General features: G+C 42.3%; 2 pseudogenes; one reads left to right on the forward strand and one right to left on the reverse strand.

The window, feature by feature from the left end:
- Positions 1-35,480: 35,480 nt before the first annotated feature.
- Positions 35,481-36,714, forward strand: LOC147458192 (uncharacterized; annotated as a pseudogene).
- A 4,266-nt stretch (positions 36,715-40,980) lies between these two features.
- Positions 40,981-41,577, reverse strand: LOC147458193 (secreted RxLR effector protein 161 pseudogene; annotated as a pseudogene).
- Between the last annotated feature and the right edge of the window lie 30,512 nt (positions 41,578-72,089).

The following is a 72,089-nucleotide window of genomic DNA, read 5'->3' on the forward strand; positions in this document are numbered from 1 at the left end:
TCATTTTGTAGCTCCTCTGCATGCACCCCATATAGAGTAGTAGCATCTTGATGCTCGTCTGGCACCACCACAGCGGCTTCTGATTGATCATCTTCTCTGATCTCCTCCATTGATGTCGTTGTGATTGGCACATGGTAGCCTTCATACGTCCTTGCACTATGAGGGGCTACCTCTATGACGTACCACCAGTTTGATGTAGACTTTGTAGGATGAAATATTACCTGCCAGAGCCACATAACTTACATGAGAGCTTTCAAGCACATAACTTGTAAAAGGGGGATGTTAACTATTTACATGCATACTTACTTGTTCACAATGCTCGGGTAGTACGAAAGTGTCTCTTAGGTCAGTCCATTTCTTAGTAGAATCCACCTCAAGAAAACCAGACTCTCCTCTACGCACAGTAGCGTTGCGACCCTCCATGATTATCTTGAACCATTGCACGTCGAACAAGTCGACAAAAAATCCTCTGTAATCGATCCTCAAAATCTCTTGCAGCGTGCTGAAGTAAGTGAGTTCCGCCACCACAGGATCTGCATCAGAGGAACGTCGTCGACTAGACTGTTCAAATTTTGCCATGATTCCACAATCTTGAGTAAAACGCTTTTTGTCGATTCGTTCCACCCTAAAATGTCGACCTTTACACCATGCTGCTATGTATGAATTATACTACAACGAACAAAGATTATGAGTGGCCGTTCAAACGTTTAGAAATAAAGTCACTAGCTAGTCGTACATTGCAAACTTACCTTTGGTCGCGCAACCCCGAGAGTACTCCCACTCTTCCTCAGTCACTTCGTCACCTCATTGTTGTGTGCTTTTCAATTGGTTGTGCAACCATCTTAAGCTCATGAAGGTTGGTAAGCTCTCCAGAACCGTCGGATAGTGCATCGGTGGTCGTCTTCCCCGTCTCCACTCGATTCGTGCCCTTTGTCGCTCTTGCTTTGCATCCTCATATTGTGAAATCCACTTTTGCATCACTGGATTGTGAAGCATGCAAAATCGGTTGATTTTAGCCTCTAGATCTTCCGTCATCTTCTTCTCAACACCGAGATTGCACATGACAATCCCAGATATGCGCTCATCATCTATGGTTCGCCATAGCGTGTCCCGGGCTTTATCAAATCCGTCTAGCCACTCTCCAATGTACACTAGGGACTCTGATACCAACCAACCTTCTGCCATGCTACCCTCCGGACGTGCCTTTTGACGCACATATCCCTTAAGCGTTTTCATGAAAAGTTCTAAGAAGAACATCCATCTGGAATGAACTGTGCCAACTATTTCCACCTCATCAACTATGTGAACAAGAAGATGCACTTGAATGGTTAGCATGGTAGTAGGAAAATGTTTCTCAAACATGCACACAAGCTCCGCAGCATTTAGTTTGGCGAATGGTATGGAGTCTACGTTGATCTCCTTTTGTGAGATCCATTGCACCAGCTTTGCAAGTTTGTAGATTGTGTTACGGATGTCGAGAGACAAACATCCCTCAATGGCAACCGGTAAAATAAACTGTAAAGTATGTGCAGCAATGATATTAAAGTCCACATTTTATGCAATGATATTAAAGTCCACTATGAACGTACCTGACACATTTTATGCCAATCGTGTGACTTCAAACCGGTAAGCTTTCCTTCTTTAGTAAAACACGTTCGAAGCGAGTGCATTACGCTAGTGGGGGTCCGCAAAGATCGAATGGTCTCTTTTACTTTGCGTTCTTGGGCTCCTGTGAAAATCCATGGTGCTTTAGGGATTTTTATCGATCCATCAGACGATGTTTGCGGCCAATATTGCTCCATACGATCCACATTTCTAAGGTCAACTCTGGCTCCCAAAGTATCTTTCTTGCCGGTCAGATGGTCCCATAGTAGATTACCCACATTCTTGAATATGTGCATTGGATCGAGCAAGTGATTGATCATGAGTCAGGGCCAGTATGGTAACTCGTACCATAGAGATAGTCTCTTCATCCCTGGAGGCAATCCGTCATCCCACATCTCCTTCTGCTCTAACCATGCTTGTGCAGACATCCTTGGTGGCTCTCTTCCCAAAAAGCTGTCGCGTAACACATGATTCTCTGGAAGATACGCTTGATGACCTTCATAGATTTGCTTCTTCAGTGAGGGCGCCCTACGTGCATTTAGTCTAGGTCCACATGTGACACATGCTCTGTATCCACTTGTTTGAAGCCCTGCATGTATACACATGATAATAGATCAACTATGGGAAAAAATAAGATTTACAGTGTCTGAGTGAGGAGTGTCAATAGATCACCTGAGAATTCTGTTAGCCCGGGATAGTCATGCATGGTCCACATTAGAATGCCTCTGATCAAAGCATTCCGTCGTCCTGTGTGTCGACTCATATCCACCACCTCTATGCCAATCCACAATTGTTGTAGCTCTTCCAATAGTGGACTAAGATACACATCCATATTCTCCACTTTATATCGCCCTGGCACAATCAAGCTTAGCCATAGGTGCCCCTTCTTCGTAGTCAACCACGGGGGAATGTTGTAGTTGACGATGACAACGGGCCATACACTGTAAGATGTTGATCTTTGACCAAATGGATTTACGCCAGCCATAGCCAGGCCTAAGCGCAAATTTCGAGCTTCCTTGGCAAAATCCGACCATGTTCCATCTATATGTTTCCAGGCTGCGCAATCTGCAGGAATTCGTAGCACACCATCCGAAGATTTATTCTCCTCATGCCATGATGCTAGGGCGGCCATGGACTTACATTCGAAGAAATGCTTGATGCGAGGAAGCAGAGGAAAATGTCGCAAAACCTTTTGTGGAATTTTTGTCCCGTGGAGATCTACTCGATATCTTTCGGAATCACATTTCGGACACTTCTCCATGTCTATGTATTCCCCTCTGAAAAGAATGCAGTCATTAGGACAAGCGTGGATAGAATTGTAATGCATCCCCAAGTTTTGCAAAATCTTTCTTGCTTCATCTCGGGATTGTATGTGCTCTTTAAGCAATCTACACAACATAAAAATACGATACAGTCGTGTAAAAATCTATCAGATCATTATACATTTAGAGTTTTATTAAAGTAAACTAATTGTAATAGATCACCTGAAAAGCGCTGTGATGCTAGTGTCACTCCATCCAAACTTTGCCTGCATGTTGAGAAGAACCAGGAGTGCTTTCAATCTAGACATACGTGCTCCATTATACAATGGCATATCGGCTTCACTTTTCATATCATCATAGATAAGCCTTTCTGAATCCATGATCGTCTCGATCATTTCATCGATTAATCTCGGGCTCAAACATTGCCTCGTTGGGAATGTGCTCTGCATGATCATCCCCCGAGCTGTCAGAGGCTACATCTTGTTGCCTCACATATGCTGCTTGACCAAAGCGCCTGCGAACACGTCTATTGGGTTGCAAGATTGCTGTTTGTTGGCCAGCGTCAGAGTCCGACGAGTTATCATTGGCAACAACTCGATCTATAATAGATAGATCGAACTCGCCAAATTCGCAAACGTGCTGCAAAGAAACACGTCTTGTCCGTCGCACAACATGCTTGCATTGATTAGAAGGAAATAAGAACCTCGTTGAGAGATAGGTGTTTTGGTTGGACGGTCCCACATCCTCGTCACTACTCATACTGAGGGTAAAAATCTTATAACCTGGACAGCAAATTTAATATTCTATTGGCATTCTTCGTCTTATCTCTCTCTCTCTCTCTCTCTCTCTCTCTCTCTCTCTCTCTCTCTCTCTCTCTCTTTACCTCACATTCTCTAGTCATGTCCAATCCCCGCACACCTCGGTCAAGAGGTGCACGCAGATCAGAACCACCGGGTTATAATCTCGTCTTTATTGGTCAATACCTATATTTGTGGGTACAAGAAATCTACAGACCCACGTCTACATGATACTGCATGTAGTGGACAAAACCCCTTTGCCTCTTCTCTAGCTGTAGCACTTCACAACATCTTAACATCTTTTCACAGTAGATCTTTTCACTGTTCGTCTAACTCTAAACCCTAAACCGTAAGTAATGCTTGCGTGGACTCGATCTAGCGTAAATAAGCGTAAATCTAAATAAACGTAAATCTAACTAAAAATAAACCTAAATCTAATTTAATGTAAGTCTACATCTAACCTAATCTTTAACATCTTTTGGGATAGTTTCCTACGACGTTAAAACTCTCTTCTTCTTGTGTGTGTGTGTGTGTGTGTGTGTGTGGGGGTAAACCTAAATAAACCTAAATAAACATAAGTCTAATCTAATATAACATAAATCTAAATCTAACGTAAATTATGTTATATTAAAAACAAAGAACTAAACTAACAGGGATTATAAGAACCTTAAAACTGATTTAACACATAATTTTGCACATAACTCGGCAAGAGTTGGCATTCTCATCACTAAAGATGTGAGAGTTAACTTCCGGCGGTGACGCTGCCTCATCTCTATCCACATCTGACGACAGCAATTGGCCCTTTAGACCGTTCTTGCTCTTGTCACTAACTTTGAAGTTGCTGTTGAATGACTAGAGGTTGTCTAGATGGTCATTGTGTCGGGGATGTAGTGACTCTTGCCGCCCTGAAGATCCACCTTCTTCCCTATCTTCTGACGACATTTCACCAGTACTTTTGGATCGACGGAGCCCACCATGAGTGAAGGTAGCAATACCCTATATTCCATTGAGGGCTTTCTTCACCCGCTTCATGCAGGCATCGCATTCTATGGAGACCTAAATCTAATCTAATATAACGTAAATCTAAATCTAGCGTAAATAAATGTAAATCTAATTAAAAATAAACCTAAATCTAATCTAATTTAACTTAAATAAACCTAAATCTAATTTAACGTTGATGGGGGCTTTTCACAAGCCAAGCTCCCATACCCCTCTTCTCTCGTCCCCACCCCATGCTAACCTCCTCTTAGGGAGGGAGTGATAAAAGGCATTGGAAAAGTAAGAAAAAAAATAAAGTATGATTATGTAAATATATGAGAAAGGTAAAATAGGCCACCTCATGCGTGCGGGGCAGCCCATCCCCACCTTGCCTCCTTTTTCTTCACTGATGCCCCGCTGTGTGTCCCTTTTCCTCTCCTCCACTCAAAAGGTCAACCCCCTCTCTCTTCCCTTTGTCCTTTCTCCTTTCTCTCTCCCCTCAAGCTACCCCACCTCTCACCAATAATGCATTATAACTCACCAATAATGCACCCTAACTCACATGCAACTTACCCTATCTTCCAAAATAGTATACCCCACCCCCTCTTTCTCTCTCCTATCATATCCCATGACCCAAATACCCCCCTCTCTCTCTAAATGGCGCCATGTCTCTTGTCTTGTAGCTAAATAACCTCCCCCACACTCACACACACTCAGTTTCACTGAAAAAGGTGCCCACAGACCCATCCCCACCCGGTGGTTACCTGATTTTTCTTGTGTTCACACACATCTGCACACAGATTCACCTCTGAACACACTCCCCTCTCTCCCCTCTTGTAATTACTTTATTCTCCATGTCACCTCTCACTTTTTTTCATCAACCCATCTCTCTCTCTCTTAGTCTCTCTCTCATGAGACTGCTGTTCTGGCACATATACACACAGCCAGACAAGTGGGGCCCACAGTCACATGGCCTATGTAGATAATGATTTCTTCATTTCTAAATTCTAGAATTCCTCCCCCCTCCTCCCCTATATAAAGAGGGGTCACCATCACACTAAATACACACACACCATCACCAAAGAACACACTATGCACTGTGTGTGCCTAGTGCACACACACACACCCACACCATCACCATCACCATCACCATCACCATCACCATCACCATCACCGCAATCACCATGCTCGTCTTGAGCATGACCTCTACACCCTTGGGCTATGGAAGATGAAGGGCAACTAAATGAAGGATGATGGCCATAACCCTCGTGCGAGTCTTCGCCATCAACTCCCACCTATCCGCCATGTGCTCTACCACGCTCTCCCTTCTCATTTCCCTACCCTATGCTCCCCATTTCATCGCCTTATTCTCTAAATAAAGCTTGAGGTTTTGTGAGTATGTTTTCTTGCAATGTTTTGCCCATGTGAGGTGTGCGGAATCGCCACCTAGTCTTGTGTTTGGAGTGAGCTTGTGTATGTGTGAAGGGTGTGCGGATTCGCCATCCTTTTGTGGTGCCTAAGTACTAAGCCGCTATACCCCCTCCCTCACACACACTCTCTCTCTCTCTCTCTCTCTCTCTCTCTCACTTGATCTCATTCCCTTTCCTCTTCATCATTACTCCCAAGCATCCATCTCTCTTGGATGAAAACTTTGGTATGGTGGTGTGTTGTTTGCGTCCTAGCCGCTAAAGCTAGGTGGTGCCCCCTGTTCGCTTTACCGTGACAGGCTCGAGGCGCGCCATTCGGTCCCCGGTGTTTTAGAGGCCGTCGGGGGTTTGAGGTTCGCTTTGCTCCCGTCATTTGGTGCCCCCACTGAGGAGGGCTTTCTAAGACCCTTCAGTTTACAATGCTGAAAGTGACGCCCACTGTCAATCATGGACGAATGGCTGAAGGAATTTTTTAACTGGAGGATGGAAGAAGAAGAGACGAAGGAGGCACTAGCCACCTTCATTGAGGTGCTACTGCCAGGCTGCAGTGTCGTCAGTATTCAAGAGGTAAATTCACCATCTCGTGTCACTCGTTCTAACTATAAATTGAGAGCATCAGGTGGGAGGTCGGTGAAGTGCCATCATTGTTGTCAACCAAGGCACACTGTCAATGAGTGCCAGCAACGAAGGAAGCGAAAGGGCTGAAGTCATCTACATCGACATTCATCGCAAAGAAGTTATTCACATCAAGGAAGGGAAGAAAACGGTGAGACCTCTTTTTCGTATAGAAACTACAGTCAAAGTTATAATTCCAAAGTGGCCTAAAGGGGCTGCTCGAGCCAAAGGCAAGGAGAAGATAAGCCAGTCTGGAAACACATGAGCCCGAAGGGAGAAGCATCTGGCCAAGCAAGTGCTTCAAGCTCAGAAAGCCGGGTTGTACCCAGTTTTCCAAAGAGAAAGTCATCCGAAGCTAAGCGGCGAAAGGTCGCCTACCGATTTGCACGACGCATGCGAGTGCTACCAATCCACTTCGACAATCCGGAGGAAGAAGTGGTAAGAAGATTCCCATGTCCTAGAGAAGAGTGGTTCGGCTACTGCTCTCGCTGTTTTGGAAAGAGAGTGGAGGATCTTCCTCCTCTCCCTATACAACTTATCGTAAAGAAGCTCTCTACCACGGGAGAAACCCAGTGGGTTGGGGACGAGTTGCAACTGAATGGAGTAGAATTCATGCAACACGCCGACTACGGAAATTACTTGCAATTGTTAATAGCTAAGAGGCTGGGAGTGGTCAGACGCGTCGCCATCACCCCGTACGTGCTGAGCAACGAAGGAAAGGTAGAGCCCATGAAAGGCGACGACCTATTGTGGATGTGCCGACTCATCAACACGGGCACGGTAAGAGTATAAGTAAGTATTTTATCCTCTGTGCATGATGGAAAACGGGCCAACGGCATTCCCATTAAGATTCTTGCAGCATATGCATGTGAATATCTATGTAGATAGGAAATTCTTCTACCAACAGAAGATCGTACACCTATTCGGTGCGGCGGTACTAGGAGAAATCCTCAATTCCCCGAACCCTATCATTCTCCCCATATTAGATTACCATCATTCCTTTAATGTTTCTATCTTTATCTTGTTTTAACCTATCCACCCACCCCTGTAAAAAGTTGCTATGAGCCGCTACTGTTAATGTAATGTTAAAAAAAAAAAAGAAAAAAAAGAAAAAGAGGCTTGTAATTTCTTGAGTCACTACCATGGCAAGTGTTTCTTTCCCCACGTTCAGTGGAAAGAAGGGAGAGGATCTCACCACTGACTTTTTGGATGATTTCGACATTGCTTGTATCGTCTCCAACAAAGATGACGACGCTTCACGACTTAGAATTTTTCCTCTATTGATGAAAGTAGAGGCCAAGTCCTGGTATAATGCATTGCCCCAGGCCACCAAGAATGCATGGGATGTGTTAATGGCTACTTTTGTAAAGAGGTTTGGTGGAGGCACAACCTCGGAGAGGCTATGGCAGTTACTGACAAAATTAAAGCAGGGAGGCCTGCTGGAGTATGCCACATACGAGTCTAAATTTGTGGACTTATGGGAGAGATGGGTTGCCTCGCTGGAGGAAGGTGAAGGAGTGCCTAGTTTTCTAAAGAAGGACCGTTTCATTGCTGGTCTATGGTTGCCTCTTAGAGAGAAGGTGAAGGGAAGGTTTCCTGCAACATATGAGTTGGCAGTCGAAGTAGCCCGAGTTAAAGACAAGAAGCTACGCATGCAAGCAAGAGTCAACGAGTCAGAGGAAACAAGCTCGGCCCAACCAACCCCAGTGACTGCAACAACCAATCATAGAGTCCAACCGCAGGAGGCATCAGAAGAGCACATTAGAAAATTTCGTAGGTCATTTGGAGGGCCTTGTAAGAAATTGTATTTCTCTCTCTAGAAACTTTTTATAAATTGCACTTGCACCTTGTGAGTACGTCCAAAAGGACAACCAGACACTCTAAAAAGTAGATTTATATTCCCAATCGTCCTTGAAAACGGTCACTTTTTTATTTAATGCGAGCGTCTTTTTCAGGAGGCAGGAGCGGCGCATTCAATGCAGCTTACGTCATCACTAAAAGTTGAAAAGTCACAAACTGTCAAATAGTGATAGATTTTGAGGACACCACCAATGCGTCCGGAACGCCAAAATACCCTAAAAACGAATGTCTACTTGCTTCATTCCGACAATCGGAGAGGCAAAAAATGTCAAAAAACCCCAAAAAATGGGCTTTTTACTTAAGGCGCGCGAGGAGCCATTTCTAAATTCTAGAATGCCCCTCTGCGCGCCGTTAGTACAAAGCTCCTTTTAGTAATTTTTGACACTTATCTTTCCAGAAAGCCCCTTTTTAGAGGTTTTTGGACATTTTCCTCTCAAAAAGCTCCTTAAAAAGAGGAAAAAGGGGCTTTTTACTAACGGCGCGCGAGGAGGCATTACAAAATTTTGGAATGGCCCCTCGCGCGCCGTTAGTAAAATGTTCCTTTAGGGCTTTTTGACATTTTTTTGCCTCTTTGGATGTCTGAGCGAGGCAATTGGACATTCATTTATAGGAGATATGTGCGTTCCGGACGCATTGACAATATCAAAAGTTTCAAAATCTTCCACCACTTGATAGTTTTGTGACTTTTTGAGTTCTAGGGATGACGTAGCCCGTATCAAATGCACCGCATCAACCTTCTGAAAAAGGTGCTCGCATTAAATGAAAGAGAGTGCTCGTCTTCAAGGACCACTAGATTATTAAATGAGGAGAGGGACACCTTTTATATTTTTGTTAATATCAATCTATTTTTCTACGTAACGTAGACTCTTCTCTCATTGGAGGAGCTTATTTTCCTCTCTCTTCCAAAAGGCCCTCCAAAAGACCTCTGAAATCTCCTAATGAGACCTGCTGAGTCGTATCACCACCCAACTAGAGAGTTTATCTGTGCATCTGGTGCAGCAAGGGCATGCACCTGGCAGGAACCCAGAACAAGGAAGAGGACAATGAAGGCAGAACCAAGAGTACCACTGTGACAACTACGGGGAAGATGGTCATGAAATGTACTACTGCCCACACCCGAGGAGGCAGAATTTCAATAGAGGGGGGAGACAGAATCAGATCTCTCCACCAAGAGCAAGACCACCGCCACTCAGGCAACCAATCCCACCTGTTCAAATCACACCACCAGCGGTGCAACCACAGCTGGCCACACCAATTCGACGCCAGTCACCAATGCAACCACCACCACAATCACCACTTATAATCATCCTACGCCCACCACCAATTGGTACCCGCACACCAAGTATCATTGGTCTTGCAGAAGAGGTCAAGATGAGTGTAACAGAAGAAGGATCAAGTAAGAAGACTATTCAAAGAACTGAAGCAGTGGAACAAGAGGTTAAAGAATCAAAAGATGCTACCCAGGTGGGGGAGGTAAGTCAAGAAAATTGTGTTACAAATGTGAGTACATCTTTAACCTTGAATGAAATAGGCACCAAAGCGATGAATAGAAAACATTGGGCAGTAAGGGTAAGAAGGTGTAAAGTGTTGATTAGGCCTCGTCAGAGTAAGAGGAATGCAAAGGTCATGAAAGATACAAGAGAAGAGGAAGACCAGCCTGCTAGCAAGGCTTTGCAGAAGGTGGACAACATATCAAGCAAAGGGGAGGGCTTTGAAAACGGAAGCCTGTGCACCATCATGGACCAAGGACAGTGTAGCAAGCTAAAGGAATCTTGCATCAAGGCAGTTTCACTTAAGGACCATAACGAAGAGGTAAGTATGACTGAAGGTTTGGAGTTGGATATTGCTCCAGAGGCTTGGCAGCCGAGTAAAACTTTATTGTGTAGTGTTATAGACTTGGAGATGGGTAATGCCTCTAGTCTACTGAAGGGTGTTATAAACTTGGAGATGGGTAATGCCTCCAGTTTATGTGAGGGTGTTCAGAGTAAGTTTGATGATCAATATGCTGCCAACCTTTTAAGGATGTTCCAAACTCCTCCACAACACAACATTGTGTTTGCATGGGATGCATCAGACCTATGGCTATGGCTAGCTGCTCTAACATATAGAGATAAGATCAGCATGGAGATAAGAGCAAAGCAGCCATGGATAGACAAAAGCCTGATAGAATGCAAGAATAAAGACCTCATTCGCAATTTGGTACAATTTTTTACAAATAGTGCATCCTCTCTTTGGAGAAAGGTAAGTGGATTACGCTTGTATTTAAGCCGCAAGGTAGGTGGCTTGCTATTAGCATCAGTAAAGGAAGCTGACATGTTTCAGCACACCCAAAAGAAGCATGATATGCTCGCAGTTTTCCTAGTCATGGCAGTAAGCAGAATTCTGAAGACAACTTGAGCTCACCACACCAACAAGGCGGCCATATATGGTGGATTCTTGGTACACTCTTGGGAATCATAATTTTCAGTTCTGTCTTTGCAGGAGCCAAGATGCTCATTTCCCCTCTCGCTACTGGTGGTTACAAATTTGATCCAATTTGGCATGCAAATTTTATTGTTCGGACACTGCAAACAATGATCCTATTTTTCACTTGGGATCCAAGAGGACACTGGCACAAAGTTCTGGAAGCCATGGGCTTCCGCTTTAATCAACCGACACTATTCCAAGAAACAAGCTATCACCCGGACCTGTTACAGATCAACGAATATTCCAGAAATCTCACCAATGGCCAAATGGAATGGCTAGTTCAGAAGACAACTCGATATCGGATCCTACAGCTAAGCGGAAGAAGAAATAAAGCTAGAGACATGAATGCTTCTAGCCAAAAGGGGAGGGCTAATGATGGGGGCTTTTCACAAGCCAAGCTCCCATACCCCTCTTCTCTCGTCCCCACCCCATGGAAACCTCCTCTTAGGGAGGGAGTGATAAAAGGCATTGGAAAAGTAAGAAAAAAAATAAAGTATGATTATGTAAATATATGAGAAAGGTAAAATAGGCCACCTCATGCCTGCGGGGCAGCCCATCCCCACCTTGCCTCCTTTTTCTTCACTGATGCCCCGCCGTGTGTCCCTTTTCCTCTCCTCCACTCAAAAGGTCAACCCCCTCTCTCTTCCCTTTGTCCTTTCTCCTTTCTCTCTCCCCTCAAGCTACCCCACCTCTCACCAATAATGCATTATAACTCACCAATAATGCACCCTAACTCACATGCAACTTACCCTATCTTCCAAAATAGTATACCCCACCCCCTCTTTCTCTCTCCTATCATATCCCATGACCCAAATACCCCCCCCTCTCTCTAAAGGACGCCATGTCTCTTGTATTGTAGCTAAATAACCTCCCCCACACTCACACACACTCAGTTTCACTGAAAAAGGTGCCCACAGACCCATCCCGGCCCACGCGGTGGTTACCTGATTTTTCTTGTGTTCACACACATCTGCACACAGATTCACCTCTGAACACACTCCCCTCTCTCCCCTCTTGTAATTACTTTATTCTCCATGTCACCTCTCACTTTTTTTCATCAACCCATCTCTCTCTCTTAGTCTCTCTCTCATGAGACTGCTGTTCTGGCACATATACACACAGCCAGACAAGTGGGGCCCACAGTCACATGGCCTATGTAGATAATGATTTCTTCATTTCTAAATTCTAGAATTCCTCCCTCCTACTCCCCTATATAAAGAGGGGTAACCATCACACTAAATACACACACACCATCACCAAAGAACACACTATGCACTGTGTGTACCTAGTGCACACACACACACACCCACACCATCACCATCACCATCACGCCCATGTGAGGTGTGCGGAATCGCCACCTAGTCTTGTGTTTGGAGTGAGCTTGTGTATGTGTGAAGGGTGTGCGGATTCGCCATCCTTTTGTGGTGCCTAAGTACTAAGCCGCTATACCCCCTCCCTCACTCTCTCTCTCTCTCTCTCTCTCTCTCTCTCTCACTTGATCTCATTCCCTTTCCTCTTCATCATTACTCCCAAGCATCCATCTCTCTTGGATGAAAACTTTGTTATGGTGGTGTGTTGTTTGCATCCTAGCCGCTAAAGCTAGGTTGTGCCCCCTGTTCGCTTTACCGTGACAGGCTCAAGGTGCGCCATTCGGTCCCCGGTGTTTTAGAGGCCGTCGGGGGTTCGGGGTTCGCTTTGCTTCCGTCAACGTAAGTCTACATCTAACCTAATCTTTAACGTCTTTTAGGATAGTTTCCTACGATGTTATAACTCTCTTCTTCTTGTGTGTGTGCGCGTGTGTGGATGTGTGTGCCAATAAAAAGAGATAAATGGTATAACCTTTCTATCACCCATGCCAAGTATGATAGATTGGTTATGTCATTTCCCTCTTGAATAATAGGTCTTGAGTTCAACTCCTCGTCGGCTAGATCTTTAGGTCTTTTAATTTTAATTAGTTTCCTACGACGTTAAATTAGTTTCTCTCTCTTTCTCTCTCATGTGTGTGCGTTTTTTTGTTTATGCATGTTTTCTCTCTCTTTTCCTCTCTCAATGTGTGCGTTTTTTGTTTATGCATGTTCTCTCTCTCTTTTCCTCTCTCAATGTGTGCGTTTTTTGTTTATGCATGCTCTCTCTCTCTCTTTTCCTCTCTCAATGTGTGTGTGCATTCTTTGTTTATGTATGTGTGTGTGCGTTTTTGTTTATGTTTGTACTCTCTCTCTCTCTCTCTCTCTCTCTCTCTCTCAAAAACACTATGTGTGTGTGTGAGAGAGAGAGAGAGGGAGAGAGAAAGAGGGGAAGGGAACATGAGAGTGAGGAGAGGGAAGGAGCATACCTAGCTCTCCTTCCTCTCCTCGTGTGTGTGTGTGTGTGTGTGTGTGTGTGGAGAAGAAAGAGAGAGAGAGAGAGAGAGAGAGAGAGAGAGAGAGGGAGAGCGTTACCTGCTCCTTGCTTGAGGGTGCCGAAAAACTCAGATCTGAGATCTGAGTTTTTTGGCGCTCTCTGTTATTTTTTTAGCCCAGTCGGCGTCGCTATGAGCGTCGCAAATTTACAAAGAAATTTTCGACGCTCATAGCGACGCCGGGAATTTTTTTTTGAGCGTCGCTGTGTGAGCGTCGTTAATATGAATAGCCTCTTGTAGTGAAGGTTGAGCTCTTTGTCCACCACTTTCAAATCTATGATAGCGTTGTTCTCCAAACCTGTTGACTCTTGATAAATAGGCACATAGCAGCCTCTGCAACAAACTATGAGCGCTTGTACCAAAAGAAGATGATGAGCGACAGAGTGCCAATCATATACTTGGCAACTGGAGTATCAAGTGCAATCTCATATTTTAGACACCTCTTAGTTTTGATAACTCGTATAGCATACTCAAGTGAGTTCTAAATGGAGTTATGTTGGTTGATATGGGCCGGCTACACAAAATAGTTGCAAAGGAAAACAATGTGAAAAATCAATATGTTCTTTTTTATTTTATTGAACCTCCTACTAAATCGTGTTTTGGTCAAATGGATAGTTGCAGGGATTTAATATTTACGTGATCACATGAAATTTCTTGTGATCACAATGTTTATTATCACATTCACATAATCACAATTAACATGATCACAAAAAAGCCAAAATGTGGTGACGTGGAATTCCACCAAAAACCCCGTCGAGGTATGTGTTTTTCTTGATGGGCCCATCAAAAAACTATAAGAATGCTTAATCGAGCCCACGAGAATTTAAAAAACCCCAGTGGGCATACTGAATTAAACAATTTCTATAGCTTAAAGGGAAGTCACGTTGATATTTAACGTGATCACGTATTTTGAAATGTGATCACTCAACGTTATTAATGTGATCACCTATTTGTGATCACGTTAATGAAATCCTTGGATAGTTGGATCTATGAAGAATGCAAATGTTGTAAACATTACTGTCTTACATTGATATCACCACTTTTGCTTTCAATAATGAAAATGTTTCTCCAAGGGGGGAGTAATGTTAGGCCAGGTGCCAGAAACTCACATACAGTCAAAAGGTGCTATATTTAGACGACTACAAGACTATATATATCAAGGTTGGGTGGAGAGTTGCATGTGCTAGTTTCCATAGTCTCAGTTCAACATCTTTGTCTTTAAATAGCAGCTCCAAGTTTTCTTGGAGTTGTTTTCTTGCTGCTTGTAAGAAAATCTCTATCTTTGCTGACTCCAATGTGACATTCTCTGTCCTTGTAGTTGAGCATAGCCTTGAGCAATGGCTATGCATTCCAACAATGTTCTTTTTGTTGCACTCTTTGAATCTTCCATGAAATACTCCTCCTTTAAGGCCAGTTTTAATGCTTCCCAAATTTCTCATGTCCTTCCCTAATTGCTCTTACATGCTCCTAATCATAGGAGTCAAGTAAGTCAAAGCTTTGTATCATCTCATGATCCATTTTTTTGACAACTGCTTGAATAGCTTTGGTTATTGATACCTCCCATTTTTTGGTAGCATGTTAGTGTTTCATGAAAGAAGCAAATGCTTGAAACATTTGCATTATAGCCATATCAAATTGCACACCCTGTTGTCCTATGTGTTCACCCATTACTTCCATAAACTCTTACACTGGATTGCTTTCACATCGGCTTCACCAAAAAAATATCAAGAAGTTGGCATACATGCTTGCCAGGAAGGTACTGGATCTCTGGTTGTGAGAGCTTGTGAGGAGGTAGCAAAGGATTTACTTAGTGAAGTGTGGCATTTTGTGGTGAATACTTAAAGTGCAGCCTAGAAGTCTCTCTTGCACCCACTCATGTACATATAGAACTCTCCAAATAATACAAAGATCAAAATATCCAAGCTTAGATCATATCTAATCAAGGGTAAGATGAAAGGATTTACTCATGCATTCATAGTGGCTAACCTTTGTCGCCTAAACAAACCCCGAATTGTTCTTTGAAACTATAATTTTGTGCTCACAATGATGTAAATACGTTGCCTAGTGATTGGAATGAGTTGTGTATATAAGTCTTCTTGGTTCATGACAAATCAAGGAAGACTCACCCTCTAAGGAAAAATTAATATGTGCACATCAAATGAATTAGAGTAATCTAGGAGTGGTATAATGATCAGGATTGGAGAGAGAATAATTTCTTGTAGTCTTTCATCTCCAAAAAGAAATACAATTCTTTGCTGGAAGTCTTAAATACACATTAATCCAAAGAGATTGCACAAAATGGAAAGGTTGAAAGTCAAAATTGTGTGGCTTATTCATTTAAGATATTATAAGCATAAAGGAAAGGATCTACTTATGGTCGGTAGCTAGCTTATAGGATATAAGGAAGATAGAGACTGAGGTAGAGCTTTATGTAGAGATAGATATATGATTAGAGAGGGAGATAGATATGTGGTTAGAGAGGGAGATATTAGAGAGAAAGAATAGCAAAGAATGTAAGGGAGAGGGAGATAGATGGAGAGATAGAGCAACAATGAATGTAAAGAGTAATGCATTACAAAATATGCCCACAAGTATGTTGTTGATTTATCAAAGAAGCAAAAAAATAGTAGCAAACAAATAGTAGCCTTTGACACCTTCTTAGAACAATCAAAATCCTTTATTGATGAGTGAAAGATGTGTATATTAGATGATTTTAGGCTTTTCAAAATATGTGTGTGCTAGCAAATTTAGCTAGATCTTCCCCAAGCCATACACAGAAGTTAGGGTCCTCTCTATGTCTCACTCCCTCCCACTAACATCACTCCATTCACTAACTCTTGATTACTTTACAAGGGATAAGAGGGTCCTTTATATAGATGGGGAGAACCCTCAAGAGTTCCACTTGATTCAATGTGAACAAGAGATGAACAGAGTTAAAAATGACATGTTCTTTTGGTCTGGGTAGGCAAACTAGGGTCCACCATTTTAATCATATCTCATCGGCCATATCTCCAAAAATTATGAAACAAATCAAGAATATTTTTCAGCTCACGAGCTAGAAATTTCATTTAAACACTTTTTCAAATTTGAATGGGAAGTGAGTACAAAAAATTCCACAAAAACATGTGATTTTTCTCTCTGGAAAAGTCTTCGAGTGGACCTCTTTGCGTTAAACTTCCTTATGGCTCCAAGAATACACGCATAGTGGTGTATGTAAGAATGACCTTGAATCTTAAATTTCCTTATGGCTCCAATAATACATACATCATGGTGCATGTAATCATGACCTTGATCTTTGGAAAAAGTGTCCAAGAGTTTGTATGCATCCCAAAAAATCAATATCAATCAAAAATAAAAATTAAATATGATATATAGCGTTTTATCCATGTAAATCTTAACAATAAATTTTAAAAAGTTATCTTGAAGGTTATTTAGGTAAATGGGATAGATAAAATTAGTCTTATAACACACACACTTATGTATTTTATTAGAAATGCTACCATGCATCTAAAAATTGAATCATGACATCCATTCTCATGATGCACGTACTGTGGCATGATAACGCTCTATCTCTCTCTATCCTCTTTCTCTATATACAGGCATTGTGAGACATGCTCTTTCTCTTTCTATATGTAAATATATATATTACACACACACACACACACACACACACACACACACACACACACACACACACACACACACACACACACACACACACACACACACACACACACACACACACACACACACACACACACACACACTAGTGAATCCAATGAAGCAAGAATATGCCCTATGTCGTGAATGACGATGAGGAACCTTGAATCCATATGACAAGGGGGGACTAAGGTGTAGGAGGGATCAAAAGATTTGCAGCCAATGGTTGTCGCAGTAGATTGTTGATCAAGGCTATTGGAGGAGAGGGGTGTAGGCAAGCAAGGCTATAAGGGAGGTTTGATCGGGGTGCAAAATGTGGGCAGCTCTACAGAGTGAATGATGGCGACAGGAGCAGATTCTTTCTTTCAAAATGCTAGATTTGATGGGATATCAAGAGAAAATTTTATTGGGCTTCAATGAAATAGACCTAGTAGTGGTAATGGAATAGTTAAATGCTCTCTCTTGTTTCTCGAACAAGAGAAACAAGTGTCAAAAAAACAAGAGAAAACAATGAGTAGCTCAATGTGATTTAAATGCTTTCTCTCATTTCTCTAGCAAGGTGAGTCTAAACTCATGCGGGTCTTCTGAAGTATGACTTCATATAGCTTCATATAAATCCATTAAAGATATGAACAAGACAAAGTAAAGGGTCACCTTTTTTTTTGGTAGTACCTCCACCAACAAGTGGAGGTTGTAGTTAAATTAAAATTAAAAGAATTACATCATAGACTTGTGTAGCAACTCTACCATGAGGATCAAAACATCATAAGTTAATCATGAAAATTATATCACCATAAAGAAGAGATCAGCCAAAAGAGGGAAGGCTAACACTGACTATAAGAGGACTCGAGCTAAACTATCAGCCAAATGAATTAGAGACGTACCAAATATAATGCTTGTTGGATTTGGTTAGTGATTTTGGATTTGGTTGCAACTGAGCTTTCTCGATGCGAATTTGAATGGTGTTTGACTTTTAAATTTGGAGTCATATGCTACTTGGTGGTAGGCAAGTTGAGTAGTGGCGCCCTCACGGTTCAGGTGTTGTCTTTGTTGGTCACTAGTTTTGATTCCAAGATTATTCCAATATGGCTAATCCCAAACCACAAAACTCAATCATAAATGGACCTATGGTGGATTGAAGCAACTCAAATACCAGTAGAAAACCACGATATATTGAAATGGATCTTTTTGCAGACCGACATCCCTTCTATTATATAGGACCAAAATGCAGGTGAACAACTCCATGTAGATGGCATGGGTGACTTCTTTGTAGAATGGCACTTGAGTGCCGACCTTAAGGCACTGAAGTGCATGTTTGGTGTATGTGGAGATACCAATACCAAGTATCCATTTCTGTATTGTAGGGCAAGCACTGGAACAAAAGGATTACTTGTAGAAGATGAGGTTGGGAAACCACCATTGAGAAATAGTGTAAACGTCATCGACTACCCATCGTCTTCTATGATTTGGGATCCAATTCTAGCAGTAGATTTAAAAAATTTACATACATTAGGAAGAGAATAGGGTCTAGGAGGGCCTCTTTATTTGGCAGTTTAAGGAAGTCAAACCTTTAGTATTAAGAAAGTAATCAAAGGATAGATTTTGAATTGAAATTGGCAAAACATCTAGTTTATTTGAATTCAAAGTTTCCCCCCAAAATGGAATTTAAAATCTAGCGGGTAAAACCATATCATATGGAAAGAGCTCGATGCATAGATTGGAGATTTATGATCTTCACTCAAATCGGAGATCATATGTGGGAGTTATGGAAGGCCAAAAATCATAAAATTGTCCACCTTCTTTTTGGGGGGAAAAGTGTATCCTTTTGACCACTCTAAAAAATCTCTTACACACCCACCATTCTTACACACATGGAGTACACCTATTCGTTAGAATGTTAATCACCTCCAAAAGATCATGGAAAATAAAGAGGCCCTCCTACACCCCATTCTCTTCCTAATGTATATTGAATGCATGCAGATATTAGAATCTTCGACAAATTGTTTTGAGTCCATCTTGATTATTCATATTCTATTAAGCCGAGTATACTTGTAGATAAGTGCATAAAAAAAGGCGAGGCTTTGCTCTCTTGATAGGGTTTTCATGGTGGTCAAATGCATCTAAAAAAGATCCTACTCTTTCAAAAGGGACAGGTGATGTTTTGCAAGATGTTTCAATGGGTGGAGCAAAAGCCAAAAGATTTTTGAGCAACTATGACAACAAACAAGTTGACCCTATGTGGAGCTACTAGAAGGATCTCTGTGTCATCACAACCAATGTGAAAAGTAGACGAGATGTAGCCAACAAACGCATAGAATTGTAGAAGAAGCTCGACAATTTATTGAAAGTATTGAGACAACAAATTAGCTAAACTACTTATGTAGATGAGTTTAAGAAGGCAATAAAGATTTTAATAATTGTCATCATAGATGCTTCGGGAGAAAAAGACATCACATATTACTTGGTGAGTATTCAATTACTTCTTAAAGTCTAGACAATTTTGTACATTGCATCCTATGAGTTCAACTACCAGGTTTTTATTGGCTTGCCCAAAGGGCAAAGGCTATAGTGATGCCTTCTCTTTTTGCTGACTAAAATAGAAAAAGGCTGAGTTGTATTTTCAAGCATTTTTTGATAGGCCAAAAATGCTGATTGATTGAAATAATATCGTGGACACTCATTTAAATGAAGAGTGTGTAAATCTAATGATAGACATGTCTTGAGTTTTGAAATATGAAATGAATGCTCATTTAATAAGGATTTTGGGCTGCCTTTGAAAGCATGAAACAATCGAAAGCCTTAGAGGTAAAATGATAAAGACTTCGGGAGTAGCCTCTTTTGCAAACCACATTCTAAAGGCATTTACCATGCATTAATGCACGAGGCTAATTGGTGTAGCCCCCTCAACAAATTATGGAAGAGGCACTGGACGGAAAAACGGTGGGAGGGAGTCATGGAGAACATTTGGAAGCCAAGGTGGCCTCAGTATATGAAGATATTTCTGTGGAAAGTGATGTGGGATGCTCTGTCGATGGGCGTAAAGATACAAGAAAGAGGAATCTGGTCTGATCGGTGCTCGGGGTGCAGAATAACTAGTGAAGACCTAGCCCACCTTTTCATGGGATGCCAGGCAATCGGTGGCATGGCTGGGAAAATATGCAAGTGGATTCAAAGGACATGGAAAATTAAGTTCTTCAACACTAATTTTTTCTTTGGTAGTAATAGGTTAGGAAGTCTTGCTCTGCTTGTCTGCACTCAAATAATCAGGTAGTACATCTTTCACCATATGTGGCAAGCAAGGAACCATCGTGTGTTTGAGGGGGATCTGGCTGTGGCAAGCTTTTGTGAAATCATACAAGAGAGCAGAGTGACGATCCATAGGATCGGCGGTAAACAAGCCTCAGAGGACTGGTCTATACATATCATGATGACATCTTGTAATAAGTAAAGCCTAGGAGTAGTTGTGGTTTCTCTGTCAAGCAGAGAACTTGTAATCCTTTGACCCTGAAGGCTCGGTCTGAGCTTGAGGTTGGTGTATATTTATGATGTTCTTAATACTATCCACTCACAATTGTGAGTTTTGCAAAAAAAATATGATAAAGACTTAGCATAATGTGTGGCTCCACAAATCCCAAGAGTCACCTTTTGTTTTGAGAAGTTCTTTCACCCCACCTTTTCATTTTAAGACATTCTTTCACCCCTTAAAACTTGAGGTGATAAGCTGGCAAAAAATAAGATTAAAATTTTTGGATCAAAAGTTTTGTGATTGATTTCTGAAGCTAGTGGGTGATTATTGTATGGATTGAGTTGTAAAGGGAATGATGTTGGGGATTTTTTTTTTGATTGGATAATTGTGGGTCATTTATCTATATATATATATATATTTATTAAGAAGAAAGAAGTAATTGCCCACTTGCAGCCACGGATGGTGCTGCTCTCTTTGGCTTAGTTTTCCTTCCAATGTGGCGTGATTCTTGGGTTCCACATGGCCAATTTTGTACAGAAATTTCAGTCCAATTTTTGGCACACCTTGAAACGAGGGCTATCATAGAGTACCAAGCTATGGGCTGCACTCTCAAACGGCAGTAGAGTTGAGTTGATAATGGCATTGAACTACGGGAATGAGGGGATACGAAACCTCCCCCCGTCCTTGTTCAATCCTCATGTTGCTTCTCCTCTGATGTGAGTGACCTTGCTTGAAAGAGCATAGGGAGATAGACATGCCAATAACCACCCAACCGTACCTATATATAAGCCCTTGGCCCTCCTATATATAGCCCCTGTACCGCATGTGTATCCATTGGCCCTTGGCTAGGGCTGTGCCCTCCTATAGTCCTACCCTTGGCATGACATTACTCCCCCCCTTGGAGAAGTGTTTTCGTTCGCGAAAACAAAAGTGGTAGGATCTTCATAAGAACACTAATGTTTTCCATAGTGTATCCCTCATGGATCCAGCTATTTGCTTGACTGAAAACACGGTGCAGTAGCAGGTTCAATGAAATCAAGAATAACATCTCGATTTTGCACATTGTTGTCCATTTAATTTGCAACCTTCTTGTGTGTAGAGTCCATTTAGAATGCACATGAGCATGCTAAACGAGTATCACGACAAAGATGTACCTGAAAGAGTACCGCTTTTCACTTTCTGTGAAAGTAACTTGTTGACCTAACTCATCAGCCAAATGTAAGTCCTTGACTTGTTCTCAAATTTCATCAGTAAACAACTCCACCATAACTAGTGTTCAAGGTTGAGAATCTGACTTATACACGAAGAGACTAAACCTAGTCGCAAACATGCTTTAGCTGATGGTAAACAAACTCCAAGTAGAGCAATAAATTCTTAGTAATTGGATTGCTTGGTGCTAATATATGCACTTTTCATATTCTTTAGCAAAAGATTACACTTTGTAATCTGCATATCCCCTTTGATAACTGACAGTACTGAGGTGTGTTTCCCCCACGGTTTACAGACAGTCTTTCTAGATGGCTAGTAAATGGGGATCAGAATATCGTACAACATTGCTAAGGAATCAACAATTGAATGAATAACCATCGTGGTTAACTTGAAAAAATCTACAAGGACCCAAACCGAGCCATGACCTCTATTGGTGATTGGTGGACCGAAAAGTAAACTCAACGAGATACTGCACATGGAGTGTAAAATGCTTCATAAGCAACAACTTGAGGAATACGCATGCCGTTCCAAATCAGCCTTTGCTAAACACTAGGGCCCATAACACCTAGTGTGCATGCATTTAGCAAAAAACAGATCTGAACCTGTATATCCATGATCATCCTTGCCAATACTTATGGCGAGTGTGATGTGCGTAGCACACAGTAAAGAGGAATGTAAATAGTTCCAAAAAGAAACTAAATACTTTCAGTGGTAATCATTTTCAAGCCTTGCTGAAATGTTTGAACCATAATAGAAGATGAAACATTAATCACTTCTTGGGACAACAATGAAACTTTTTTATTAACCACTCAGAGCCTTGCTATATGTATAGACAACTATCTATAATGTTGTTTAGCAATACTTGTACCTGAACAAGTCATTCTAAGTATCCGATAATTTTTGGCCACCGAAATTGCTTCTGATACGTCGTGTTGAAAATGGTCTAGAAAATAGATTTGACCAGCACCTAGGGACCTTGTCGTGACACATACTTGAAATAGTGGCACCAGTGTCAGTCCCAGAGACTCATGTTCACCACATGTGGAATATGTCTCAATTAAGGATGTCTGAAAAAAGAACATCCTACAAGTACAAGATGGACTTGTGTGTGGAGGTAACTGTAAACACTCTACGACGGAAGTGAGAGGGACCCTCATTTGCCTTTCTCCACAATGGCTACACCGAAATCCTTGAGTTCCTACAACATGTGCCAAAAAAACCCTACAAGTGGGTCTATAGCTGCATAATGCAGAAACTTATTTCAGGCACCACAACCCAAATTGCGTGGCTCTTACATGACCTTGTCATTTCGCTGAAGATCAAACATTGTTTATGTATCCTTTGTACAAAAATCAAACCAAAATAGATGCGTACCTGTAGCGGAGTGAAAAACACCAGCCCAAATTTCTCGCCTGCAAAGGCCTAGGAACACTAATTGAAAATTAGTGAAATGCAAGAAGTATTGCACATGTAACCTTGGGTGTTGCCATTGCAATCGAGACCCTTGGTTTAAAGCAACAGTGTTAAACCTCGTGGTTAAACGTTGCATGAAAATTGTCAATGAGCAGCCACAGCCCTTGGCCTTGTTTGTGACCCCGTTGGGCTTGCCAGTGGCATTTCATTACTTTTGAAGTTGAAATATTTCCATTACCCCTTGGCAGTAATCACAACGAAATCTTGTTTACACCAAAAAATCCATGATCTTGGTTTGTCGTGAACAGTCGTGTGGTCGAAAACGCTGGCGTCATCTATACACCTTGTTATAGATAATCCCTTACGAGTTTAACAACTCAAGTTGATGTTCACACGTAAAGTGTGTAGCTTGAAAAGAATGCCCCACAATTTGCTAATGGAAAGACTCTTGCTTGTCCATTAGAATTGATGGGTACTCAACAAAATAGAATTGTTCCATTACTAATGGACTACAAACAGATGGCTTTTAGACATGCCAAAATAGGTGGGAATAGATGGCTCTTAGCCCTTCCTATTGGCTTGTAGCCTTTCCTGTTGGCTCGTAGCACTTCCTGTTACACTATTGACATAGAAATATTTCAATAAAATCCTCCCTAGTTACACCTTTCCCGCATAGAAGTTGGGTAGAGAGAGAGAGAGAGAGAGAGAGAGAGAGAGAGAGAGAGAGAGAGAGAGAGAGAGAGAGAGAGAGAGAGAGAGAGAGAGAGAGAGAGAGAGAGAGAGAGAGAGAGTGAGAGAAAGAATGCTGGGCTGAGGAAATCCCCTTATTCTAATGTGTTGTATGCACTTTTTAAATTCTCTAGTGCATACCATATCTATGTCATAACTTATCCTATAAGCATACATCAGTGTAACTGTACCTCTCGTAGAGAGATGTACTAAAATTCACATCTTGATCCACTTACCTTGTATGTGATCGTGACTGTATCAGGGCGCAGATGTATGGCACATTGCCTGTGAATAAACATAAAAATAAAATGTTCGAAAACAACAACAAATGGGCTCGTCCTTGACAGAGTAGCTAGTCCTATAGCGGTAGCGTATGCAATGATGGATGCTATTTTACGTCCATCATACTAGTATGCCATGCATACATATCAAAAAATAGAATAATAAGCCCTTGGCTTCAATGACATTCTGAACCATGTGAGCCCTTGGTATACTTGCCGTGAAAGATGACACTGGCATGGATACATCACGGTGCGTTGTTGCACAAACTATGAGCTTATATCCATAGAGTGCCAAATATATGCGCCATTATCATCGATCCGAAGTCAATCGATAAGACTATGGCACATAGAGAAGTCGTGCTTCAGATGAAGACAGGCAAAGCACTTTGCTTTATACAGTTGCTTTGTATGGAGGCTGTCCAAGCACTTTGCTCGGCACAGCAGAGAGGTATTTTCCAGAATGAAAATTAAAACATAAACAAAAATAATCATAGCTTGGAATTGACTAACCTTGTCGCCCACTTGTGGGCAAGTTTTTGGTAGTGTGCTGGAATCCGGCTCATAGTCAAAACTGTTGTCAGATGTCCCGCTCATGCCTTCTTGGCTTGGTTTACTCGATCGCCATTGACAAAATAGGCTGACATGTTGCAAAGACTCCCAAGTTCATATGCTGATAGCATATTCCAAACATCAAAAACTCTTATGTCGTATGCCTTGGAGTGAAGCCTTCTTCCTAGAAGTCTAAGAATAAGATGACGCAAAACTGATACTGAATGCTCATAGCAAACGGATACTCTTACCCATGTACAATGTCCTAGCAAAGGAAAGTTGACCTTGTCGAGCATTCAAAAAAACCGGCCTTGCCAAAGCATACATCTGATTGAAATCAATAGATTACCCAATACGGAAAGAGATAGCTAAAGAAGGGTAGCTATCGGATTGCACCAAAGCAACCACTCCTTGTCCAGTTGGCATGATAAAAAGCTCTGCAAGATTAGTGCAAAATTTTACACTGTAACGTGCTTAGTGATGGACTGGATCAACCTTTGAGAGAGCCATGCTCGTTGCCAACTGTGGCAGAAACGCCCAACTGGACTCCGTCTGACTCAAAGCCGTGGATTCCAATAGGAAATGAAACCCCTTGGTCGATTCTCATAACTCAAGGCAAGCCTTGCTTGCCGTAAATGTTTTACAAACGGAAAAATAACAATGCATCGCTGCATGTGGAACCCCAAATTTGTCAATCTGTGCAAAGTCAAGCCATGCTTGACTAGTCATTGCAAAACTTAAATTGCACAATTAGAGAAGAACTGGTATGGCAGTACACACGCCTTTTGCATGTACTTGCATGGACTATGACACAACCTTGTTTGTAGCTGTTGTCAGTCATACTTACACTTTGACGTTGTTCCTTGACAAACATCCCTTGGAACAAGCTCTTTTTGCACCATAAGCAATGGTCTTGAATCTCACGTTCACTAGTGCAAAAACTTCTGCAAAATTGAAACGAATGAGAAACATCAATTTAAAATTTATTGTACTTACCGGCCATCGAACGTGCCGTTATTGCTATCTTCTGCCAGCTTATGGCCTGTTGTGCCTGCAATACCAATATCCTTGAGGACAAGTGCCCGCTATGCCCTTGATAGGCCGGGCATACCCATCAATCACTGTGAGTTGTCGATCCTTGTTTGTGTGAACCACACAATTCCGAAGTCCTCAGAATCCTTGTATCTGCAGCTTAAAACCAAAAAATCCGGTTTGTCGAGGCTACTAAACCCCAAGGCATCGATGCCTACCTTCAAGCTACCAAAGAGGTGGCTCTGTTGTGGGCTAAGGCCCTTAGGGTAAGGTGCCCCAACTTCGGGCGCCTACGTGTGGACCCCAAACTTAAAAAAAGAGAGAAAAAAACGATGGTGATGGCGTTCAGTAGCGCCACAGAGAGCAGGGAAGACAATATTAATAGCGTCGCTCTGTCTCTGCGTTACTTGTTTGCGCCCACCCCAGTGTCGAGCTCCCATCAATTCGGCCTCGTGCTCCTCTCAAGCTTAACAGCGTCTGATTTGGAGCCGATTGGCACACCACCTCCCCTCGCCGCAAGGGGTCCTACACACGGGATCCCCGCTTGACAAGAATTTCCGCACACACTGTGTGCCTCGATCCCGCCCTCTTGCTTAGCCGCTTGCACACCATGGCTTGCACTCTCATGCAATACCATGCACTTTTTTGCTGAAAACAAGGGAGACAAAACGGTTGCCTTCGATCGAGAGAGAGAAACTGAGAGAGAGAGAGAGAGAGAGAGAGAGAGAGAGAGAGAGAGAGAGAGAGAGAGAGAGAGAGAGAGAGAGAGAGAGAGAGAGAGAGAGAAGAAACATATCATGCATGCCTCATGCAATCAATCTCCTTCCCCCCTCCTCCATGGACCCTCCTCCTTGAGCTCTGATACTAGTGAAAGAGCATAGGGAGATAGACATGCCAATAACCACCCAATCGTACCTATATATAGGCCCTTGGCCCTCCTATATATAGCCCCTTTACCACATGTGTATCCATCGACCCTTGGCCAGGGCCGTGCCCTCCTATAGTCCTACCCTTGGCATGGCATTGCTGCTCTGTTTTATGAGCTCTCTACGGTGCACCTGGTCTTCAGCCTTAACCTCCCTTCTGCCCCCTTGAAGTGTCTTAGCCTCGCATCTTCCATCTCCACTTTCTGTGCCCCAACTGTTCTATTGCATGAAGCTCCCATCCGGCCCTCAAACCTCCTATACCCTCAAGCAATAGTGACGCCCATCACTCTTGGACGAGCTTCCGTCCGCGTGGTTGTAGTTCCATGTGGACACAATGGACCAACACAAACATGCCATTTCTCTCTCTCTCTCTCTCTCTCTCTCTCTCTCATTGAGAGTGGTCATGTGCTTTGTCTCCCCACTTGAGAACCTCTCTTTCTATCTGTCCCAGTCCGCCCCTCTCCCTCTCTATCTCCCTTCTTGAATAGAGCACACAGGTCTACACTATTAGCAAGAAGAGGCGGCACTGGAGAGGAGCAGTACGATGCACCATGCATCGTGCCTATAATCATGCAGAAGACATCATTGACGCCCTCATGCCATAGTGTTGAAATGCATGCATAAGGAGCTGACCAGCACTTGGGCCAACATCAAGCTTCATCATGCTCCTTGAGCTCCAACCGCCTGCATATTATTGTGGAGTAAATAAGTATGCCTATATTCTTTTTCTTTAAGTGATATTATTTCCATAGTTTCCATTGGTCTTCCACAGATGGTTATCTTGAGCAACAAAGGTTTCTAGAGAGAAGATTATTTAGCGGCTTAGTACTTTGTGCACTAAAATGAAATAAAGGGATTCTATGCTTGAAATGGTCTAAATTTCTAGGAGTTTTTGGGTCGATTACAACATTTTGCTTCATTTTGCTTCATTTAGCTTGATGGGTGTTCATCTTTGATTGCAATTTTGTATCTCATTAAGTAAAAAAATTAAAGTTGCCAATTTACACTTTGTCTCATCCCATTTTTTAACACCATTGAAGCACTACCTGGGTGCAAAAGCAAGGAATCTTTCATATGCAAGCAGGTCGTCAGATGTATCTTGAAGCTCTTGCAAGGAGACTTGGTAGCTGGCTCACTTCTCAACAAGATTTTGGCAAGGAGATCCAACGTTGACGGAGGTAAACATCAATACTTTATGTCTTGATCTTCAAAAGTCCACAATGTGTGTATTAGCAAAAATGCATTTGACATACCTTTGAGCATTCCAATGATTTTGAGTGTAGACTTGCTAAGAATCCCATTGGATGCATTCATAGATGAAACTACTTTGACAGACATTCAGGCTGAAGGTGAGAAGAGTGAATATTTGAAGATGTTGATTGGTATAGCCAAAAGTCAAACAAGGACATGAGACACACTATTGTATCCATACTTTTAATCCTCGGCTCTCAAAGTCCTCACAAGAACAATTATTGATGAGAATGTGGATATGGAGAAGCAAGAGGTTTCAACTAATTTGTCTTCAGCTTGAACGGATTATTAACATATATTCTCTTCATATAGGCTCATGCAGGATTCTATTGGTTCATCACAAAACCATATTTTGAACTTATACTTAATGTTCTTTTCTTCACTTATCCTTCCATGATTCCTACTGTGGCTTGATTAAATGTATGTGTTTGGGTATGAAGTGCAGAAACACCAAATTTGTTCTTTTATCTCACGCACATTTATATACACACTCCCTTTCAATGTGTGTGCTTTTGTCTTAAGAGTTTGAGTGATGGGGTTTAATTAACTGTATGTGGTTGGGTAAGAAGTTTTGAAACACCAAATTTGTCTTTTCTTTCTCATGCATATTGTGATAAGGAGACTTACTTCTAGCATATTACTTTTGTGTTGAGACAAACATATCTACTCCTTTTTTATGTTCTCCATGTGCACTTACAATAAAGTTGATACCATGTGTAAGCTAAACTGAATTATATATGAATGTGCTCAACGTTGTGGGAGAGAATAAGTTTTACGGTCCTGCTAACAATTCGAAGAGACCTCAAAGATTTATTCAATGTCTACACTGAAATGTCTAGGGATGTAGATGCTATTGATTGTGGGTGCATGCAAGACACGTTTATTGTTCTCCTCTTCCTTTCTTTTGTTGTTATAGGCAACAAAACCATCAAGAGTCTCACCTTTCTGCAAAGTCTAGGCAGTATTTTACCATCCACTCTTGCTCCCACCTTGCTGCCAATTGGCATTTTTGAATTTCCAAGCGGTATAGTTCTAAGCTGAGACACTCTTGAACATTGCCAAAGAGAGTTTCACCTCCTGTTGTTAGCAAGGTGCATTGCATGTGTGTGAGTGTGGTATGTGCATGCATGTGCTGGTGTTCATAATAACCACAATTTTCTCCATAGCCTAATAGTTGACACTGAATGCTCATGATGTTATTTTGTAGTGTTGAGGGTGTATGTGGACCCAATCTCTTGCGATGTAGCAGAGAGTATTTTCAAGAGGCGGCCAACGGTTATGTTCATAGGATTAATTTTGAAGCTTGTAAATTTTCCATCCAAAGCTTGTTTTAAGTATTTGCTTGGTCATTGGCAGGCCTTATGATTTCATCACTTGTATTTTTTAGCATATTCTCTACTCGCATGGACCATATTTGCAAAACAAAACACCCTTGCAACATGGAATACTCAAAGAATGGAAAAATCTCACTATCAAGCGAGGACTTCATTTTTCAGATGTACGAGAAAGGGAGGGGGGCAAAGAAGAAGCAATGCACTAAAGGAATTATTCAGTTAGTTCTATAGGAGGCAATTACAATGGATGAGATCAAGCAACTATGCTACTCAACCACAAATAGAGACTAATGCTTCACTTTGAAACTTTGTACCAAGTCTTTCGAAAAAGATCCAAATTCAAGAAAAAAATCTTTGCACAAAATATTGTCAATTTTATATTAGTGTTTTCATTCGTTTGGTATGATTGGGCATGTCATCCCTATATCTCAAATACTTTCTTCTTCTATAGCCCCCAAGAAGGTTGATGTTTGTCTTCTCAGCTGCCGTTGCATAGCTAGAGTAGCAAAGAAAGTATCTCGCTCTTGACGCATTGAATCCCGCCCAAAAATTCTAAGTGTTGTAGCTCTCTCAAGTAGCATGATCTTGTTTGCATTGATTTGAAGGGGAGTGTATCCCAAAACCTGTGACAATATCTTTGGGGCAAATATTGGCAACTCAGGATCTTCAGAATACTGCATGTGGTGAAAAGCACAGCAGGTGGAACTGTCCAGTGCATGAGAGAGGAGGCATCCCTTTTGGAAGTGCCCTCTGTTGCTTTCCCTCTTGAGCCTTTACCTCTCCCAAGAAAATTGTCACCACAGAAGTCATTGACCACCACAGAGGTAATAAGTGCCAAAAATTCTTGTTTTGACTGTTCTTCCGTATCAATGAAGTCATTGGCCACCACAGAAGCTTCAAAAATGGTTGCAATACAGTAGTCCTCCCTGATATTAAGCAGGCATTGAATATGGTGGAGAGGGATATACTCTTTTCCTTTGATATAAAAGTAGGGAAGGTTTGGAACAGTAAGGGCTCATCAATGACACTACTAGCTCTAAATTGAGAAACATCAAAATTTAAACTCTCTAAAGAGACCACCAAATGCAACCAACACCCCCCCCCCCCCCCCGCCCCCTTGGCCTCTACTTCAATCTAGCCTCTATAGTGGGAGTGGTTGCTACTTGAATTTCTTGTTTGGCTCCCACTGTACCTGCCTCTCTTGCACCCACCATCAATGTTGCTAGACATGTAAAACAGATCGTGTTGTGTATTAAAGAGTTGGACACCTCCGTGTGTAGTCATCGACCTGCTCTCACGTGGTTGACAATCTTAAGTGGTGTTGCGCATTGTATATCCTCACATTATTGTTGAGCCGTGTAAGAACTGCTATGCTAGCCTCATGGTTGATGTGCTCTTAATGTAGTGGATTTTGGTTTGCTCACATTTTCTCCATGAATCGGGATCTCTCCATCTCCGTAAGTGTTGTTATCTCTTTGTTAATTAAGTCAGTATGATGATCGTATTTTGTGTGTGTGTGTGTACACGGGCTATGGATGTAGTGGTATTGCTTCCTAAGCGAGTAATTTGCACAAGGAAAACATGAATTTGTGAACAATCTCTCTCAATCTCTCTCTCTGTGTGTGTACTCTCTCTCTCTCTGTGTGTGTGTGTGTGTGTGTGTGTGTGTGTGGTGTACACACACTCTCTCTCTCTCTCTCACTCTCTCTCTCTCTCTCTCTCTCTCTCTCTCTCTCTGTCACACACACTCTCTCTCTCTCTCTCTGTCACACTCTCTCTGTGTGTGTACTCTCTCTCTCTCTCTCTCTCTCTCTCTCTCTCTGTGTGTGTGTGTGTGTGTGTACACACACACACACACACACACACACACACACAGAGAGAGAGAGAGAGAGAGAGAGAGAGTGTGACAGAGAGAGAGAGAGAGAGTACACACACACACACACACACACACAGAGATTGTTCACATATTCATGTTTTCCTTGTGCAAATTACTCGCCTAGGAAGCAATACCACTACATCCATAGCCCATGTTAAAATTAGTTTCTTTCAAAGTTAAGACTTTGTCAAGTATAGTGTACAATGAATTGTCTAGGCCGGTTTTATTACTATGGTGACTGGCTCTCAACATTGGCAGGCCTCGTGATTTCATCACTTGTTGGCATGCCCAAAGGGCTAAGGCCATAGTGATGTGCTCCCTTTTTGTTAGTGATAAATGTCATATGTATTTTAAAAAGGGAAGGTTTAATTTAAAATATGTTTTTTTCTTATGGGCGCATAGGTTAGTGGGCATCGTTTTCTTCTTGCTTTCCCTAAAAGCATCGTTTTGGGCGTTCTGTAACTATTTCCATTCCCTAGCCATTACATCAAGCTTTACACAAGATGATGGTGATGGGCTATCCACGAGTCCAGACTCCACAGGAAGACCATGCGCCGGATCAGTCCATAGGTCAAAGGCTGGCTCAACTCAGAACTGGTTGAGTGTGGGCAGCTTTGGCTCCAGCTCCCTCCGGCATGTCTCCCATGCTCTCAACCTACTTGATCGCTCGCTCCGTCTTTGCCATCAAATCCTAGCCTGCCCCTGATCAGCCTCCATGCAGCTCTTTCTCTTTGACACTACTTCTCTCTCGGCTTCTCAATGAGCTCCTGTCTCCCGTCAATGAGCTAGCAGATGTGCCCTTTGTGTAAGGGTTGTGCAACTGAAGAGTAAGGGGACACGCCCGGTTTCAAGAGGACATGCGCAAGGTCGCAAAGTTGAATAGAGTGCAAGAAAAAATGCTAGAGTGAATCACCTTAGTCTAGGGCTTTAATCCACGTAAGTTAGAAAAAATGCTAGAGTGAATCACCTTAGTCTAGGGCTTTAATCCACGTAAGTTATTTCTCAGCTTGGGAAGGCCCACACCATTCATTTTCCCTATGGAGATGATGGCAAGCTCACTGCAAGGGCTGGGAGGAGAGCAGAAAATATGGTGAGTAGTCATTCTATTGGCAGTTTGGTGGTGCTCTTTAAACTGAAGTGAAGCATGGTTCTCTATGTGCAATACCTATTGGGCAGAAGCCCTAGCCAACCCGCTCTTGTCGTTGTTGTGAAGGAAGTTGTGCTAGTTACAATGCTTTGGATACTATGAGAGATATTAGAGGGCAGGCCTTTATAGCGGGCGTCCAAATTGAGATCCGAGCAAGGGAGGGAGAGGGTTGTGGTGAGAGGTAATAGGAGGGAGGAAGGAGTTGATAAGAGCTAGATGGTATACATATACGTACGCAGGGGTGCTGCTGCACGCTTTCATATTGTATAAGGACAAGGCTCAAGCTGCCGCTATGATGAAATCATGGATACATAGCAGCTTCTAAGCCTGAGTACATGTTATCGATTAATAAAAGGCTGGCAGTAGAGATCAGTGGCAAAGCTAGGCAAAAGTAGAGATAATGGGAGCTGTACTTGACTGTATGGCCGAGCTAGGTGCATTGTAGAGGTGCATGAAGGGAGATGATTGGTGGTCGAGGGTTGTGCAGACAGCTATGGTGCAGTAGACAATTTTGCGGGCCAACAATGGAAGGGGTTTTTTGGGCTCTAGATAATATTCATTACCTAGGACTACATTGAGAAACTGCATCGACAATGATGCGCAATTGGCACTGCATTTGGCCCGGCCTTGTTGCTAGCCAGCCATCACACCGATCTTTAACCATTGTCCCTCTAAAGATGGCACTCACCGATGTAACCCTGCACCTCCTCCTACACGTGCACCCGATAACCAAAAACCACCAGCTTGCTCTTGCTAATGTCGTCCAGGTCGGATCTTCATTAATTCTATGCCGCAAGCATTCATACTTTCATGAGATTAGAAAGGTTTCTAAACTCAATGAGCACTTCTTTGAATTAGAGGGCTCACTTCAATTCTGGCTCGAAGGAGTATGCAAAGGAAACTCTGGCCGGTTGATGGATCGAAGGACAAAGTAACGTGCACGGCGTTGGCAAAGGTGAAGAAGATTTAGAAGAAGGGAAAATCAGAGAGAAGGGCATAAGGGAAAATCTTGAGAATCTAGACTTGCAAGGAGCCAACAATGTTGCTGCTAGACTCGTTGCCATCGTGGTTGCCATGTCGCTCCCTGCTGTGGGTCAAAGAGGTTTGTTCCATTATGCTGCAAGTAAAAGAAACCACACGTGGACGTACACAATGCTTGAATGCCCAACAGGAAGGGAGAGAGAGAGAGAGAGAGAGAGAGAGAGTAAGCACTAAGAAAGAAAGCAACGCTAGTCGCTAGCCTGCAATCCATCATCCATGAAAACACGAAATGTGAGAGAGAGAGAGAGAGAGAGAGAGAGAGAGAGGACTTACGGAGAGCCCCTCAAACAAAACAAGCTGCAGCAGTTCGTAGCTCCACACCACAGGGCCTTGAATGTCAAGGCATCCCTTGCTTCTTCAGCCCACGAACTTCAGTCTTCCAACTTCCAAGGACTAAAGTTTAGGCATGCTACAAGCCAACCTTTGGTGATCACATGCACAATTACATGAAACTATTGAAGCAGTGGGTTAAGACAATAACGACATGCATTCAGTGGTGGAAGCTGCTAGAAATGGAATGTTCACAGCTTACAAATGCAGATAAGTGCGTGAGAGAGAGAGAGAGAGAGAGAGAGAGAGAGAGAGAGAGAGGGAAAGAGGAAAGCTAAGCTTGTAAGGAGAGTATTCTTGCAGACGAGCAGGCAGGGGGAAGGGCACGTGCTGAGGTGCGCACAGTGGGCGGCTATGGATGCAGGGCTGTGTACATGCAGTCGAACAATGTGCAAACACGGAGGGGCAAGTTGAGCCAGTAGAGAGATTGTTGACAACTTTAGAGGTGGCTTCAAAGCGAGAAGCAGCAGTGCGGATGTTCTCAATGCTGTCCTGCAGTAGAGACACCTCAGAGTCCACCTGCTCCTTCACCTACCGAATCTGTTCTAGGTTCAGCTTCTCTATTCGCTCCATCACTTTGCAAGCCCACTTTTGTTGCTGCTCCGAGGATTCCATTTCCTCTCTCTCTCTCTGTCTCTCTTTTTGTGTGTGTGTGTGTACATTAAAGTAGAGGCAACACATTTTGGGAGTTTAAAAAAATGTGAATTTTTTATGGAAATTCAATAATGCAAATATTCTTTCCATGATTTAAAAGCACATGTATCACGTAAAGATATTGGCTTGTCTGGAAAATGAAATGAGTATCCTCTATTTGCTTGGCCAATCATAAAATTATGCATTTTGTTTAAAAATATTTTCCCTTTTCAGTGAAGGCCAAAAACGGCGGCATCACTCAATGACACTAAGGGCTAGGTCGCATGGCCACCTGCCCTCATGCCTTTTGAGTAGGAAGACAGGATTTGCAGGGAGCAAAAAGTGGGCTTTTTTTAGCGCAGTCCAACTGTATTTTACACAAAACGAATTAAAGGATGCCACCTGTCCCACCCATTATAGATTAAGGCTGAGTTCTTTAAAAGAAACCACTTTTTCTTGCTGCATAAACGAGAGAACGTGCAACACTCCTTCATTCACCCTCTTCTCTCTCTCAGTTCTTCTTCCTTCGCCATATCTTGGTTCATTGCCACTACACACAGGTAACATATCTTAGCTTTGACTCAATGTCATGCTTCTACAATAAACACTTCTTTGTAAGCAGTGAAGCTGTTTATTTTCTGCCTGCAATTAAACATGTTTAGTTAGTGTATCGTTGTGCTCCTTCAATGGATTGAGTGTGGTTTTGAACATTGTTTATTTTCTGCATGCAATTAAACATGTTTAGTTAGTGTAATGTTGTGCTTCTACAATGGTTTGGAACATTATATTGATACTGTGCAAATCAGGTGTGTTAGTTGACTACTTGATTTCGGTTCAATGCCATTATTTGGTACCAATTGGAGGTAGAATAACTGTACAACAAGCATAAATTGCATGCCAAAGGCATACCCAGCCATTTTCTATCATTTACACTCTCCTATTCTTGATTTCGTAATTGCTTGTCCTTCCCCCCCTCTCTCTCTCTCTCTCTCTCTCTCTCTCTCTCTCACACACACACACACACACACACACACACACACACACACACACAGCCTGTGGAGAATTATGTTTTCTATCATGATTTTTTTGGGTATTATGTGTAGGTTTTTCATGATGGAGAATTGGAGTTTGGATCTTAACCTTGAGTGGGATGATGACATTGTTCCATCCACAGTTTTCGGAGCAATCCCCAAGCATGGCAGCGTATTCTTTGGAAGCTATTGCAACCCCTTCTAGCCCTTGCACTCCTCAAAACTGTGTACAGGTGCCTCAAGTTGCATCGTTTTCACAACCATGCGCTATGCGGTCTCCACTATCTCCTATCAATAATAACCAGCTATGTCCACCTATTCCATCAAAGAAAGTTGCAAAGGCTTCCAAGGCTAAGAAAGGTTCCGTTCGCTCTTCCATTGCGAAGCCTTCAAGTGCTCCAAGTGTGATCGGCTTATCTATTCCTCAACATGCTCAACCAAGCTCCGCTGCCATTTCGAGTAAGATGCCAACACCTTCAATTGTTGATGCTGCAATGAAATCAGTAGCAACTCCATCACGTGATGAGAAGTTGATACCATCAAAGCTCTTCTTTCGAAGTGGGCATTGGAACCTCAAAGAAACGGTTACGTTGTTGGATGCAAGAGCAAAGCTTTTACAAGAAATGAAAGAGGGTAATCTTGGAGCTGTTTTGAAGACACAGGATGAGCGATGGGAGTACATATCCAAATATTGTGTGCAACATGGGGCAATCCGTTCTCCCGATCAATGCCTCTTTCTCTGGGATCGAATTTTAGCAGCATTCAAGAAGATTCATGACTATGAACGACGCATTCCTTCAGGAAAAGATAGCTATTGGGCCATGAGTTCAAGTCAAAGAGAAGAGATGAAGCTCCCTCGAAGCTTTGGGCAAGATGTATATTCAGCCATGCTTGATCGTGTTGGGTCCGAGAGGTCGATCAATCCCGCAAATCTTATCTATGATACTTCAAATGATACATTGGGTGAGACTTATTTTTAATTGTATCTTCTTGTGTGTTTTATAGGTTGTAATGGCTGTAATGGATATTTTGTGATGTTTAGGAGATGCATCTTCTCCGCCGGACAAGGCTCCAAAGGAAGACAAGGATGATGAGACCTTAGTTGAGGAGTCGTCGTCATCTGGCAAAAAGCACAAGAGAGGGGATAGAGCGTCCATCTTGAAGAAGGAACTCGAGGGAACAACCAAACAACTCCTTTCTTTCATGGAGCGCATTGATTCACGAAGAGCAAAGCATGACGACGATCTTGTTGAGTTGACAAGGGCTGAATTTGAAGAAGGTGTGGCTCTCAATCGAAAGCGTCTTGCATTAGAGGAGGAGTCCAATTCCGCATTGAAGCAAATTGCAGAGGCATTCAAGTGTTTTGCAATGCATGCCTCTTCTAGCATGGGAAATTAGTAGCCTGATCTATCACCTTGCATAAATTTATGCTCTATGTACTTTTGTCATGTGGCCCATGCGCTTTAAAATTCACTATGTGTCCTGGTTATCCTTCGCAGCCTATAGTTTCATATGAATTTTTTGAGACAATCGTCTGTTTTGAAAGCCTAGCCAGACCCTTTTTGAAGCGGCATGTAACATCCCAGCTGTTGATTTTCATATTACGGCATGTAGCATCCCAGCTGTTGATTTTCATATGTAATATGAGCATATTTTGATATATAATGGAACCATCTAGTTTTGTTTATGTTGTACACATTTACATAGTTTGATATACAACAATAAAGCTAGATTTCCCTTTTTTCACGAGCTGCTTTGCATAATGCAAACACACAAGCCTGTCATCCAACTCCCAAACATGTGAATTGCTTAGAAATTACACTGGAATTGCAAGGCAATGAGCAACGCCGCTCAAATGTCGCCAGGCAATGTTGAACAATTTGTGCCGAATAACAAGGCAATGAACAACACCGCTCAAATGTCGCCAAGCAATGTTGAACAATTTGTGCCGAATAACAGGGCAATGAACAACGCTGCTCAAATGTTGCCAGGCAATGTTAAATCCAACAAATTTGATTGTCTCAGAAGCATACAAAGACATCTTACACCAGTTAGAGTGCGACACTCGAAATCTGATTGAAAAAACGTTGAATAGCAAATGGATTACATCACTCTGATAATTAGAAGCAATGAACAACGCCGCTCAAACGTCACCAAGCAATGTTAAATACAACAAGTCTGATTGTCTCACTCACATAGAAGCATACAAAGATGGCTTACACCAGTCAGAGTGAGCACTCCAAATCTGATTGAAAAACGTTGAATAGCAAATGGATTGCATCACTCTGATAATTAAAAGCGAACAAATTCAACAACGCTAGTCAAATTTGGACACAAAATATTTGCAAAAAAAAAAACAATGAACAACAAATTTGCATCTCATAAATCTGATTGTATAACTCGGATAAATAGAAACATACAAATCCCGACAACATCTATGGTTCACCTACTCTCAAGTTGGAGCAAAGCTTCACCATGTCTACAAAGGTGGTATCAACCGTCAACAAATCAAAAAGCTGGAGCATAGCTTCACCATGTCTACAAAGACATACATCATCTACAATTGATCAACCTTCAACAAATCAAAAATTGTATGCAAAGTTGGCTACATGCTGAGATACATCAAGAAGGATGTAAAAATTTAGCTAAAGAGTCCCTTATGGCTAAAGCATCTTCTGTCGGTATGTCCATGGGACTTGTGCTTGTTGTTTAGATATCTATTGATGGGACATCCACCGCAATGTCATGTGCTTCCTCTGAACCAGGCATAGCATCCTCTTGTGTTGTACCACTTTCTAAAAACATGTTTTGGAGCATGTAACAAACAACAATCGCTTGAGCCAAATTTCGGGGACATGGCTTCATCACCTTGCCCAACAAGTATCTCCACCTCGTCTTAAGAAGCCCAAATGCACGCTCTACCACAATTCTTGTGGCTGATAGCTTGTAATTGAAAAGCTTCTCGGTAGCAATGGTGGGATCCGTGTAAGGTCGCATCAACCACGGGAGCAGAGGATAGCCCCCATCCGCCAAAATAAACTCTCATATAGAAAAAGATCCATGTACATATTGAACACCATTCAAAATAAGTCCTTGCTCGACACATGAATAAAAAGCGGAGTTCTTCAACAACCTGGTGTCATTGACCGACCCTAGCAATCCAGCAAATACATCCAAAAAGCGCATGTTACTGTCTACCACTGCTTGAACCAACATAGAGTAGTCCTTATTCCGATCATACCAATCCAAACCTAACTCACCATGTGGTCTCTCCATTACAATATGAGTGGCATCCATTGCCCCACACACATTTGGCAAGCCTTGAATGTTGAAAAAGCCAGCCTTGATTTTCTCAATGTCGCTAGAGCTTCTAGGCCACGATATATGTTGTCGACGATGCACCAACATTGCCTTCACAAATCGATGAAAGGAATCCACAACAGTGGACTTCCCAACCCCAAAAAGCTCATTGATAGCGATCATGCTTGCACCGGTTGCTAAGCAGAACACTGCCATTGCTACTTGCTTTTCAACTGGAAGAACCCTTCCCTTAATGCTGGCAAGTGATAAAGGTATGTCACCTTGTTGCAATTGGTTTCTTAGAAGCTCTACTATGCTGTGAAAGAGGCACAAAGGCAACCTAAACATGCTATTGAACCGTTTGTCACCCCCACGAACAAAGCCAACATAGTAGTTCCACCATTGGAGTGTTCTAGGATTCACATACCATTCTGAAATTACCCTGCGTGCTGTAAAGGCCTCCTTTGAGAAGTACTCAACAAAAGCATGGATCACTGGTATGAGATAATCATACGAAGCCCTGCAATGGCAAGCCTGCATTTCTCTTCTTTGTCGCAATATCTGTGTTTGGAGACCATAATCTGATGTGTCTTGACGATGCAAAATCAATTGGATAAGAATGTGAATTGACCCACACATAAGAGAGAGTGGTATAACATTTGGTAGAACCATACTGATGTAATGTGCCCAACTCAACCTCCGAACTGTAAACCTGAAGATCGCATTGCAAAGGAGACACCAATGACTAATCTTAGATAGGCGACCAATTACCCACAAACTCCCACCTCGCAAATGAACTAGTGACACAATCAGATAAATGGTAGCACACAAAACATACCTGCCAATAAAGTTAGAACCGACATCAGGTGGAGGCGAGGCCTCTTTCTCCAGTAGAGCTGCGGGGAGAGCTAAACCGCATGCAATCAAAACAGTTCACAGCGAGACACACATGGAGATGAGGCGACGTTCGCTGGAGGGAGAGAGCAGAACAACAGGTCGCCACATTATGCAGGTTTCAGATGAGACGACGTTCGAACAACAAGTTTGAAAATTGGGCATTTCTCAGGCGACCTTAATTTTTTTAAAGCAGACATGGGCAGTGTGGGCAGTGTCCAGCTTTCTGGGTGGGCAGAAAAGCGGCCCATGCGACCTAGCCCTAAGGCCTTACCAAGTTATCCTTCGGGGCATGCCAAAAAATCACACCTGATCTTTATAAGCGAATCGAGCACCAACATCAACATCAACATAATAAATAATGTAAAGAAAGAAAACCAAGCGTGAACGCTGCACGCTCACGACCTGGATTATTAAAGGTCCGAGGCAAGTTCATTGATGAGGGCGATGGCGCAGCGAGATAGCAGAAGAGACTTGCAAGGCCCCAAACTAGTGCACAAGGCAGATACTTCAGAGATGGGCGCGTACGAGAGGTTCGACAAGGAAGGCTTGGTGAGAGCCCATGAGCAGCATCGTGTGAGTTTGGTGGGTATGGCTGATACTGATATGCTGAACCAGCATGGTGCTCTTAGTTACGTCGGCGTTGGAGATGATGATCTCCGCAGCTTGAAGCCCATCCTCTTCATCCGTCTTCAGCTGGGGCGCCACCATTCGGGCCGGGTTTTGCACGGATGACTTTGCGTGCATCCCGTAAAACTTGTTGCAGTGCACACCATCATCGAAGACGAGGCAGGGTGTGCGGCAAAGCTCTCTATCTACAATGTGTTACCCAGCACCGCATCCGTGCAAGAAGCCTGCAACGTGTTTTGCAAGGGCATGATAGTTGCTATCAAGGAGCCCTACCTGAAGCGCGCCAAGGATGGCTGCCTTACTCTGAACTTGAGTGATATATATAAGATAGAGTGAGAGAGGAGAGAAGGAGAGAGTAGACAGAGAGGTGGAGGTAGAGAAGAGAGAGAGGTGTGAGAGAGAAGGGAAGGGGGATCTGTCACCAAGTAGAGGGGGAAATTCGAATTCAAATTGCATACAACAACTGCTTGGGAACAATACAAGGGGAGTTCCTTTTATAGGCTTGGATAAGCAATCTAGCCGTTGTAGGGATAAGGTATCTGTGGTGAGGTTTGAACTCCAGCTTAGGTGTAAAGTGCATTGCACTTTCCACATCCCCCCTCAAACCGAAATCATAATAGAAATCATAGAGCATTTGTGAGGAGATCCCCCCTCAAATGCGAATACAAAATAAAAACATGCTGAAATACAATGAGTGTTGTTGAAGATGAAGCTAGGGAGCTTCCAAACCGGCTCTTGCTGAGCAAAGAATGTGTTTTTTAGGAGGAACTGCCTTGGTAAGGAAATCGGCAACATTCTCTGTGGTAGAGATGTATTTGAGGTGGATGAAGTTGTCTTCTACTAGCTCCTTGATGAATTGAAGTGATACGCGAGCTTGATGTGCTTTGTGCGTTCGGTAAGCTGAGGACTCTTCGCCATTGTAATTGCTGACTGATTGTCACAATGTAGAATGATTGGCGGAGTGGCACATGAAATCGGAAATTCTTCTAGGCGTTGGTGAATCCACAATGCTTCACGAGCAGCAAGGGATGCTGCTATATACTCTGCCTCGGCATATGATAGAGAAAGTGAAGTCTGGCGCTTGCTTCGCCAAGAAATAGCACCTCCTGCAAGAAGAAATACATGCCCAGAGATTCTATGCATATTCGGGTCTTGGCCGGCCCAGTCGGCATCAACAAAACCTTTGATTTGCAGTGGTGATGAGTGGTGCTGACTATAATATGTGAGAGAATGATGGCGAGTGTGGTGTAAGTAGCGCAGTGATCTCTTGGCAGCGAGACCATGGCATTTGTGAGGTGCCTTCATATGGCAAGATAATACATGACCTGTAAAGCTAATGTTAAGTCTTGTGCATGATATGAGATACCTTTGCTGGCCGATTAAGCGAGCGTAGGGAAAGCTTGACATAGAATAAGCATCATCATCAGATGGTGGCATAGAAGTGAATAATTTATGCTTGACAAGTAGTGGTGTATAGAGTTGTGCACTAGAAGAGAGAAGACCATACTCACCCAATATGTCTATATTTCCGCTGAGAAAGCTTGATGAATCTGCCATTTGGATCCCTGTTGACCTCTATGCCCAAGAAGTAGGTCATAGGGCCGTTGTCATGGACTGGAAATTCCTCCTTGAACATTTCCACAACATGTGAGACATATGTCTCATCAGTAGCAATGATAGGAATATCATCTACATAGACACCAATGATTGCCCATCCATGAAAGAGAGTATGATAGAATAAGTTTGGGTCAGAAGTGCATTGAACCCATCCCCATTTGTTAAGAAAAGCATGCAAGCGCTTGAACCATTGTCGTGCAAACTGCTTGAGACCGTATATAGGCTTATGTAGCTTGCATACATAGATAGTAGGATCATCACAATAGAAGTAGGGCAGTTGAGACATATAAATGACTTCATCTAGCCATCCATGTAAAAATGCAGTGCGAATGTCAATGTGGTGAAGAGGAATGTCAAAGAAAGCGGCTAATGCAACAAGTATGCGAAATGAGGTGATACCCATGACAGGAGAGTAAGTATCAGTGAAATCTGTACCATGTTGTTGCGTATAGCCCTTCGCGACAAGCCTTGCTTTGTAGCGTTCGACAGAACTGTTGGGGTGATGCTTCTTCTTGAGAATCCATCGACAACCGATGACATTGGCGTCGTCGGGCCTAGGCATGATAGTCCAAGTTTGAGCTTCTTCATGTGCTTGAAGCTCTTCCTTCATGGCTTCAATCCATTGATCACCTTCGGGAGAGGCAATGGCGTCTTCGACTGAAAGTGTATTCTCTTCGAGCGGGTCGGGGATGTTGATGGAGAGGTCTTCTTCTTCTTGAAGCAAGAATGAGGCGAATGATGTTGCTTCATAGATGGCTTCCAGAGAGTGGTGTCGAGGGCGAAGGGGAGGTGAGATCCCTTCATCATCCATTGGGGCTGATCCGAAGAGTCGATTAGAGTGTTGATTAGATGCCTTGAGAGCTGAGGATGAAGAGGAAATGGTGATGGGATTGATGGTGTTTCTATGAGTAGTAGAAGTAGGCGGGGTGGAGAAGGGGGATGATACGACAATAGGTGTGTGTGTGCCATGCTTAGAGGCGAGGAAGGAGAAGCTGAGGGGCAGAATTGAGAGCTGTTTGGGGACGTTTTTGATTGATGTAAGGGGCTGATGTTGCTTGGAGCAAGAGATGGTGCTATGGAGCTTGAGAGTTGGAGCTTATGAGGAGAGGAATAGCTTGAGACTGAGGGCTGAAATGGTGTGTGTGTGTGGCCTTCTTGGAGTGTGCTTGAGAGAGGGAAAGAATGTGTGTGTATGCCAAGAATAGGCGCATGTTGATGAGGAGCAGGTAGCGCTACAGGTTGGGGTATGGGATGGCGTTGGTTTATTATGCGCAATCTGTGAGAATTGGCAGCTTGCAAGTTTAAGCTTGAGGGCTTATTGGATTGAATTAATGTGTGCAAGGGTGTATTCACACCATGGTTCATTGATTTGGTAAGCGTAGTAACCGTAGGGTACTTGCCGGGTATTGTATATGGGGTAGGTAAAAGGGGCTCAATGGTTGATGAGGCGGAGCATCTCCAGGATGATCAAATAGAAGAAATTCACAGAATATTACTGACCTTGAGAACAAAAACTTTTTTGTTTTCGAGTCATAAAGTCGATAGGCCTTAACGCCATGAGTGTCGCCGTATCCGCAGAAGATAGTGTGGATGCTTTTAGGAGAAAATTTGGGTTGAGGACTGGTGAGCAGAGGATATGCCGGGGAACCAAAGATCTTGAGATGGGTTATGTTGGGCGGGTGGTTGAACCATAGCTGGTAAGCAGTTTTGTGTGGATTAAGTGATGAGAGGACTCGATTATGAATGTAGGTTGCGGTAGCTATGGCTTCTTCCCAGAAAGAAAAAGGAAGTCGAGCGAGGGCTAGCATTGAGCGGGCAGCTTCGACTAAAGTGCGATTCTTGCGCTCGGCGACTCCATTTTGCTGAGGGTGATCCGGAATTGTAAATTCCCATCGAATGCCATTTGATACACAATATTGTTGAAACTCGTTGCTTTTGTATTCCCCACCATTGTCTGTCCTTAGTGCCTTGATTTTGCGATCCAGTTGTGTCTCCACGGCAGCTTTGAAAGCCTGAAATTTGATAAATGTTGCAGCTTTATCTGCCAAAAAATAGACATGAGTGTACCTTGTATAGTCGTCGATGAAGATTAGGAAGTATTTGTTGCTAGTGAGTGATTGTGTCTGCATTGGGCCGCACAAATCCGAGTGGATAAGCTCAAGAGGTTGAGCTGTATGGGATTTGGACCTTGGAAACTTGAAATGCTTAGCTTTGCCCAATACGCATGCTTCACAAAATGTAATTGGTGTAATTGTGGTTGGCAAACTTACCACTAGCTTCGTCTGCTGCATATCTTTGAGCACTTGTTGCGAGACATGACCTAGCCTGTAGTGCCAAGTAAGTGTCTCCTCTTGCTTAGGAGAATTGATGACTGTTGAAAGTGCTTTGGCTTGGTCTTTGCTAGAGCCGAGAGGATACAAACGTCCTTCCTTGGGGCAAGATATAGAGAAAGGCTTGTGATTTGTGTCTATTGTATGCAGGATGTACTTATCATGCGTGAAAGAAACTGTAATGCCCTTTGAAGTGAGCTCTCCTACTGAGATCAGATTTTGCTTTAGACCAGGTACATAGTATACCTTGTCTAAGTGAGCTATAGTGCCATTTGGTAGGGTAATGGCAACCGTGCCATATCCTTTAGCATGTTGAATGTTGCTATCCCCCATGAGGACTTCAAGTGGGTGTTGAAGAGGAGTGTAGTGTGCAAGACAATCAAAATGATATGTCATGTGATGTGTAGCTCCAGTGTCTAGATACCAAATAGAAGAGTTGTGATGTGGCTTAGAGGAGCTGAAGCTTGCAGCAAACAGTTGTATAGAAGTAGGGTGTGTATCACCATCATAGCTTGAAATATTGGTGAAATGAGCATGAGCTTTGTGATGATAGCCTCCATTTTCTTTAAGTCCGTTGAATCCTCCATGATTACCACCATGATGCTTGGTTTTGGACCTGCAGTCCTTGGCAATGTGTCCGAACTTCTTGCACTTGTGGCATTGAACTTGACCATAAGGTGCATTTCTAGGGCGGTTAGAACCACCTTTATGCAATTGCCTTGAGTTGTTGTAATGGTGGTTAGGACCACCTTTTCTGAAATTGATATGAGTGGCTAGAGCCACTGGAGTAGAGCCATTAGAATGGTATCTCAAAGCTTCTTCCTGATGGATTTTGGATACAAGGCCTTGCAATTGCATCTGGGACAGGGCTTGAGTAGTAACAAAGGCTCTCCAGCTTCCGGGTAAAGCCGCCAATAGAAGCATACATTGAAATTTCTCTGAAATCTTCATTTCAGAGATGAGAACTTCATCTAACAGTGGCTGCCAATTGTCAAGAAACTTGACTGCATATTGGCCTTCTTGCATAGTATTGTTCACAAGCCTCTTGATCAGGGAGACTTGATAAACGAGATCAGTGTGCTCATAACTGTTGTTGAAGAACTCCCAAATAGCCTTAGAGGTGGATAGAGTCCGCACCATTTGGACTTGCCTATCCTCACAATGGAGTATAATCTCCATTTGAGCCGTAATGTCCCTTGAATCCCATGCCGAGTGTAGCTCCGTATCGGAGGCGTACTCGTCTTCACTTGGTCTTGTTTCATCTCCAGAAACAATCTTCCAGAGGCCAAGTTGCTTCAAATATAGCTTCATTCTCAGCTTCCACACATTGTAACTGTTCCCATTGAGCTTGTCAATGGTGAAGTACCTTGACTTGGTGGTTGCAACCATAGGTGACGAGGCGCTAGTCATGCTAGCCGAGTAAACCTTGGAAGTGAGAGATGGGCGTGTAAATAGGCCGTTGCTTTGAGAGAAGGCTCTTAAAGTACTTAGGAGCTCAAGTTCTTCAGCTCTGATACCATGTGAACTTGAGTGATATATATAAGATAGAGTGAGCGAAGAGAGAAGGAGAGAGTAGACTGAGAGATGGAGGTAGAGAAGAGAGAGAGGTGTGAGAGAGAAGGGAAGGGAGAGCTGACACCAAGTAGAGGGGGAAATTCGAATTCAAATTGCATACAACACCTGCTTGGGAACAATACAAGAGGAGTTCATTTTATAGGCTTGGATAAGCAATCTAGCCGTTGTAGGGATAAGGTATCTGTGGTGAGGTTTGAACTCCAGCTTAGGTGTAAAGTGCATTGCACTTTCCACACTTACTATAAGAGTTGATAACCCCACCGCCATAGCTTGGGTAGGGATGCGTGCGGGACAGGCCAGCGCCATGCCACATAATGCAATCGATGATGCGGGAGATCACCGCGAAAGGGTTCTGGCATCCGGCAAACTTAGAAAAAAAGGAAACCAGGCCTTCCAGGCTCGAGATTGGAAGCTCTCTATACCGACGCCCTGCTCTTGCTGCTGAAAGACGGAAGGCTTGGTCCTGATATTCAGCAGCTCACCGCCTCGAGGCCCTTGCTCTGTGCGGAGCTTGTGCTTGTGCTGTCCAATAAAGCAGTTCGAGAAAGCTGAACAAGATGCACGCAACGCCTTCAGTCTTCAGCCAGCCCATATTAAAAGCTTGTATAGAAGAGGACAGGCCCTTCATTCCCTGTATCTGTACGAGGAAGCAGCACTCGCCTTCAAAACAGCCATCGACCTAATTACTAAGCTGCAAAGCAGCAGCAGGAGTACTACTGACACTGGCATCATGCACGAACTAGCTAGGGCGTGGGAAGCAAGCAGAATATGCCATAAGCAGGCTTCGACCGGCAAGTATGACTTTGCTCAGATTTGCAAAGACGAGGACCAACGAAGAGAAGCCATTTGCGCAGAGTACATTGGCCCAGTAGTGATTGGGCGAGCGAAGGACAAGGCCCTTGGTAGGGGATTGCTGGTAACAAAAGACGTGGAATGTGGAGAGCTGCTATTGGTGGCGAAAGCAGTGGCAGATTCTCCCTGCAGGAGCGAGCGAGCTGAAAGTATTATTAAAGTGGAGAGGGCGGGAGCTGCAAGTCCTGCAGGGTGCAAATCGAGTCGGCCAACTTATAACTTATACACGTCTAGCGACCACGAGGAGATTGTAAGTCAGGTTGTGCAACTGGCCACGGAATCAGAACGTTTCAAAGAGCAGGTAACAAATGTAGAAGAGATGACATCCTATAAATAATTCTGATTTTGATTTAGCTCTAACATAAATAATTTCTCGTGATTCTGAGTTCGCTTAACACTAGAATGGTAACCTAACAGGACATAAAAGTGTCCTTTCAGGGTTTTGGGAAAAAATTCCAAAACCATAGTAGATCCACTCATTTTGAAAAATCCTTTCATGAGCTTATAGTTCAATAACTACTACATATGGAAAAAATGAGAAACTTGTAATTTTTATCATCCCTTGGTCACTACAAGCCTCCAAAGTTGATGGACCAGTGCATTTTGCCCAAAACAACAATTTCTTACGGTTGATTGCATATAAATAAGAGTGGAGATTTTTGTAGGACATGAGATAAAATGCCCCGTTAACTTCAATGGGTTGGTGACCAAAACATATGGTTGTTTTTACCTCACTAATTTGTTTTTGGGCAAAAAAAAAAAGGTACAAAAAAGTTGCATTTTTGCCATTCTGCGGACCTATCATCAAAGTTTCTATAGTCACGCTCAATACAGATACTATATACATGTTTTCTTAGTTCCCTTTGGGCCTTTGGATTCAAAAGGAGCCATGGAGCATATCAAAAGGATAATGGATCTCTTACAATTGGAACCTTGGGGGCAATGATAAAGTGCTAAATACAACAAACATGAAAAAATTGGGTTTAGCATTATGACCTCTAGAAACCCATAGAAACTACTCAATATCTAGCCAAGTTTGTAGTCTATGATTAGATATGGTCACTACCTACAAAATACACACAATTGGCCTAAGAAACTAGCAATATTGAGAAAGTTATACTTGCTACTCTAAAATGTATCGTATTCTTCAACAATAAAAAAACTCAACCATCATCATATACTATGCTATATAGCATATTAGGTCCCCCAAAACTCAAGGAAGATTAGCTTTATGTTATACATTACACTTACACAATCAAAATTGAATTTGGATATCAAGAAAGCCACCAAAAAAATCATAAAAGTGCTAATTTTGGCCAAAAAACAGGATTATGCAATTCTTGTAAATTGGTCATAACTTTCAATTTTAACACTTAGCTCTCCCTACAAGCATCAAAACATGTTGAGAACTATGAAGGCCTAACCTCTAGCCATCTAAACCTCACAAACATGAAGTTTAGAGTGGTATAGTTGCCAAAAATTGAAAAAAAGCCAAAAACAGGACCCGTTTTTTCACACAGTTTAGGTTTAAAAATGTTGTGCAAGAGTAAGGTTAATGGTGAGATCGATACTCAAAAAAAAATGCTAAGTTTTTTTCAGCTCATAAGGCAACTTTGTGGATATATAGCACCTAGAAATTCATTTTCATACTCTTCAAATAATTCAAGCAAAATGGTCACTTAACAGGACACAAAAGTGTCCAAGGACATAAAAGTGTCCTGTTACCATTCTAGTGTTAATTTATTTCTGACAGCGGTTAATCTCCTAATCAATGCAGGTATTTAGCATGGCCCCGGAAAGTTGTGCGGACGTTGTCCGCAATCTGGACATACCCGATATGGAGTTATTCAGACCTTTCAAGCTGCCCGCTAGTGCAAGAGACTCTGTGTTCAATACAGGCGCCGAGCAAGAGATCAGCTCAAGCGAACTCGACATCGAAAGGATCCGGGGCATGGTGAGAATAAATTGCTTCTGGCAGCCTGATCGGAAAGGTGGACCCACGCTGTGGCTCCTTCCGTACATAATTTACTTTATAAAACCTCTCTCTCTCTCTCTCTCTCTCTCTCTCTCTCCCTACCACGATAAAATTCTCTTCTTCTTCTTTTTCTTCTCTCTTGCTTTCACACAAAAAAAACGATCATTGCACACTTTTACCATGCTAACGTAAACAATGTAGGCGTGATAAAATTCTCTTCTTCTTCTTTTTCTTCTCTCTTGCTTTCACACAAAAAAAACGATCATTGCACACTTTTACCATGCTAACGTAAACAATGTAGGCGTGTGAATGTGGAGAGAGAGAGAGAGAGAGAGAGAGAGAGAGAGAGAGAGAGAGAGAGAGAGAGATCATAAATCAAGTAGTACATTGAAAATGGAGTACGGATTGCATTTTGTTGCAGGTGAGGTATTAAATTAGCAATGAGTTGCGCAAGAGTTACTTGATAACACTAAAAATATTTATGGCGGCCCTTTACCACGTTTTGTAGAGAGAGTCTAAAATGGGGTGGTCAAAGAAGAGGGGGGGGACACGAAGGTAATTTTTTGCAAATTTAGTATTATTGTGTGTATTATCGCTTATATTACCACATCTATGATGGATAAAAGTATTGCTTGTATTATCGGATCCCGCTTTGGCGTTAAAATGTTCGAATTTGAATATTTTTTACCATTTCTCTTGTGAAAATCATTTAAAGAACATGATTTTTTTTCAAAAAATGGACAAAAGGATAGTATTGAGACTTGCAACGATGGTTATTTCAATACATTAGGTTGCGCAAGGCACCTAGCTGCTTTGTCACTAATAATGGTCCACAAGTAAGACACATGTGCATGATATATAAGAGGTTTGTGTTGGGGTAAAGACACTGCGCTTTTGTCCGGGGCCGAACGTCCGATGTCCAAACGCCCACCCACCTTGTGTACACTTCCTTAATTATTCTTTGTATTCATAAAAATAAGGAGCTCCTCACCAACACTTCCTAAGGCTGCTCCACCCACACATCCCGTGCTCCTCTCCTTCCCCGCACGCACGCATCTGTGCACACAAGTGGTATCAAGCTACAATGACGAACCGGGTGTGCGACTGCTTCTCGACAACAGATTCTAAAGAGAGGGAGCTCGCCGGCTATACCGTAGCTCGGAGCTCAAGCTTGAGCTTGGTGGTGGTAGCAGATCCGACACAAATCGGGGCTTGATCGGAGGAGATTGGAGATCTTGGATCTCGGCGGTTCTCAGCTACCAGCGGCGCGCACTCCTCCTTTGGAGAAGGGGGAATTTTTTAGAGAACCATGGCATCTCTTTAGAAAACAGAGCATGAAGGGAATCTTGGGAGTTTTTGCAAGTTTTGCATACAAATATTCGGGCAAAAGAGGAGAGTTTTTTGGAGGTTGAAATCTTGAAGGAGTCTCAACATCCAAGCATAGGCTTGTGTACAAGCTTGTGATATTGGAGAAAGTACAATGAATCCAAAGCAGGGCATTGAAATGGAGCTTGAAGGTGGAGCAAGGCAAATTGACAGCTCTCGGTCAACGTTAGCCCAAGCGATCGGGTAGTGAAGCAAGCTGCATGGCACACAATGTGAGCCCAAGGGGCTCACGTCGAGCGACGGGCAAGCAAAGAGCTCAGTCAAGCCATGAATCGTACTGAGTTGACTAGCAAATGAATTGGAGTAGGTCGGCGAGCAAGGCGATTGAGGCAGCATCAGATGATAGTGTGTGTGATCTTCAAGGCAAGCTTTGCCAAGCAAGGGAATTAAAGCTTGAGAAATAGCGCACACACACACACACACACACACACACACACACACACACACACACACACACACACACACACACACACGCACTCAATGAGGTGTTGTGAGTTCTATAAACGGAGGCGTGGAGTTCCCTGCAAAATATCCGAAATAGCATATTATAACCATAAAACAGACTAATCGACATACCTGACAACCACATAGACGCGTAATCGCGAGATACACGAACAGGGAGTGACAGAGTTCGAGAGAGAGGAAGAGAACATGCGCAGGCGCACCTCCTAGAGCGGAGTGCTACATCGGGCACGGTGAAAGAGAAGAGAGGAGAGGAGAGAAGAAATAGATAGACACTGGATGCAATCTCCCCCCATGCAAGAGTGACCAAATTGGCCCGCCGGTCATCAATTGCCAAAGCTCATAAAAGAGCACTTGAATAATAAGATGTACAATATATATATTTCCATTCGCATAGGCCTAGCTTGGTCTAATCTTTTCCACCTGTCAGTTGCAATAAATAATAAAATGTCAATTCTATAACATACCTCTCCGTTGGAAAGCAAATGTCCTCAGTTGCGAAGATAAAAATTTGCAAACAATACTTGTCAAAAACAATGATTAGAAATTTGTATCAAATAGTAAAAGAAAAATCCATAAAATTAAACAATATATTGCTTATGCCTGCCGTCATCCACATACTACCTATTCTAGTGTCCCATACCACTAGAATAAGGAGTATATGTCATACCCCGATGAATCAGGATATCATTGGTCAAACTCATCATCAATCTCATATATGTCAAGTCCTATCACATAAACACTACTGTGACAAAATAATCATCAGATAGGAAATTCCAATTCAATTCCAATTCCACAATATAATCCAAATCCAAAATATCTTCCATTTTCTATACCCGGGTAACAAAATCATACCAGTTGTAGTGGTGGCCAGCCACCACTACAGCATGATTTTGTGATTGGTGTTGCCTAAATCGGCGAATCTGCACTAATGCTGCCTAAATCGGTGGATCTACATTTTGTATAAGTTTAAAAATCATGAATCTGCAATTTATTAATGTATTGCCTAAATCGGTGAATCTGCACTAGGATGAGCATTTACACACTACCTAAACCGGCGAATCTGTGTGCTTCTGACCAATGGACTAGACAAGACATAAAGGAGAAAAAAAAGTATATTTACTACGTTGTCGACATCACAGTACAATATATCACCAAAGGATTTACAAATAGTTGTGCACTATCCCAGAGCACCTTAGCTCGCATGAGTAGCTGCATAGATTACTGACAAAGCATCTCAACAAAATTATCTCACAAAAATTCCTTTGAATTCAATTAGAGGGCATAATCTTCGCAGTGTTTGAGTATTCAACTTAAATACAATGCAGAGAAAAGAGGAGTGACGTAGTCGAGGTACATAACAGTAGGATCCAGAGTGGCTACTTGATTATGCGTGTCGAGAAAGTTGTGTTGTCTCTTGGAATGGTATCAGTAAACATAACTAGGAGCTTGGCACAATCTTGTATGACAAAGTTAGTATAATCAAGCAAGAGGTAGTAAGGTTTAGGTGAGGATAGATATTGGATCGATAACAGAGTAGGGGGTATCATAAAACTCGATAGAATATAGTGAGAAGATTAGTACGAAAGCCCTAATAATGAATTTGCAAAATAAAGTTAAAAGATGACTTATCTGACGTCCTCGCATTATGGTCTGCATAGATTTTTGTGAATCCTTTAATGAGTTAGAGAAATGTAACAAAAACAAGTGAAGATTATGATAAAAATCATTTGATTAAAGTCAAGCAAGACAAATAATTTTAATTTCCTGTAAATTACGATAAACCGAATAAAGGTATCGGGGTTGAACAGTGCTACTGTACATTAAATAATGAGCCATTCGAAGAGGAGAGAAACCCATAAAATCTTCACAATTTGGTAAGTCCTACAAATTTCAAGTCCCTAATGAGAAATGCAGGACATTTGACAACCGAAGTTGACAAAAGGAATCGCAAAAAGAGCATGCAATATAGCCGTGTCGCAATTAGATGAAGTTGCGAAAAGGGGTCACCGAGCAAGCTGGTAGTAGTAGTATGAGCATGAACTAGCGTGTGTTAATATTAATCAACTTAAAATAAAATGCAAATAGCATTGCTAGGAATCGCAAAGGTTAAATATTGTGCTACATACCCAAAATCATGCAAGTCTTGCGATAAATATCTAAAGATTAGAAGTAAAATTAAATTTTTGCAAATAGTGTGATAGAATCCACTGAGGATATTGGATTTATACAGAGCTTAGATATTAAGTTTACGTTATGAATCTTGATTGTTTGTGTTTCCAGCATTGTGTTCGAAATCATTAGGGCCAAAAACGACTCAAAAAGGGATGTGTAAGGAATTGGTTAAATTACGAATTAGCAGAGCCGTTTGTGGTCAAAACGGTTCCAAATTTGTCCGTTTTGGTCATTTAAAGCATATCTATGCACTCTAAAGCGTATCTAGGTACATATCTCTAAATATTCAGAAAGATATCGTTTTCTTCACATTCCTTTGTGGCTCACCTCGAAATTTGTTTTCATTTACTTCACTTGGTGGCAAATAGTTGTTTCCACTTTTGAATCTCTCTTTTTTCTCTCACCTTTCGCGAGCTTTATCTCTTCTTCTCTGATGCACCTTGTTCTGTTGCTACGTTATTTCCATTATACTTTCTGCTCCTTCATTACTTACAATGACTAATTAATACATCTTCCATTTAAAGTGATAACCGCAAGTTTCACTTGAACATTAAGCTAAGCCCGGAATATGCTACTACGCGGAGTGTCTATCAAAGACCAGTTACAACTGCAAATGAAGCACAACAACTTCACAATGAGGGAAAGAAACACATTGATATATGGACAAATGGGAGCTTGTATCCACCGGATCCTAGCACTGGAAGGTATCCATCTTTTCACACACCTCATGATTTGATGAGCTTTGTTGGTGATGGGGTTGATGGCTTACTAGGATATAGTTCTATGTTATCTCATTTACACATTGATCATACACATTACATTCAATATGTTAAAACTCTTTTGTCTTCAAATGCAACAAGAATTTTAGAACTTGCAAACCAAATAGCATCTCTAAAACAGGAAAATCACCAACTTCGGACTTTAAAAGAAACTCCAATAGGATTGAGAGCACGAGTAAAACGAATAAGAGATGTAGTAAACTTAACAGAAGGTTCTGGACAAAGAAAAAATAGATTAAAGATTACCAGAGAACATGTGACTAGTCTTTTAGGATTTGATATGTCCAATGTTCAAGAAAGGGTGAGATTTTTGAATGAGGTAATGAACAGAAGTGATATTCTTAAACTTTTGAAACTTCTTGAAAATCAAACTCAGAAAAAATTGGTATTTCAAAGTTTACTAAAAGATATGGGTTTATTGGTCCAACCTTCTCAAATGCAAGAAGTTTGTGACACAGTGGGGGTGAGTAGAAGGGGTTACAAGGCCATCTATAAAACTTGGTTTCAGGTTTTAAAGTATTACAAGATTAAAGCTTTTGGGTTGCCTAGGCCTCATAATGTTGGGAAAGTTAGGACTCTATTAAACGAAGAAATACTCGAAAATTTTGGAGAGTACTATCATATAGAAGGAACGATGCTAGATGAAAAACAGAAAAAAAAATCTTCTTTTGAGTATAATGTTTTTAATAACATTTGGATGAGTATAAAAATGTTCAATCTGCTATGGTGAGATACTATAATATGCAAGAAGTAGATTGTGAAGGAAAACTTATATTTGTTCTGAAATTGGATGAAGCTCAAATTCAAAAATGTCAAAAAATGAAAAGAGTATCCATATCCCTTATGAATAGAGCATTGGACTATAGCCAGGGTAAGCTTGATTCCCCATACCACAAAACTCAATTAGAAATGGAACTTTGGTGGATTGGAGCAACTCAAATACCAATAGAAAATCACGATACATTGAAATGACTGTTTTTGTAGACCGATATCCCTTCTGTTATACAGGACCAAAATGCAGGTGAAAAACTCTGTGTAGATGGCATGGGTGACTTTTTTGTAGAATGGCACTTGAGTGCCAACCTAAAGCATTAAAGTGCATGTTTGGTGTATGTGGAGGTGCCAATACCAAGTATCCCTGTCTATATTGCATGGCAAGCACTAGAAAAGGATGGCTTGCAGAACACGAGGTTGGAAAATCACCATCGAGGAATAATAGTGTTAACGTCATCGACTACCCATCGTCTTCTATGATTTGGGATCCAATTCTAACAATAGATTTAAAAAATGTACATATATGCACAATGCATGGAGAGATTAGAATCTTGGACAAATTGCTTCGACTCCATCTTGACTATGCATATTCTATTAAGCCAACTAAACTTGCAGACGAGTGCATCCTATTGAGTTCAACTAACTTTTTTTTTATTTTTAGCATATTCTATACCTGCATGGACCATATTTTGAAAAACAAGGACCCCTTGCGACATGGAATACTCAGGGAATGGAAAAATCTCACTATCAAGCGAGGACTTCTTTTTTCAAATGTACGAGAAAGGGAGGTGGACAAAGAAGGAGCAATGCACTAAAGGAATTATTCAATTGGTTCTATAGGAGGCAATTACAATGAATGAGATCAAACAACCATATTGCTGCTCAACCACAAATGGAGATTAATGCTTTACTTTGAAACTTTGTACTGGATCTTTCTAAAGAGATCCAAATTCAAAGAAGATATTTTGGTGCAAAAAAATGTCAAATTTACATCAGTTTTTGAATTTTTTATATCTCTAGTCATGTCACCCCTATATCTCAAAAACTTTCTTCTTTTATAGCCCCCAAGAAGGTTGACATTTGTCTCCTCAGCTGCTGTTGCATAGCTAGAGTAGCAAAGAAAGTATCCTGCTCTTGAGGCATTGAATCCTGTGCAGCATATCCAAACATTCTAAGTGCTGCCGCTCTCTCAAGTAGCATGATCTTGTTTGCATTGATTTGAAGGGGAGTGCATCCTAAAAACCGTGACAATATCTTCAGTGCAAACATTGGCAACTCAGGATCTTCAGAATACTGCATGTGGAAAGCACAGAAGGTGGAACTATCCAATGTTGGCATGTTATAATGCATGAGAGAGGAGGCATCCCTTCTTGAAGATCCCTCTATTGCTTTCCCTCTCGAGCCTTTAGCTCTCCCAAGAAAATTGTCTTTGTCAAGGAGTTCAATCTGCAAAACAAGACAATGAGTAATTAAAACAAACTTGAAAAAAAAAAGATTTCAGTAGGGAGATCACCTTTTGCAACTCATCTTCGGCAATGACTTTTTCTTGAAGGAGCACTACAAGAGGTTGTGTGCTCTTGTGACGTTGTTAGTGACAGAAATACACTGGGTTTCTATAACCCCCGGCGTCGCTAAAACCGTCGCTAATAGCGTCGCTACGAGAGCGTCGCTATATCCGACGCTATAACCATCGCTATGACCGTCGCTATGAGCGTCTCTATATAGCGACGCTCATAGCGATGGTCATAGAGACGGTTATAGCGACGTTTACACAGAAGTCTATAGCGACGCTCATAGTGACGCTACAAAGCCATAAATAGCGATGGTTATAGCGACGCCCGAGAGATTTTTTTTTTGGTGACAGGGCATTGAATGCCCTGCCACCCATCAAGCATATTGTACTTGATTCACTTTTTAAAAAAAGTGCAAGGGTAGATAATAGACCCAAAATAGTCACCCACAAGACGCATTGTTTGCAAAATTGACAAGCGTAAAATTGACAATTGTACACATCATAGGCAAAATGAATTGATTGGCAAATGTAATAATGACAATTGTACAACATCATAGGCATAAAGAATTGATTGGCAAAATGAACTGCGGTGACAAATGTAATAATATACATGGTTCAAAAAGACGTATAAAATCCGTCTCATGATACATAAGCTATGAGAAACCCTAAACTAATGCTATCTAGCTACGGCTAAACTGACGTCGTCTAGTCAGACGTCTCATCACGTCCAAGCGGCGTATTTGTCGGATTCTGCAAAAAAAGACAATAAGACAGCTTTCAGTAAGTATAAACATATAACGACATTTATAAAACAATACAAAAAATAGAAAAGAGTAAACCCTAATACTAACCATGCCGCCGCGAGAACTGAGAATGTCCATCAGGGTGTTTAAGCCCTTCCTGCCTGCGTACTTGCGCTCGTACGGTGTGGGATCACGTCCTGTCATCGACCACTGTCAAAACATACAAAGATTTCATTATGTTAGAATTAAAAAACTCATAAACCCTAAACTATCGAACATAAAGAGCAATGCGAAAACACTTACAAAATCGGCCTCAAATGATGCCCATCCACCGCTCCCCAAGTGGTGCGAGCTCCCTGCCTCTACTCGCGCTCTGGCTGCATCCTTTTGTTGCTTCCACTTGTCGGGATTCTCACGCGCTGCTTTCTTCGCATTCTTCCAATCTTCTTTGGCCAGCCAATCTGGCCTGTTCCACCCATGCTTGATTGCTTTTTGCACTTCGGAACGCTTGTGTTTGCAGTATTCGCGCATTCGAATCTTCATCAGGTCTTCATTGAAGCGCTGATCCCGTGTTGGAACGGGAAACTCATCATGAAGTATGCTGATGACTCTGTTTTTTAAATCACTTGGTACTTCACTCCATTTGTTTAGCATGTAGTGTCTAAACAGCTGAGAGCAAAGACCACGCATGCGCGAGATCACCTTCTTGCCGTCATCATCCATGATGATGCCGCCGCTGAAGTCGACGGAGTAAGGCAAGCCCTCTGGCCGGTGACGCGTGAACTTGGGTGTCCCGGCGGGTCTCTAGCAGCGTGTCGATGGGGGTACACACGTCAGGTGTCTCCACCGGCGTCTGGGCCCCGAAGCGAGGAGTGTCGAGTGGGGTGGCTCCTGGCGGAGTAGGTAGAGGTGTGTAGCTGCTAGGAACAGTCATCCGCGCAAAACCTGGCGTAGATGGCGATGCTGTGGCTGGTGTGGGGGCGGGCAAAGAAGGGGAGGATAAAGAGCCTCGTCGACCACGAGGCGGTGTGGAGGCATCGGCGGCGGAATCCCCACAACAACCGCCACCGCCACCACTAGAGCGCCGGTGTCTAGACAAGTGTGAAGCTCGTCTCGTCGACGCCGAAGCTTCGGAGCGCGCCGAATGCTCCGAAAGAGAGGGAGATGCGGATGGAGTAGGAACGCGCGATGATGCGCCAGAGCGATGACGCTCCACGTACCACTGTCTCTGCTGCGGTGACAAAGAAGAAAGAAACTCCTCATCATCCATACCTACATTAAACACACGAATATTTAAACTTAATATTGAATGAATAGAGTAGACAATGACACACAGACCATTAAATACAATGACGTAATGACGCATATAAATACAATGACGCAATGAATTGAGTGATAGAAGAGGCAAGTCGAAAACTCAGAATTTTCAATCAAAAGATGTGAGCGCGAGTAGAAAAGAGCGTTATACACCATGGAAGGTACTTAGAGAGCCAGAGCTTTTACAACACGGAGCAAAATTGTTCAAATACAATATTTGTGGGTTTAAGAGATCTCTCTCTCATCCTCGCATAACTCAGCATAACTTCCTATATCTATATAGAGCTCTCCGTTTAAACACATATCCTCTGTTTCATTTTGTAGCTCCTCTGCATGCACCCCATATAGAGTAGTAGCATCTTGATGCTCGTCTGGCACCACCGCAGCGGCTTCTGATTGAGCATCTTCTCTAATCTCCTCCATTGATGCCGTTGTGATTGGCACATGGTAGCCTTCATACGTCCTTGCACTACGAGAGGCTACCTCTATGACGTACCACCAGTTTGATGTAGACTTTGTAGGATGAAATATTACCTGCCAGAGCCACATAACTTACATGAGAGCTTTCAAGCACATAACTTGTAAAAGGGGGATGTTAACTATTTACATACTTACTTGTTCACAATGCTCGGGCAGTACGAAAGTGTCTCTTTGGTCAGTCCAATTCTTAGTAGAATCCACCTCAAGAAAACCAGACTCTCCTCTATGCACAGTAGCGTTGCGACCCTCCATGATTATCTTAAACCATTGCACGTCGAACAAGTCGACAAAAAATCCTCTGTAATCGACCTTTACACCATGCTGCTGTGTATGACTTATACTACAACGAACAAAGATTATGAGTGGCCGTTCAAACGTTTAGAAATAAAGTCACTAGCTAGTCGTACATTGCAAACTTACCTTGGTCGCGCAACCCCGAGAGTACTCCCACTCTTGCTTAGTCACTTCGTCACCGCATTGTTGTGCGCTTTTCAATTGGTTGTGCAACCATCTTAAGCTCATGAATGTTGGTAGGCTCTCCAGAACCGTCGGATAGTGCATCGGTGGTCGTCTTCCCCGTCTCCACTCGATTCGTGCCCTTTGTCGCTCTTGCTTTGCATCCTCATATTGTGAAATCCACTTTTGCATCACTGGATTGTGAAGCATGCAAAATCGGTTGATTTTAGCCTCTAGATCTTCCGTCATCTTCTTCTCAACACCGAGATTGCACATGACAATCCCAGATATGCGCTCATCATCTATGGTTCTCCATAGCGTGTCCCGGGCTTTATCAAATCCGTCTAGCCACTCTCCAATGTACAATAGGGACTCTGATACCAATCAACCTTCTGCCATGCTACCCTCCGGACATGCCTTTTGACGCACATATCCCTTAAGCTTTTTCATGAAACGTTCTAAGAAGAACATCCATCTGGAATGAACTGTGCCAGCTATTTCCACCTCATCAACTATGTGAACAAGAAGATGCACCTGAATGGTTAGCATGGTAGTAGGAAAATGTTTCTCAAACATGCATACAAGCTCCGCATCATTTAGTTTGGCGAATGGTATGGAGTCTACAATGATCTCCTTTTGTGAGATCCATTGCACCAGCTTTGCAAGTTTGTAGATTGTGTTACGGATGTCGAGAGACAAACATCCCTCAATGGCAACCGGTAAAATAAACTGTAAAGTATGTGCAGCAATCATATTAAAGTCCACATTTTATGCAATGATATTAAAATCCACTATGAACGTACCTGACATATTTTATGCCAATCGTGTGACTTCAAACCGGTAAGCTTTCCTTCTTTAGTAAAACACGTTCGGAGCGAGTGCATTACGCTAGTGGGGGTCCGCAAAGATCGAATGGTCTCTTTTACTTTGCGTTCTTGGGCTCCTGTGAAAATCCATGGTGCTTTAGGGAGTTTTATCGATCCATCAGACGCTGTTTGCGGCCAATATTGCTCCATACGATCCACATTTCTAAGGTCAACTCTGGCTCCCAAAGTATCTTTCTTGCCGGTCAGATGGTCCCATAGTAGATTACCCACATTCTTGAATATGTGCATTGGATCGAGCAAGTGATTGATCATGAGTCGGGGCCAGTATGGTAACTCGTACCATAGAGATAGTCTCTTCATCCCTGGAGGCAATCCGTCATCGCACATCTCCTTCTGCTCTAACCATGCTTGTGCAGACATCCTTGGTGGCTCTCTTCCCAAAAAGCCATCGCGTAACACATGATTCTCTGGAAGATACGCTTGATGACCTTCGTAGATTTGCTTCTTCAGTGAGGGCACCCTACGTGCATTCAGTCTAGGTCCACATGTGACACATGCTCTGTATCCGCTTGTTTGAAGCCCTGCATGTATACACATGATAATAGATCAACTATGGGAAAAAACAAGATTTACAGTGTCTGAGTGAGGACTGTCAATAGATCACCTGAGCATTCTGTTAGCCCGGGATAGTCATGCATGGTCCACATTAGAATGCCTCTGATCAAAGCATTCCGTCGTCCTGTGTGTCGGCTCATATCCACCACCTCTATGCCAATCCACAATTGTTGTAGCTCTTCCAATAGTGGACGAAGATACACATCCATATTCTCCACTTTATATTGCCCTGGCACAATCAAGCTTAGCCATAGGTGCCCCTTTTTCGTAGTCAACCACGGGGGAATGTTGTAGTTGACGATGACAACGGGCCATACACTGTAAGATGTTGATCTTTGACCAAATGGATTTACGCCATCCATAGCCAGGCCTAAGCGCAAATTTCGAGCTTCCCTGGCAAAATCCGACCATGTTCCATCTATATGTTTCCAGGTTGCGCAATCTGCAGGAATTCGTAGCACACCATCCGAAGATTTATTCTCCTCATGCCATGATGCTAGGGCGGCCATGGACTTACATTCGAAGAAATGCTTGATGCAAGGAAGCAGAGGAAAATGTCGCAAAACCTTTTGTGGAATTTTTGTCCCGTGGAGATCTACTCGATATCTTTCGGAATCACATTTCGGACACTTCTCCATGTCTATGTATTCCCCTCTGAAAAGAATGCAGTCATTAGGACAAGCATGGATAGAATTGTAATCCATCCCCAAGTTTCGCAAAATCTTTCTTGCTTCATCTCGAGAATCTGGCATCACATTGTCAGCTGGTAGTATGTGCTCTTTAAGCAATCTACACAACATAAAAATACGATACAGTTGTGTAAAAATCTACCAGATCATTATACATTTAGAGTTTTATTAAAGTAAACTAATTGTAATAGATCACCTGAAAAGCGCTGTGACGCTAGTGTCACTCCATCCAAACTTTGCCTGCATGTTGAGAAGAACCAGGAGTGCTTTCAATCTAGACATACGTGCTCCATTATACAATGGCGTATCGGCTTCACTTTTCATATCATCATAGATAAGCCTTTCTGAATCCATGATCGTCTTGATCATTTCATCAATCTCGGGCTCAAACATTGCCTCGTTGGGAATGTGCTCTGCATGATCATCCCCCGAGCTGTCAGAGGCTACATCTTGTGGCCTCACATATGCTGCTTGACCAAAGCGCCTGCGAACACGTCTATTGTGTTGCAAGATTGCTGCTTGTTGGCCAGCGTCAAAGTCCGACGAGTTATAATTGGCAACAACTCGATCTATAATAGATGGATCGAACTCGCCAAATTCGCGAACGTGCTGCAAAGAAACACGTCTTGTCCGTCGCACAACATGCTTGCATTGATTACAAGGACATAAGACCCTCGTTGAGAGATAGGTGTTTCGGTTGGACGGTCCCACATCCTCGTCACTACTCATAATGAGGATAAAAATCTTATAACTTGGACAACAAATTTAATATTCTATTGGCATTCTTCGTCTTATCTCTCTCTCTCTCTACCTCACATTCTCTAGTCATGTCCAATCCCCGCACACCTCGGTCTAGAGGTGCACGGAGATCAGAACCACCGGGTTATAATCTCGTCTTTATTGGTCAATACCTATATTTGTGGGTACAAGAAATCTACAGACCCACGTCTACATGATACTGCATGTAGTGGACAAAACCCCTTTGCCTCTTCTCTAGCTGTAGCACTTCACAGCATCTTAACATCTTTTCACAGTAGATCTTTTCACTGTTCGTCTAACTCTAAACCCTAAACCGTAAGTAATTCTTGTGTGGACTCGATCTAACGTAAATAAGCATAAATCTAACTAAAAATAAACCTAAATCTAGTTTAACGTAAGTCTACATCTAACCTAATCTTTAACGTCTTTTGGGATAGTTTCCTACAACGTTAAAACTCTCTTCTTCTTGTGTGTGTGTGTGTGTGTGTGTGTGTGTGTGGGTAAACCTAAATAAACCTAAATAAACCTACGTCTAATCTAATATAACATAAATCTAAATCTAACGTAAATTATGTTATATTAAAAACAAAGAACTAAACTAACAGGGATTATAAGAACCTTAAAACTGATTTAACACATAATTTTTCACATAACTCGGCAAGAGTTGGCATTCTCATCACTAAAGATGTGAGCGTTAACTTCCGGCGGTGACGCTGCCTCATCTCCATCCACATCTAACGACAGCAATTGGCCCTTTGGACCGTTCTTGCTCTTGTTACTAACTTTGAAGTTGCTGTTGAATGACTAGAGGTTGTCTAGATGGTCATTGTGTCGGGGATGTAGTGACTCTTGCCGCCCTGAAGATCCACCTTCTTCCCTATCTTCTGAAGACATTTCACCAGTACTTTTGGATGGACGGAGATCACCATGAGTGAAGGCAACAATACCCTATATTCCATTGAGGGCTTTCTTCACCCGCTTCATGCAGGCATCGCAGTCTATGGAGACCTAAATCTAATCTAATATAACGTAAATCTAAATCTAGCGTAAATAAACGTAAATCTAATTAAAAATAAACCTAAATCTAATCTAATTTAACTTAAATAAACCTAAATCTAATTTAACGTAAGTCTACATCTAACCTAATCTTTAACGTCTTTTAGGATAGTTTCCTACGACGTTATAACTCTCTTCTTCTTGTGTGTGTGCGCGTGTGTGGATGTGTGTGCCAATAAAAAGAGATAAATGGTATAACCTTTCTATCACCCATGCCAAGTATGATAGATTGGTTATGCCATTTCCCTCTTGAATAATAGGTCTTGAGTTCAACTCCTCGTCGGCTAGATCTTTAGGTCTTTTAATTTTAATTAGTTTCCTATGACGTTAAATTAGTTTCTCTCTCTTTCTCTCTCAATGTGTGTGCATTTTTTTGTTTATGCATGTTTTCTCTCTCTTTTCCTCTCTCAATGTGTGCGTTTTTGTTTATGCATGTTCTCTCTCTCTTTTCCTCTCTCAATGTGTGCGTTTTTTGTTTATGCATGCTCTCTCTCTCTTTTCCTCTCTCAATGTGTGTGTGCATTCTTTGTTTATGTATGTGTCTGTGCGTTTTTGTTTATGTTTGTACTCTCTCTCTCTCTCTCTCTCTCTCAAAAACACTATGTGTGTGTGTGTGGAGAAGAAAGAGAGAGAGAGAGAGAGAGAGAGAGAGAGAGAGGGAGAGTGTTACCCGCTCCTTGCTTGAGGGCGCCGAAAAACTCAGATCTGAGATTTGAGTTTTTGGTCGCTCTCTGCTATTTTTTTAGCCCAGCCGGCGTCGCTATGAGCGTCGCAAATTTACTTGTAAATTTGCGACGCTCATAGCGACGCCGGGAATTTTTTTTTTGGGCGTCGCTGTGTGAGCGTCGCTAATATGAATAGCCTCTTGTAGTGGAGATTGCATGATCCGGTCATCTCTCTTATGTCAACTTCCTTTCCAATTTTTTTCAGCTTAAAGTCTCTGCCAAAATATTGGATGCCAATCTCAACAAGCCTCTTCTCAAAATCCTCATCTTTGAGAGAAGGTTTTTTCTCTTCCACTCTTCTCATGCATAGAGCAAGTGCATCAGGAGCAGGCAAAAAATATTTATTGGATGTATGAAGATCAAGTGCCAAAAACTCCTCTTTGGACTCTTCTTCTGTGTCAGTAAAATCTTTGGCCACCTCGGAAGCTTCAAAAATGGTTGCAATACAGTAGTCCTCCCTCATATTAAGCAGACACTGGATATGATGGAGAGGGATATACTCTTTCCCATTGATAAAGAAGTAGGGAAGGTTTGGAATAGTAAGGGAAGCTTCAGATACCTCTACTTCATCTGTTGGCTCATCAATGACAGTACTAGCTCTAAATTGAGCCACATCAAAATTTGCACTCTTTTGCTCCTCAACTGCAACATCAACTTTCTCCTCTTCCAGAATTTCACTTTTCTCAAGCTGCATTAAAACTGTGGAAACATTTTTATTTGTTGCCCCATCTGTATCTTTCACTTCATCAGCTTTGCCTTGCATGTCAACTTTAAGGAACAAAAAGAAAAGAACAGCAACTTCTTTTGGAACAAGGTTACAAGGTTTTAAATGTAATTGACAAGAAATGGTAGGTGGACAAACAAAGGAAGTCTTCTTAGAAAATCTTCCAAACCTTCTTGTTACTTTGGTCTTCTCAATTGTAGTATATTGGTTAGATGACAATGAGTCTTGCCATCTAAAACCAAACACTTGCCTTCAACTACCTCTTCAAACTCTTTGAATTCTTCTGCCAAGAAGTCCTTCAAATGGTCTAACAAAGCTGCAAGATCAAACACAAGGTTGAATATTTCATATGCTTTGGTGTACACATCCATGTCACCACCATCCATCACAACCATCAATAGTTTCTCACTTGGACTCTTCTCCAAAATCTCCTCCCGGCCTTCATTCATGGTAGAGGAAAAGTCGACAGCTGAAGCTAGGTACAAGGTCGGGAAATACGCCCAAAGCGATATAGAGTGAGGAGGGGGAGGGCTAAACTGAGAACAAAGCGCCCGACATTGGGTCTCAGAACCTCACTAGCACGAAGAAACTTGCTCGTATCGCGTCGTGTCGGTGCCAATGAGAGGCTGACCCCAACTTTTGAAATGAATAATAGTGCCAATGACAAACCCGAACCACGCGATATGCGCTGGACCTTGACTGTGCAATTGCATACCTACGTGTCGTGCGGGATGAAGCCACACCAAAGTGAACAAGAACCCCAAACGACGCGATAGAGGACGGACCACCGATGTGCAAATGCAAACAGGCGCGTCGTGCGGGACGAGAGGATTAGTACACAAAAACTAGTAATAACTCGCGTCGTATGGGACAAGTAAACGTGCAACATTAATAACATTCGAGACCAAGCTTTATATAGGATCCAAAGTATGACCGTTATTGACACGTGTCATCCATGCATACGTGCCATGTGGCCTACGTACAAGGGTCGTTGTACGGACGGTCGTATGCATATAAATCCTTGTCACATGCTCATTCTTTGATTTCTCCCATACTCCACATTCGCGTCGTGTCGTCCTCAACTACTCGCACTTCGACTCATCCGCACTTTCGACTCTTCCACGCTGTGCGTAAACGTCCACTAAGCCAAGCCAAGCTTCTTCTCAAACGACGCGACCCGGATGTGTCCAAGCATGTGGGTGCACCTTCTATCGCTTCGTGAAGGTCTTATTTCTTGAAAAAGTCTAAGCATCCCATACGACGCGATACAGGCATGTTGCAAAGTCTAGGTGAGCCTCTTATCGCATCGTGCAGGTGTTTTTTCTCGGCTTACTAAAAAATTCTAGAGCTCGCATACGACGCGATACGGTGATGTTCTAGGGTGTGGGTGTGCCCTCTATCGCGTCGTACAGGACGTTTTGTGAGTTTTCTTTGGAGGTTCCGATGCTCACATACGACGCGATAAAGACATATTCCAGAGCGTGGGTCACCCTTCTATCGCGTCGTGTTGGTGTCACCCTTCTATCTCTCCCCAATGCCATTCTCTTCACACACGGCGCAATAGGAACATCTTGCAGGTTGTGGGTGACGCGTCTGTCATGTGGTTCTATGTTTTTTTACCCGAATGGCGAGGACTATGCAGACTTCAAGGAAGGTCTACCAAGCCCCAAATGATCCAGAAATAGATGTTGAGAAAGATGCAGAGAAAGCACCCCCTCCACTACCTCGTCAGAGGCCCAATGCTCGAAAAATATTGAATTATCAGGTGAAATCCTTAAGAGAAATAAGAAAAGCACAAAAGTCTACTTGTCTCTACTTATTCCAAAGCTCTCTTTCATGAGAGTTGTCAAAGAGATATCAGATAGACTTGTAAGCATGATGAATATCAAAACTTGTCTCAATAAGGTGGAAATCTCAAGCTGTGATGTGCCTTCAGGAAGCCGTTGAGGATTTTCTCATAGACTTTATGAATGATAGCTACATAGCTGCATTTTCTCACAGGGTCACACTTATGAGCAAAGATTTTGTGCTTGTGTCAAGGCTAAGGTACAAGTTTGATAAGGTTCTTGAGCTCATTCCTAGTGAGGATCTTAGAGCCTTCCAAATTTTAAACATCCCTCCTTCCAAGCAGCAGAAAGATTCTGGGGTTGTCATTGAGGATGTTACACATGAGTACGAGACAAGAAAGGCCCAGGATATCAAAGCAGGAAAAGAAGTTGAGAGGGAGCAAGACATGATATCAGAGGATGCTATCCTTAAAGAGAAAGCTGAAATTTTAAGAGCATCCAACTCTCTTCTTTATGAGAAAGTCACAGGCCAAATGGTGGTGGATGTCTCCTTGTTTGGAGATACTGAGGCGTATTTGGACATATTCCCTCAAGACACAAGTATGATTGTAAATCCCAACATTGAGCTTGGTGACACTGTGCTCTGTTCTGTCTCAGGTATGTGTTGCTCCTTTGCTAATTATTAGTGCATGTGCAAGGCAGACAGGCACAAGGGGCTCATTGGGGCTTGTGTGTTCTTTTCCAGGTGTCTTATGAGGGATCTTCCAGAGGCTATAGCTATGCAAATTTCCATACTTGACCCTCTAGTGACACAGTGCCTTTTTTACAAGCAAGGAACCCTTTCAAGTTTTTTTGATGATTTTAACATGCTGACCTGCAATTACATATTATACCCCTATGTTGAAGGGTAATTCTTAACTCCTTACATGTTATTTTTAACATTTTGTGGTATTCTTAGCTAATTGTTTTTTATTTTATAGAGGACATTGGAGTCTTATTATCTTCAATCTTCTGGAGAAAGATATTATATTTATGAATTCATTGTCAAGTATCCATGGGAAAAGTAAACTGTAAGTATGAAGCATAATCTATGCTTGATGATGGCCCATTGTTTTCTATTAGTATCTTTTTGATTCAATGTCTTCTTGCAGTGCTTCCAAACTTATTGTTGGTCACCTGAGTACCACAAATAAGGATTACAATATAGAAACTTTCAAGTACTACAATCAAAAAGTGCCTTTACAGACAGACTCAACATCTTGTGGATGGAGGGTGCTTGCAAATGCATGGAGATATCTTGAGTCAAGGTTCCGGATGACTACACTCACTGTAAGTCATATGGCTCATGTATTTATTTTGATGTTTTATGTATGTATGTACTCATGTCCTTTAGTTCCTTTTTCTATTTTTTTCAGTTGCATGACTATATAGAGTCTTGGGTCACGTGGGTGAGAGAGAAGGCTGTTTCTATGGTTTTGGAAAGATCAATAAATCCAAATGATCCCGAATCTCCTTTGCCACCAAACAAAGGTAGAGCCACCAAAGGTTTGGATGCAAAGAAAATGGATCAAAAGAAGAAAAGTCATGCAAAGAAGATCCATACAAAGAACAAGGATCACAAGAAGAGTCCTGCCAAGTGGAAGAGTCCGAGGAAGAAGAAGATCCATGCCAAGGGGAAGAGTCCTATCAAAAAGAAGATCCCCGCCAAGGGGAAGAGTCTCACCAAGAAGACTGCCAAGGGGAAGAGTCCCACTAAGAGCCCTGCAAAAAAAAGAGCAGATACAAAGGACCATCCATTCCACTCACCATTGAAATTCAAGGTTCAAAAGCGTCGTACACTTAAGAACAGTAGGGGGGAGGCACCTAGCTCACCTTTCAAGCTACCATTCATGTTGCCAAAGAAGGTTGCCAAATCACCCAAGCCAGCCAGTCCTCAGGAGCCCAAAGCACCAACCCCTGCCAAGTCACCCTTGCCAAGCCCTAAGGGGCCCAAACCACCAACCCCTGCCAAGTCACCACCACCACCCACTCCTGAACTTTCACCCCCTTATGAACAAAAAAGAAAAAGGGTCTCTGTCGATGCAGAATCCTCTCAGGCAAAAAGAAAAGTGGAATTTCATGATTGATTAGTCCACAAAAGCTATGTACACTTTTGTTCATTTTGTCCATATAAACATATATATATATATATATATATATATATATATATATATATATATATATATATATATATATATATATATATATATATATATACCCTTTGGTGATTCATAATTTTGTACTTCAAATACTTAATACCAACTGTCGATTCTTAAATGTGTATCAGGATGTCTTGTAAGTTTAAAACAACATAAGTAATGTTCACAATAAGGTAGAGAAAGATAAATATATTTGCAAAATGATTACAATATTGAACTTGTTTTTTCAAGTCCTTACAAGTGGCTCAAATACAAATCTTTTTGGGGGAAGGCATGTGATGCAAGAGGTTGAATTCTCCATCCTTGTGCTCACCACAATTTCATCCACTTTGAATCTATACATCTCCCCTCTTTTTGGGGGAAGGCATGTGATGCAAGAGGTTGAATTCTCCATCCTTGTGCTCACCACAATTTCATCCACTTTGAATCTATACTCGGGAGATGTTTCATCAAGAAACTCAAGAGATTCTCTAACATCATTTAGTCTCCAATTTGTTGTTACTATTAGGCTTCTATACTCGGTGTGTGGATGGACTTTGACCTTTAGTTCAAACTCAAGAGATTCTCTAACATCATTTAGTCTCCAATTTGTTGTTACTATCAAGCTTCTATACTCTGTGTGTGGATGGACTGTGACCTTTAGTTCAAACTCTGGACAATTTTCCTCAGAGTCGAGAGGAACCCAGCTACCTAATTTTCTTCTCCATCTCATATAGTCGTAGCCCATAACTAATGATTGACGACATAGCTGATATGAGATAGACATAGAATTTGGGCTTACTCTACAACAAATATTTTCACCAATATGGAAAGTTTCTTTGGTGCTCCATCCGTCTCCAAGAACATTATCCAGTTCAGTCATAGAAAGTCTTCTATTAAGCCACATCGTCTTTTTCCTATGCTAATCCATTGTTTTGAAACATGCCACAAAGACATGTATAGGCAAGAACCATTGAACTTTAATCCTTCTTGATATCCTACCCGGAGACATAGCTTTAAGGATGTCTTCTTTGATCTTGGATTTGAAGCTTGATATAGTACATGCATCAGGAGCTTCCCAGTCAAGTGAACTTATGGTGGGAATGGGTAACTGATGTAGTTCTCCATATGCACCTTCTCGTGATGGAACTTTGTATTCTGCAAAATAGACAAAAAAATCATTTCTTTTGTAAAAGGAAGGTGGCTTGTCAGCATACATAGCATCTGCAATCCCTTTATGCATTGCTTTGAACATCCCACTTAGACTCTCCACAGGCTGCCATTCCACAGCTGTTGAAGGAAATATATTTGGAATGGAATCAAAAAATGAGGAAAATAATGGGATAATGAAAAAAATTCACTGTATCAAATAGTTCTTTTTGTACTTACAGTAAGAATGCAGTGTGGGATGTTCTTCCCAGTCTAACACCATATCCTTGGCAATGTACACATGTTGAACCTTAGCTAGCCAGCCATTGTCGATCACTTTGAAAGAAAGAACATGACCTTTCCAATGGTTTTTTACTTTATCGCGTTTAGTTATCTTCACTCTGTGTACACCTTTGCATGAAGGAAGCATTGTCACCCAGTCATTCACATGAAAAGATATGGGCTTCCAAAGACCATCCTCTCTAACGTTATGAAAGTCACAAGAAGTTATGTTATGTGAAGGGCGACGTGTAAAAGACGCCATGGAAAGTGAGATATTAGAGAAGAAGAAAGAAAGTATAGACGGAAAGACTTAAAACCTCTCACAAACTAGAGAGCGAGAAAGGTATACGTTTGAAAAAAGTAGGTGATTTGTCATTAATGCCCTTGTTTTGAGAGCCTTCTGACATAGATTTCGTATCTTTTGAAAACGCTTTTGTGAAATATAAAATAGAATAACAGACGAGACTTCATTACTTTGAGCCGCAGATTTAATGAGCTCTCTCGCTGAAAGCACCCAAATATAGCGGTTTCAGCCTTATGATCAAGACATTTAGCGGTTCTCCATCAAAATAGGACCACCAAAACCCACAATAGAGGAGACAAGAGTGCCATACTTTTGTATACCTGTCAAATAACTATTGGACTATTCCTTAATCCTTAGATTAACAAACAGCCCTTTTTGAGTCGTTTTTGGCCCTAATGTATTGGCTACCTAAATTTGTGTTGTTACCTACTACAAATTTGTATGATTCGTTAATGGGCCTCACTATTCTTTAGTTAGATTTGTGAAAGAGGGGGGGGGGGGGGTTAAGGGGGAAGGATGCCAGCAGAGGCCACGATACATGGGCCAAGATAATGGGATATGTCATTGTTCAGTATACTAGGTGTAGTACATCAGATTAGAGCGATGTAAATGTGGTAGAAATTTGGGGAGAAGAACACGATTTTGCAAAATTAGGGATGCCAATCTAAACATTTTTAGGTTATTTAGACAATATGTGCCTGTACGTGCACAATGGTCATGATAGTGTGTTAAATGCGAACATACATAGGTTGCACCTACTGTTTTAAACAAGGTGTTGTGCTTGTGCCAGGAGCAGTGTGGAAAATAGACAATAATTAAAATCTGAAGTCATAAATTTTGATGATCTAAAAATAAGACCGACATTGCGAGATTAATAAATTTCTACACTGAAGAGCTATAAAAAACAAAGGTGCGAGTGCCGCCAGTGTAGGCTTATTACATCAATTAAAAATTTAGGTTTGAGCTAGAGAGTGTCCAAACGGGGTGTGGTGGTTTTGTTGGTGGATGGCCGGTAGAGGAGGTGTTCGGTGAGGTCTGTTAAAATGGCTTGGATTGTGCGAACAGAATTTGCACGTCCAGAAATCAAAGACATAACCGACGAAAGCGGTGTTCCAAGCGGTCGTAGTCGCGTCAGAGTACAGTCAGTTGTTCCTGTAGAGAGAGAGTATTATCGATGATGAGAGGGTCATCGTGAGATGAAGCAAGATCGGGGGGGGCGGCGGAAGGTTGAGAATCATATGGGTTGCCACCAACTGAAGGGTTGTGTCACAAGGTTGGAGGATACCCGGTCCGTAGAGTGTGGTACCGAAGAGCTTCTTCAATGACGGTTGCTGCAAGAGAATCATCAATGGTTGGCATGGAAGAGCTTTGGCAATGGCTACTACTTCAGGCGGGTGCAATAGCTAGAAGCTACAACATTAACAAGGGTATTAGTGCTTAAGGTGCTTAGGGTGTAGCAAAAAAAAGATCAATCAGCATACTTCACTTGAGTGTTTGGAATCACGAGGACAAGCTCGACAAAGAACCGCCTCAGTTCGTCCCAAGATATCAAAACATCATGGTCGTCAGCGATTGTGTCTGAGAGTCACTCAAGATTGGTTGCTGGTGAGCGTTGGGGGCATGTAATCGTTGCAGAGCGTGAGAGGGGGAGAGAGATAGTATAGTTGACAGTTAATTTACATCGCATGTGGACGAGAAGTGCATGTGTTCAGTTTTGAGATGTGGGTGCTAGTGAGTCTCCTTTTTTTTGGATGGTCTGCAGGCAATGTTGCATGCAATAGGTCCGCGCCACAGTTGCATGCGTACGGGTGTGAGACAGAGATTAATTAAGAGATAGAGTTCAATTGTGTTTTTGTGTGTGTGTGCATGGTGGGTGCTAGAGTTAGGTAGGGAGTGTGGGGCCAAGCCCTAGAGTGGTTAGGAGGACGAAGGGTGGCAAGGCATGCATGCAATGATGGAGGGTGGTCCACTCCAGTGGAGGGCGGCGCAGATAAAGTAGGAACTTGGAGAGGAGGATCTCGGATGGGTGACGGAGAAGTGAACTGGGAGGGGGGGGCGAGTAGGTAATCTATAAAAAACAAGAGCGGTTGATACCGCACGAAACAAGTAGCCGGGAAGTCGTTGCAAGCTGAAGAGCCGAATGGGGAGAGGAAAGCCGACAGAGGCGGGTCGCCAGGTCGCGTACGGTCCGCACAGGGTCTGCTGCGAGCCCTCTGCAGGTAGAAGGGGGTAAGGTGGCATCCTTAGCAGCGCGTGGTGAAGTTGGCGCAACCCAGAGAGAGGGAGAGAGATAACAATGAAAAGTAGCCAAGCTTTTGCCTGTAGGTTAATAATTAAACGCGGATAATACGAGGGTGTTCCCACAAGCAGCAAGAAAGAGCCTTGTTCTGATTATTTATCATCAATATTATCACGATTATC

This window comes from Adiantum capillus-veneris, chromosome 5 (assembly GCF_014529385.1).
Source record: "Adiantum capillus-veneris isolate H3 chromosome 5, ASM1452938v2, whole genome shotgun sequence".
Classification (NCBI taxonomy): Eukaryota; Viridiplantae; Streptophyta; class Polypodiopsida; order Polypodiales; family Pteridaceae; genus Adiantum; species Adiantum capillus-veneris.